At 38.8% G+C, this 71442-nt stretch overlaps 5 protein-coding genes across 6 annotated transcripts in view; 1 reads left to right on the forward strand and 4 right to left on the reverse strand.

The window, feature by feature from the left end:
* Window positions 1-647: 647 nt before the first annotated feature.
* ugt5g1 (UDP glucuronosyltransferase 5 family, polypeptide G1) lies at window positions 648-7924 on the reverse strand. The gene is made up of 2 exons (XM_041779761.1): window positions 7910-7924; window positions 648-2551 (listed from the first exon to the last, which is right to left on the reverse strand). The coding sequence occupies exon 2, from the start codon at window positions 2546-2548 to the stop codon at window positions 890-892; it is 1659 nt and encodes a 552-aa protein (XP_041635695.1). The 5' UTR covers window positions 2549-2551; window positions 7910-7924; the 3' UTR covers window positions 648-889.
* A 9159-nt stretch (window positions 7925-17083) lies between these two features.
* LOC121504916 (cornifelin homolog A-like) lies at window positions 17084-19730 on the reverse strand. Its single transcript, XM_041780025.1, has 3 exons — window positions 19625-19730; window positions 17371-17525; window positions 17084-17200 (listed from the first exon to the last, which is right to left on the reverse strand). The coding sequence occupies exons 1-3, from the start codon at window positions 19728-19730 to the stop codon at window positions 17084-17086; spliced, it is 378 nt and encodes a 125-aa protein (XP_041635959.1).
* A 5737-nt stretch (window positions 19731-25467) lies between these two features.
* LOC121504917 (placenta-specific gene 8 protein-like) lies at window positions 25468-32102 on the reverse strand. Its single transcript, XM_041780026.1, has 3 exons — window positions 32003-32102; window positions 31744-31898; window positions 25468-25789 (listed from the first exon to the last, which is right to left on the reverse strand). The coding sequence occupies exons 1-3, from the start codon at window positions 32100-32102 to the stop codon at window positions 25628-25630; spliced, it is 417 nt and encodes a 138-aa protein (XP_041635960.1). The 3' UTR covers window positions 25468-25627.
* A 14261-nt stretch (window positions 32103-46363) lies between these two features.
* Window positions 46364-55835, forward strand: si:dkey-112a7.4. 2 transcript variants are annotated; one of them, XM_041780202.1, is made up of 3 exons: window positions 46364-46633; window positions 46941-47285; window positions 54334-55835. In XM_041780202.1, the coding sequence occupies exons 2-3, from the start codon at window positions 47105-47107 to the stop codon at window positions 54411-54413; spliced, it is 261 nt and encodes an 86-aa protein (XP_041636136.1). In that variant the 5' UTR covers window positions 46364-46633; window positions 46941-47104; the 3' UTR covers window positions 54414-55835. The 2 variants fall into 2 exon arrangements, with proteins under 2 accessions (XP_041636136.1, XP_041636135.1); XM_041780201.1 differs by having other exon boundaries at window positions 46364-46628.
* Window positions 55836-60252: 4417 nt separating this feature from the next.
* Window positions 60253-71442, reverse strand: part of cldn7a (claudin 7a) — a 21380-nt gene continuing 10190 nt past the window's right edge. The window contains exons 2-4 of the mRNA XM_041779847.1: window positions 68413-68577; window positions 64212-64296; window positions 60253-61337 (exon numbers count right to left, since the gene is read on the reverse strand). Coding sequence (XP_041635781.1) covers window positions 61169-61337; window positions 64212-64296; window positions 68413-68577 — 419 coding nt within the window. The 3' untranslated portion in view covers window positions 60253-61168. The remainder of the gene's footprint in view (window positions 61338-64211; window positions 64297-68412; window positions 68578-71442) is intronic.

Below are 71442 nucleotides of genomic sequence, written 5' to 3' on the forward strand. Positions count from 1 at the left end.
TCTGCAAGAGAGACAGTGCTGCACATTCACTGTTACTCTAAGGCCATTATCTTCTTAATAATGCATGAAATCATATTGAACTATTCCTGCTCATCACCACTGTGGGGTAAATTCACACACATAAAAACACAACAATACTGTGCTAAGCTGAGAATGATTGTTTTTCATGGACAGATTCAGCTCCTACAGCCTTGCATGTCTGATATATTAGCTCATATAGCACCATGTGTCCTGCAGAGGTGCACAGCTTGCGGAGGGAACAGGAGTGTTTATGGGCTCGAGTTCCTGAGAGAAAAGTTTAAGGAAAGAGGGGTGTAATCATTTCCAACCTCCACAGCATGAGTTCTGAGGAAATATTCTGCTTTGAACATTTTTTTTCTTGTTATAGCCTTTCAAAATAAGATCTTCAGTGAACTTCTCACATTTATCTGCTTGCATTGTCTAAAACAGGGATGTTAAACTCAATCACAGAAGGGTCCTTATTCTCAATTTGGGTCCAACCTGAGGGCTGAACAGGGTCCACATTTAACCATAAACTATCAAGCTAATTTTCACCAGCAATGAACTATGGGGGAAATAACCTTAGCACTGATGATAAATGATTTTGAAATTGAAAAAAGTCAAAATAATAAGTTTAAAGGCTTCAAATCTGAGATAAAAATTCAAACTTAATAGTTCAAAAGGTCCACACATGGCATTTAAAGGAAAAAATGTTTTTAAAAGGCAAATATATGAGCTAAAATTTAAAATCATTGGTTTGAAATGTCAAAGCGTGAGAGTTTTAAGCACACTGTGTTTGTCACATTAAAACTTAAATAAAGGTTTGGTTCAGGTCCACTTTGATCACATACTATAAAAAGTTCAGAGAAGTCTCAAAAGCTCCCAATAGTCATTTTGAGTAATTCTGGTGCTTCAAACTGCTGAGATTTTTGAGTTTTTCCCCACACAATTCAGAAAACGTGCCAGCGTATTCTGCCCTCCGTTTCCCTCCGGACTTGCGGCAAAAGAGAATCCTGCAGAATGTGACTGATGTCCACACGAAGGCCCCGATGAGGACCATGAAAAGAAGAGCCACATCTAGACAGAAATAGGAGTACCAAGGCAGAGAAAAAGCTTGTGACTGCAGATGAACCGCTCCTTTGTGTCTAATGACATACTCGATCCAAAAGATGGTGGTGTCCATTGGCGATGTTGGGACGTCCCGGTGAAGCTCTGATAGTTGTTGAATGTTCTGACGGTACGAAGGAGTCTCCAGGACATCCTTCAAGGCTTCAAGGAAGCCTTCCTCTGTAAGAGTCCCTGCCTCAACCACCCTAGCAGCCCCACGCACCTCTAGTCGGAGAACATTGTCAAACTGGTCAAAGAAGAGGGGGATGCCTACAACAGGAACGCCGTGGTAGATGGCTTCATACATGCCGTTGGTGCCACCATGGGCTATGAAGGCACGAGTCTTGGGATGGCCGAGGAGGTCATTCTGAGGCAGCCACTTCACCAAGAGGGTATTGTTCCCCAAAGATGAAGGCTTCTCACCAAGAAACTTCCACACCACCTTCTGAGGGAGTTGAGCAAAAGCAGCAGCAATGGCTTCCGTAACGTCACGGGACAGAGCCGACACCAACGTCCCAAGGGACATGACCACCACCCCATGCTCCCCAGAGCTCTGCATGAAGGCCTCCAGGTCAGCAGGGAGGGGCTTTGCCTCTTTGCACTGGAAGCCCCCTATGTAGACCACATTGGGCATTGTTGGGCGAGGAAACTCAAAGACAAAATCGGACCTAACTAGCCAGAGATCAGCCGAACGCTCCAAGGACAACAGGTCCGATCCAGGAGGGTAGTGCCGCTGGAGCAGATCTGAATAAAGAGGGTCTATGTAAAAGCGTTTTAGAACAAAGCTTTGAAGATAATGCAGCATGTTCTTGGTCCTTTCCAAAAAATCCATTTGATCATGAAGTTCACTTCCAGACATAGGTACGTAGGACAGAGGAGAGGGAGCTATGGTGAAATGGGCCTCCCCAGTATTAGTCCAGCGCACATTATAAACCATTGGTAGCTTGAGGTAACTACCCAACAGAACACCAATAGTCAAGGCAGGATCTGTCAGCATGAGGTCAAACTTGGCATCTTGCAGCGACTTTATAAAAGCTCTGTCATCCAGCATTTCAGCAGCGGCGTCAGCCAGGACTGCATGGCCTCTCTCCAGCATGGTTCCAACTCTTCTGCTCTGACAGAAGGTGCGTAGAAACTGTGTCGACTTGCGGCAGTTCATGAAGTCAAAAAGTATTTTATTATAGAAGTTCCTGTCCACTTCATCCTCCATCATACGTCTGGTAATAGAAGTGTAGAACGATGAGTTAGTGGAGATGTACCAGCTTTTAGGAGAGTGCAGGACTGTGATGTCATGGCCCCTGGAGTGCAGCTCTCGGAGGATTACCTCCATGTTGATCCAGTGGCTGCCATCAACCGGGACTACCAGGATCCTACTGCCTTCACAAGTGGACCCAAACAACAAGGACAGTCCTATCAGGAATACTGGGATTGTGTTCGACATTTTCTGTGAGACACAGAAGAGAAAAGGTTAAACTTGTACATCCCAGTCATCTTTGGGTATAGCTTACATGACCTCCCTATAGTACAAGGATCAGCTTGACTTTGACTTAAACAACTACTATTATTACTTGTCGAGATTGTTTTCATTGCAAGGACCTTACTAGAATTTAAAATATTCTTTGGCCCATGCACCGAATCTGAGCAAGGATCTCTGTGGAACTTATTGGAAATCCTTTTTAGTTAAGATGGTTAAGGCTGAGAAATCCTGCTAGACTTCGCCTCAGAAAACCTGAGAATGACTTTTCTTGCACTTGCCTTTGGATAAAGCTACATAAAACCTAACATGTTGTAAATTTTACATTGCCATTCAATCTTTCCCAAATTATAGACATCAGACAAATCCAAGCCTGAGCACAGTGACATGCAAATACTTGACTTTACTCAGTCTGGTAGAAATTAAAAAAGGACATATTTTCTGGAAGCATCAAGGGGGATCTCATTGCAGAGAGTCCTCACTGGTGTCCTGTCAGTGGACAGGGCTTGGCAAATTGCTCTCGCTGGTACCTTCTGTGGACAAAATTTGACAGTGCCTTCTACATTGACCAGTTAGTTATAAAAATTTGGCAAAAGGCCATCACTGGTGCCATGTACAAGGACAAAACTTAAAAAATGCCTCTGGTGCCCTGAAAGTTGACAAAAGTTGATAAAATTCCATCTCAGGTGACTTCTAAGTTGACAGAACTTGACAGCGTGCCATCTTTTGTGCCCTGTAATGGACAAAAGTTGTCAACTTTGGTGTCCTCTAAGTTTACAGAATTGGACAAAGTGCCTTCTTTAGTAACAATAAAGTGGACAAAATTTGACAAAGGGCCATCTTTGGTACCTTGTATATGGACAAAAATTTACAGATTCTATTTTTTGTATCCTAAATTGTCAGTATTTGACAAATTGCCAACTTTGGTGTCTTCTAAGCAATGTTCCCTCTAATTTTCAAAACTCCTGAGCAGATATTCGACTCCCCTGAGAACCTACTTCATCAACTGCAGGCGACATCTGATGCATACGCTACATCCACATAGCAGCACCATTTCTTGTTATTTGTGGACTATGCAAATGCATGGGGCCCCACAAGCCACCAGGGGGCCCCAAAGCTGAATGTTCATTCTCATCTGAAGAGAATTAAAATGACCTCTCTTTATCCCTTAGCTATATGCTTAAAAGTATGTCAGGTGTTGTTGTGCAGATGTCTGCTATGCCGTTGTCCAGTGGAAGTTATTTCTCAGATATTTGCCACTTAACACAACTTTAAAATAACTTACGATTAATTTATGAAGTTGAGTGTGTATTTTATAGGCCTTAAATCATAAGCAATAGTTATTCATTAAGTGACTGATAAATATCAGGCCTATTGTTAATTATTTCTGACTACTGTGGGGAGGAATTATTGCTAACTCAGCTGAGTTAGTTGCAGCCTCCCTCGTTGCCACATTTATTAGAATATTTATTGTGACAATACAGCTCCCTAGTTTGAATAATCCTGCCTCTATTGCTACAGCTGAGTTAAGTTTTCTATGTAGTAAAGCTTATGACTGTAGCCTGTTCTGCTCATGAAGTGTTATAGATTGTGGCGTGTTTGTGGATCATCTAATAGATAAGATATCTTTCCATTCAGCCAGCAAACTAGGGGCCCCCAAACAGCATCTTGCATATGGCCCCGACAAAGCTACAAATGGCCCTGGTGCCATGGCATCACCTCTCCAACCCAGACAACATTACAAGTGACTAAAACTATAATGATTAATAATCACTGTTCAAGTCATGAATTTCACCATTCATTCATTCAATTCACAAGCCACTCTCAGTTTTAGCTAGCCACAATTCTGATGTCTGGAAATCCTTTTTAATATAATCAAGGTTCACAAGTAAACTGTGATTCTAACTTAGAAGCATTTGTCCACATTTGAAAGCAGACATTAACAAAGTTTGCAGTTTTATATCACTAAAAAAGCACTCAGAGATCTCAGACCTCTGCCATTAGCCTTATCTCCCAATAGTAAAGAATCATTTAAAAAATTCCTGGATCCAGACGGTGAGCTGGATCACTCCCAAAATCAAATCAGTTCTTCCTTATGCCATTTCTGAAATTTCCTGAAAATTTCATCAAAATCCATCCATAACTTTTTGAGTTATGTTGCTAACAAACGAACAAACGGACCCGATCACATAACCTCCTTGGCGGAGGTAAAAAGGCAGAAAGCTTAATGAGATGAAACACATACTCTGTTCTCATGCTTTATCAACCTAATCACAGTCAAGTCTCCTAAAGGACTTCTATGTGCTCAAATTAAACAGCACACGAGAAATCACACTGTTATAAACATCAGGGCTTTAATCCTGTTATCAGTCCATTATAGGAGATCAACTCTTTCCTGGTCTCATAGATCATTTTAGCCAGATTCATTCTTAGAAGCACCGTATTTAAATAAAAATGGACACCCACTTAATGTTAAAAAATATTGATAATTGTTTATTTAAATAATAGGTTATTTGAATGTGTTAAATTAAGTTCACACATGGGAACGATGTAATCAGCTGATTTAACTCTCATTATTGTAACAGAATGATAAAAATAGAGAAATTTACAGCTGTACTCGCTTCAGCTTAAGTCTTTAACTCCTGTAGAAGTTTTCTATTCCTGGCTCCTGTCTGCCTCTGTTTCTCACTGACCTGCAGATCAGTTATTCAGATGTAAGAGATTTTAGGATGTATTTGATTGGTCAATTATCAATATAAATTTATAATATTTCCTGCAACCTGGCACATATTAAATGTTTTAAAATGAGCTCATATACCATGGTTAAATCATTGGGATGTATCTTCATGATAAAATATGGAAGTGTAATGTTAACAAATGATAATTTAAGAGTCTGCAGCTGGCTGAGGAGAGAGAGGGAGGAAAGAGAGAGAGCAGTTATTCATATAGACAGCATTGACACACGTATACGCCATGATCAGAGAGGAGCTTCAAAGCAGGAGAAAAGTTCAGCTCTGTGTTGAATCCTTTTCTCCTCTACAGAAAGAAACCTCAGGTCTACACCACCAACACTACATTGCGTTTGTCTGTCTGTGAGTGGCGTTAGTGTTTGCGTCGCTGCATGAGCAGCGTGAAGCCAAAAGTGTCTGCGCAAAGACGCACAACGGACGCATCGATAGACTCTGCCACATGGCACATCCATCTGGGAAAGCTTCAATAGGAAACATTTGAGAAAAGGCAGAGGCTTTGAAAAAAACTCGGAGTGTGATTGGATGAACATCCTGTCTGTCACATCTCTACGGGCCAACAAAACATGCGACGTAGCCGCTATCAAGCTGTATGAGGAATAACGCGAAACATGGTGACTATAGACATGTAAGTACTCGACTTTTGTCGTTTTTGAAAAGAAAACAACTCACTGCTGTTCTTTGTTCTTCTTTTAATGCAGAAATGTCGTCAAGTTCTGATAAAACTGGCGCTTTAGCAGCATCCACGCTAATCTCTTCCTCCATAATTGCACCAGCTCTTGCTGCTGCTAGTTTACGTCACGACTCTGCTGCATCTGAAAGTACTGCCCCTCATTGCTGATTGGTCCTGTCACCTTCTAACCGAGCCCAAACGGTTCAGATGGGAGCTTAACAAGATGGATTCACCAGTGAAAAACAAGGAAACAGGCGTATCCATCTGCTTTGCAAGGTTACTCCATGGCTGGAATCCATCCACATTCGGCGGCTGTCAATATAAGGCCTTGCCATCGATGAGTTGGCTGTTGCATTGTGTAATAGCCAGAGCATGTGAGCGGAGTGGAGCGATGAGATTTCCCGCTCCTCGCTCACAGAGCTGTTCCTTGCGCCTGCTCGTCCGCTCAGAGGGGATCCACGCCGCTCTGCTCATTATCGCTCCATCTTCCACTCAAGTTTCTTCCCGCTCCACTCAAATCACTCACCGCTCACTCAACGAAAAACACGGAAGCGCATTACCATTACCATCTTCTCGGTTTCAGACACTGGGAAATACTGATGTTTTTAAAAAATAACGATGGTGTTAATATTAGTATATCAACACTGTGCAGGCATCTCAAGTCTCTCGGATTATTCCGGCGGAAAGCCCAGTCTGACGTGCTGGATGTCGCTGTCTCTCTGCAGGAGCAGTGAAACCAACACGGGATGCTTCACGGATACAAATTCTTGCAGATGCATTCTGAGTGAGACATGCTTCAGACGCATGGTGTGAGCGTAACCGGAGCGGGATGGAGCACAAGATAAGGTGCCGGTCCAGCTTTTTTTGAAAAAACCGCTCCGCGCTCTGGCCAAAATCCTTCCGCTCACACTCCCCGCTTGCTCCCGCTCACATGCTCTGGTGATAGCCACACTTTACATCTCTCACTTATGATGCCCCCATGGAGGTAGAAACCAGAGGCTACAGTACCAGCTAGCTGGCACATTAATGCGCTTTTGATGACAGCGCACGTTAGAAAAAAACAGTGAAAATTCGTTGGGGATATTTGAGCGCGCAACTTCTTTTTTCTTCTGTGCAGAGAGGGGGAGAGCTACGGAAGAGGATTAGGGACATTTTCAAAGGAGGAAATCATTTTGGGCAAGTCGAGATTAAAGTTGAAATGACGAGAAAAAGATGAAACTTGTTAATACTAACAGCGGATCTTAGACATCGTGGACATGGTGTTCTGCAGGTGACATTTTCTTTATGTATCATACACAATACTGTTAACTACAGTTTCTAATTGACATCATGTGTAACGTGTTCCTCTTTTGCCTTTTTTTTTACATTTTGTACTTTGCAGCAACTTGTCTATGATCAATAAATGAGCAATCAATCTCCCTTCGCTCTCCCATTACGTAACATCAACTGTGTGTAACGGGTGATGTGTCTGGCCTGCTGTGGTTCTGAACCTCACTAGAAACATGTCTGTCATGTAGTGTCATCTGTGTTGTGTTCTGTTGTGCTGACTGAAGGAGGACTCGGACCACAAGTTGCAACTTGTTGCTCATTTAATTGAACCGTGCTTGCAGCATCTGTACAAGTCAAAAAGAAAAAAACAAAGGCTCTGTGACATTCAGTTTCTCCCACACACACGGGTCTCCAGTCCCCTGTTAGCAGATAAACACATGGAGAAACCCTGAAGCACCTGGAAACACGTGTGGGCTAATACGTTTCTCAAAGTGCACTTAAGAAGTTTATACTTGTCTGACACAACTTTTCTGCATGTTAACATCCTTATGAGTGACTTATGATTACACACTGCAATATTTTTCATTGTTTACTAAAAGAAATAAATGCTAACAGTCAGCAGAGAGCTAGAATGCTTACCTTCTGTCAGTGAACATGGCGCCAACTGAGAAAAATGCTACACTGACATGTAAACAAAGACCTCTTAAAGTGACAGTACAGGTATTAACAACACTGATAGATTGAGCCATGAAACGTGTTTTAAACATTATAAAATTGGAATATTCTCCCTTTCTGTCAGGATTTGGTGAAGTTTCATTCATAAAAGACATTATTTTAACCTGGTTACATTTGCGTCTCTGCAGGTGATCAAACATTTAGGAAAGAGACACAAGCGCTGTTATGTCCCCTCTGTTGATTTATGAGTATTTAAGACAATAACAGTGAATCTTCCCTTATGCCTCATATCAATGAATATGTGAAACTATACCTCATTATTGGATTAAACAACAAAGGGATTCTCTCTCATTAGCATTTAAACAGTGTCTAAGATCCGTTTAAGTAATAGCATGTGTACTTTTTCTCACCATTTCGACTTTTTGTTGAAACTGTGTTTCAACTTTATACTTGAAATTCCAACTTTATTCTCCTCATTTTGACTTTAATCTCAACTTGCCCAAAATTATTTGCTCCCTCAAAAATGGCCTTAATCCTCTTCCGTAGGACAGCAGTGCGCAATTGCGCAGTAAAACCCCTTAGAGCAGTGTTACTCAACCAAAGAGCCCATTGTTGAAAAATACCTTTGCAAGAGCCATAATCTGAGTGGTGAAAAGTGGGTGAAAGTGGCAATAAAAATAAGTTAAAGCTGGCAAAATAGTTGAAAAGGCAGACAAAAAGTGGCCAAAAATGGGTGAACAGGGGTAAAATAGGCAGAAAATGGCAGAGACTGGGTGAAAAGTGACAGAAAATGTGGAGAAAAAGTGGTAGAAATGGGTGAGACGTAACAAAAAAAGGCTTACAGGTGGCAATAATGCTAAAAAAGTGGCAAAAATGTGGCAAAAAAAACAAGTGAAAAGTGACTATCAATTGGCAAAAGCAGCAAAAACGTGGGGGAAAATGAGAGAAAAATAACTAAAATGGGCAAAAACAGCAAAAAGGTGGGGGAAAATGAGTGAAAAATAACTAAAATAGGTAAAAAGCAGCAAAAAGTTGGGGGGAACATGGGAAAAGTGACACATAATGGCAAGAGGCACCTTAAATGGGCAAAAAGTGGCCAAAAAGGGAAAAGACGGGCAAAAAAATGCAAATAAGGGCAATGAAAATATACAGACAAAAATATAGATTGACAATGAAAGCCTGTTGTATAAGTGTGGGAAACAAACAAACTTTTTATGGTTTTCCAGGGGAATTATATTTCAAATTTAGACAAAACAGAGCCATGAATCCTCACAAAAGAGCCACATGTGGCTGTAGAGCCACGCGTTGAATATCACTGCCTTAGAGGGAACAGTGCTTCTAAGTTGTCAACTTTGACAAAGGGCCCTCTGAGGTGCCCTGTATTGGGACAGAACTTGACAAAATACCCTCTTTGATGACAAAGAACTTGATACAAGGCCATCTTTGGTTACCAGAAAGCAGAAAATGGAACAAACTTGACATGGAAAAATTGCAGCCGGTGCCCTCTAAGATGACAAAAATTGACAAAATGCCCTCTATGGTGCCCTGTATGTTGACAAAGGGCCTTCTTTCCAATACTGGAAACTCCTTGATACCTATCCTCCTTTGTGTATATTTGCAAAATAAAAGATAAATAGTTAATAACTCCAGCTGTTCTTTTACAGTGATGCTGTAGGTTTAATAACCTTATTTAAAAAACATTTAATCTAAGCTAGAATTTCCAACAATTTCACTTAGACTGTGAGACAGCTTCTCTGTGCTGGTGCCCCACCACATACAGCAGGTGCCCTCTTTATGATTTTCATCCCTGCCCCTCAAACATCCTGAGTATTCCACTGATCTTTTAGGAGTTATAAAGTTCTTGTTGAGGTACCGCTCTACCAGCTTGCAGGTCTTGGAATGGCTACCGTCTAACATTTAAAGCCCAACAGTTGAATTGAACTGGCCTCCACACAATGTTAACATATGAATTATAAATTATACATGTACTTACATTATAAAAAAAAGGATCACATCATTTTAAGAAAAAACAGGGCTTTCATTCCTGGCATCTGCAGCTGCTGTAGACCTGGGAACTTTACCTTTGAAAGGTGAATCTTATGTATTATAAGTCCCACGCCTTTTTGACTTTAATCGGAGGGAGAGTCAGGGTAAAAGCACACCTGATCATTCACTCTGCAGCAGGAGTTATTTTCTACTGATGTGTTTGTCTTCTGCCCTTGTTTGCAGTTTGTAAATCTCAACCAAAAATACAAGTAAATGGTAGTATTTTAAATGTTAATTTATAGCTCATAATAGTAATAATAATAATAATAATATAATAATAATAATAATAATAATAATAATACTTTTTTTAAATAAAAAGCGCTTTCAAGGGGCTGTACATTAAGTTAGAATAATGAAAATAAACACTTGATAATATGAATGTTTAAAATCTAAAAATTACTAAAACTAGAGAAATGCTGTGATTAATCATGATTTTTTGTTTGGCACAGATAAAGAAAAGATGGTTGTTAGATTAAAAAAAATCCACACTATGCAGGATCATAAATACTTGTCCAGTTATGCAATGAACAGGTAGCTATTTAGAAGCTGCCAAAGCCTGGACTGTGCTTGTCCTCTTGGATTTGTGCTGATATTTTAACTTAGAACTAAAAATGAACCTCAGAGCTTCCTACTCTCTCTCTGGAAAGCAGATTTTTATAGCAATAACAGAAACATAAAATCAAGCTTATCATGACATTTTTATCTGGAGTTGACACTGACCATGCTCCAAAGGCTCATAGATCACACAGGACAGGAAGGGAGAGGTGGATAAGACTAACTGCACAACTTGTCAACAGCACAAGCTCCTTCAATCATACTATCATTTTTAAATCAACAGGCTCCTGTAACACTAATATCATAAAGTAACCCAGACTCTCAGACTCTATGTACCTGCCTGATGTGTGAAGTCTTAACAGTAAATAATCTGAAGCTGTGATTTCTTATAAAAATGCACACACTTAATTTGATATTTGATCATCATTATTACTGTTATTCCTACACATTTTCCTGTGAAAATGACCAAAAATCGGTTGCATAGAATCTGTTCATTTAAAACTGCATGGCACAAGTTTTTATCCTTTAAACTCATGAATTAAAAGAAAATAAAATACCTTACCTTGTTATGTCCACAAGCTGGGCAAAGCCCCAGGTCTAGAGTGAGTGCAACATCTGCAAAGCTTTGTTAAAGAGCTCCTCTTCACACAGGCCAATGTCCATGCTCAGGTGTACAGGTGACTCAATAGGGAACAAAGGGCAAAGCTAACGGTGAGTCCAGTTCATAAAGGCCAAACATCACTGATTAGATTTACAACAAAGATCTATTTTACGCACATCTTTGATCATAAAAAAGTATTTCTAGTGTGTTTTATACCCTCTTTTGAAAATACTTAGAAGATTCTTTATGTAACTTCAAAAAGTTTTTTTTACTGGCAGTGTGATTAAACAGCACCTCTCTGTTATGGCAGGGGAAAGCCAGAACTCTTCAAAGCTAAAGCTTTTGTTGGAGCCTTCAAGGAAATCATATGCATTTTAGTAAAGTATTAGTAAAGTATTCACACACTCATCTAATCAATGCACAGCTTTTTTCAAAGCTTTATAACATAACTCCTTTGATTTTCTGTAGGTCTAACTTTGATTGCAATTTTAAAGTGTTTAAATTCAAAAGTTTTCCTGCATCATTTTGTCCTAATTGAATAGGTTTAATTTGACCTAAAAGAGACTTTAGGTACTCATACACTAAAGAATGCTGGGTAATTTTAAAAACCCACATGCTGGGTCAAGGCTGCTGGGTCACAGGTTGGGTAGTTTTAACATGATGTTGGATTAAAAATGATGAACCTGCAAAACAGGTTGCCTAACAGGCAGGGGAACAGGGAGGGACGCTGCCATTTCCAGTCTGGAGGGTGGAGTTTCCCATCATGCTTTTGGTGGGTTGTGTAGATGTGTTTCAGATGCATTTCTATGTGTTTAGATGTTGTGTGTTGTACAGTGATCATTGTTGGGATTCACTGTAGCTCATGGTTTTGGTGAATTATTGTTGTTTCTATGTTAAACCCTTCTGCACCATGAGTAAAGTCATCCACTGAGTCGGCCGCTTCCTGACTGTGGAAGGGGTCGGCCTGATTCAGAAAAGACAACGTAGACTTTATGTCTGGCTGGAAGGAGACTTTATGAAAGACTCCAAATGTACTGGAGGGATTATATATCCACTCTTGTCTCGGAACGCCTCAGGATCCCCAGAAGAAGTCTAAAGTGTTGCTGAGGAGAGTGGGGATGGGTAGCCTTCATATTTGAATGGTACCGATTCCCAGAGAGCTGTGAACCAGTACTGATACACAATGGTACCCATTTTTGGTACTTTTTTTGTGTGTGAATAATATGCAATACTAAATGTTATATAACCTCAGAACTTCTGGAATTCAGTCGGTACCTAGCCTTGCAAAGCCTATGGATTCGCCCGTTTCCTTGTGTCTCACTGGTGAATCCATCTTGCAAAGCTCCCATCTGAACTGTTTGGGCCCGGTTGGAAAGTGACAGGGCTAATCAGCAATGAGGGGCAGTACTTTCAGACCCGACAGAGTCATGACGTAAGCGAGCAACAACAATTATGGCGGAAGAGCTTATCGTGGATGCTGCTAAAGCGCCAGTTTAATCAAAACTTGACGCATTTCTTCGTTAAAAGAAGAACAAAGACCAGCAGAGAGTCGTTTTCAAAACATGACAAAACTCGTTTACTTAAATGTCTATAGTCACCATGGTTCGCGTTATTCCTCGGTAACTGCGCATGTGCACCTTGGTTGTGGTTAGTCACGTGTTTTGTTGCTCTGATTGGCCCGTAAATGTGACAGACAGAACGTTCATCCAATCACACTCACACAAGTGTTTTTTCAAAGCCTCTGCTCTTTACCAAACACTTGGTATTGAAGGTTTCATAGATGGATGTGTGAAACATGTCAGGTTAGTCGGTACCTATAAAAGTACCGAATTTGGTACCCATTCCTAGAAGAGAGGGATGTCTGGGTCTACTTGCTCAGTCTGCCACTGCGACCTGGCCAGGCTGATTATTCATTTTTTTCAAATTTTATTCATTTACATATAATTGATTTTGGTATTCTTACTTGTACTTTTAAATTTACATTTTACCCAACATCCTGATAATTTTTGCCTAATTTTTTGGGTCAAACCCATAACCCAACCCTGCTGAGTTGAAATAACTCTGAGTTGGGCCGGTCCCTTTTGGGCCAAGCACTGGGTTACCAAAATAACCCAGATTGGGTTATTTTTAACCCAGTAGTGTTAAGAGTGCAGAAGCTATAAAGTAAGTTAGTCAAACTGCATTCACGAGGCTCTTATAAAACAGTTACAAAGTGCTTAACAAACGACTAAGCACAAACTATCAGCAGAAATGCTACATAAGAAAGTCAAAACCTGAAACAACAAAACCAAGCACAGGACAGAAACCGTGAGTGTGCTACAGCTTTGCTACACCATCCCTGACAAGAAGGTCAGAAATGTATCCGGGCACTTCTTTATGTTCTATCACTGGAAGCCAATGGAGAGATGCAAGAATAGGTGACTTGCAGGACTGATAACTGGTTTGAGTTATTATAAACAGAAGAAAAGAGAAAATGAAAGTGTGCATCAGAAGTAAGCATTTGTTTGGTGAAACTTCATAAATGTAGAAAGCAGGTATGTACAAACTTAGTGGTGTGTTTTCAAAGGGTGTTCATCAATGCGGATTTTAGCTGTAGGGTTGGTTTTGGATAGTTAGGGGCTGCTAAATTTAGCTGATGAGGTGATCAGGTCTGACTGTATTACTGTATTTTCTTCAGGGTCATGGCGGAGGACATTTAGAGACAGCCAGTCTGTGATAGTGGCTTAGCAGTTAGGGAGTGATGAGAGCTGATTATGTGGTTTAGCAGATAAAACAAATCTGGGTATCATCAGCGTAACGGTGATATGAGACATCCTGAAATAGATTGATCTCATCAAAACCTGATTAAATTCCTGAAACATTTACAGACTTTTTTCAAACAAATGCACAATAGATTAACACAATTTAAGAGCTTCAAATTTAAAGTTTAAAGGGATGTTTTTACTTTTTTAATCAAGCCCAAAACTCCAATCTTCACAGTCTGTTTGAAAGGTGCCAAGATGGGAAAGAACATGATAAAGTTTTACATCGAATTTAAAAGTTAGAGAGTTTCAGAGCTGGCACACTCCTGGAGGATCCATACTATTATTTTGGTTGAATCAAGAGCTCAGATTTTGAATCAGAGATAAAAACAAACCAACTCAGAGCAGGAACAAAGAGCTATTTCCTGTAGTTTCCTACACAGCAGATATCAGTCCCTGTTAGGGGAGCTGAATGCGGTGTTCGATGCTTATGAACCCGATGCTCATAAGTCAAAATGAGATCACATTCATGCCATGGCAGGAAGATAGTTTAGCAATAAAAGTCTATGTTCCATTTCTAACCCTTCAAACTTCAGGAATTCCTAATACTTTACTTTTCACTGATGTAAAGTTATGTTTTAACACATTCATGAGACATCTGAGTTTTAAGCTCAGCTGATGTTGGTCCTCAAAATAAATGTCTTTAATGATGATAAGAAATGGAGACTCTTATCACAACAAACTTGATGGGAACAGAATGTGTCTATCGTCGGATACTTTCCTGAACTCCAGCATCATGACTCTAGCAGAGAGCAGGGATTTACAGCTGCTGCTTTGAGAGAGACAAAGCCACAGTGGGCTTCTTTTTATCATCCACGACTTAAGACAAGTGAGATTTCTATTAAAACATACCAGCCAACTCGCAACGGACAAGTGGCCTGCCTTTCAATATTACCGTCTCTGTGAAAAAGTCTGGCATAAACATTAACATTTTTTTTGTCACAAATCACTCTGTTATGTTACTTTTGATAACCTGTAGGCTACTGTGACTGGTAAGTTGGGCAAAGTCCCCTCACACTGAACAAAAAGCATTTAGCATTCAGCATCTGCCCTGCCCAAAATAAACCTACAGTCACAACAGTGGTGAAAACCTGAAAACTGATTTCTAACTTCAACACGTGACACATCTCCTGTTTAATCTTGTTTAACATGAGCAGGAGTGCTTCAAAGAGAGCCTAGTTAAATTAGGGATCATGGAGCAGGTGTATTATTACATCCCAACATGCCAGTGAGTGTACATGTTATAACTGTGAAGTGACATAATGGGGGACGGGAATGGGGGCAAAGTGAAGCGAAAGGCCGACAAATTTAGATTTTATTAAAAAACCTGTACATATTTACAGTTTTTTTATGGCACCAATTTCAAACCAGTACACCAAAGAAATCTTCTGAGAGGTTTTAAGGACATTTGGAACAACGGTGTGGCATGCATATCCACACAGACAGACACACCTCCAATAATAGTAGTCAGATTTAACCCTTAGAGCTCAGGCGGCATGGATCCATGCCAAAGGCACATTCCTTTATGAATCACTTTCGTTTGAACCGTAGATCGTTGACACTTCATAGTTTTTTTCTCTGAAAGCTCTCCGTTGGGCCTTTCTGATTGTGCTCTCCATGCATTCGTAGCTCTTACAGAACATTTTCTAGTGAGCTCTGAACTTGGCTGACTTTCCGGGGTCTCTGAGGACAGTATTGTCATAAATAACAAAAAGTGACACAGTTTAGAAAAACGTTAATAGCTTTTGAACCATAAGTCACATAAGTTTTTTTCCTCTGAAAGCTGACTTTCTTGTTATTCATTTGCTACCCTTGATGTCTCCGTAGCCCTAAAGGACGCCATTCTAGCAAGCCCGGAACTTTGGTGACTTTTCGTGGTATTTAGAGATTGAATCCACATTGTTAGATCCGATAATAAGCGTGATTTTTATCCATTTTTAATCCATTTTCAATCATTTACTTCGGCTTTTTGCCCAGGGCATCGTCATGTTGTTTACTGCAATGCATTGTGGGAGTTGCAGTCAACCAGTTGCGTCTCTACTGCCCTGAGGAATGGCACAAATTAATCTAACTGCACAATGGACTTTTCTTTGTATATATATGTAGATATTTTGAAAACTGTTAGTCATAAAATGTTTATATTTTTCACCGTTGTGTCCACAAGAGATGGGAGAACAAGTCTGTGCAAAGAAAAGGCTTAGTCACTAATGTTTTCTGTGTATTATAAATAAAAAATCTCTGAGTTCCAAATTCCTAATTATTTTTTTCTTCTGTCTTTAGAGTCCAATAACTTTTAAAAAATTCAAGTGACATTACAGTAGTAGATATACTCTTAAAGCCCAGGTTGTCCTGAAAAAAAAGATGTATAGAGCTTGACTGTGCACCACAGGGTTAATGTTTGTTAAGCTTTATAAGACAAAAAGTCCAGACGAGACATGATAGTGAAAAAAGCTGTGAGCTCTAAGGTTAACTAGGGCTATATTTGAACTCATGTGTTGTTAATGAAACCCAGTGCAGAGAAAAAGAGTATTAGATCTTTTTATTTTTTTATTAATTTGGTTATTCATTCTGTATTAAAATGCAAAAGTCATAGGCAATGGTAATGTAATAATATCATGAACCCAGTATAATTAAACATTTTTTATCCTGAGTTTAGCTTTTTAAAAAGTTATAAAACACATATGCATTTGTCTGCCTAGTCTCTTATGCAAAGATTTGCATGTTTTATTTTCTTCCTGTATACCGGACTTTATAGCAGAAACATGTTAATCACATGGCATGCAGTTGAGCAGCAAAAACCAGCATTAAAATATGCATTAAGATAATCAACACTCAATTTAAACATCTTTAGAGGACATTCAGGTGTGATGTAAGACAGCTGTTTATCTCATGTTTCCATCTGTACATGATGAAACATTTATCACGCTCATGCGCTGATCTCTAATCAGTTACTAAGTCACATTCCTTACATGGAAACACGATGCAGACAGGCTTAGAGCAGATCAGGGACAAAAGTCTAAGTAGCCGTGCTTTAACCAATGAGAAAAGCCTGAAAGCCCTGATGCTGGCGGTGAGTAGAACTCCAAGAACCGTGATGATTGTGATGGAACTTGTGCGAATAATGACGTCATTCCATCATGACTTGGTGGCCAAGGTAATAGGGCTCGTCCTTGTTTTGATTTCTCTCGATATTTGACACCAGGTGCAGGGCCCGCAGAAGAAGGCGTACACACAGTCGTTGCAGACCGTACCCTGTAAGGCAGACACAGTAAAGAGTTATGAAGAGGGAGGATTGACTTAAACCCCAGCCCTCACAGAGGACCACAGTGTACCAGAAATATCTTGAATGATCTTGCTACGTGAGCTGGATGTTCTCTGTGGACATACCAGTTTAATCCGATCAGATTTCTGTCTTTTCTTACCTCAATGCCGTATCGCTGGCGTACAGACACCCTGAGGGCTGTGGTCATGGGAGGGATGACTCCAAAACCATCCAGCAGAGGTAAACACAGACACTCCCCGGCCTCACGTGCTGTTATACAGGTGAAGCAAGGAAGACACCAAAAGGCGAAGCAACCTAAAATAAACCACATTTATGCTCAGCTGCAGGAGTGATCTGAACTTCAGTGAAATAGTGCAAGAGAACATGTCACAGAGGCTGTAGGTTCATTGTTGACTCTTATAGGTCAAAAATGAAGGAAGGGAGTCAGACTAGAAAGTATGTTGTAAAAGGAGAGGGCATGGACCTCTGAAGTTACATAAGCAGTTCTGGATGTGCCTTAAATTTCCTTTGCAGTCATTTCTAATGGTCTGTAAGAGAGGATGTAGGTTGCAGGATGTTATTCCCACAGGACAGCTGGTTCCAAATACAGGAAACTGTACGATATAGATGCAAATCTTCTAAACATGTACCTACATCTTCTCTCAAGGAGTTTATGATCTCTGATCTGTCACACCAGATAGACTGTTTCACATATCCATGGCTGGGATGTATGTCGCCTTTAACAACCTATAGGCAGTGTTTGAGAGGGCTGGAACCTTTAAAAATCCCTTAAAGGGGATTAGATGAATGCTATGTCTGTCATATTTATTGTATATTCCGGAAACCTCCCATCCAAAGTGTTTGGGAGGGGCGGACACTGGTGGTCAGGTCTATTCTTAGACCTGGCACAATAGTTTCACATTAAAGAACTTACGGTATGCACAGTCTCTCTGTCCTCAAAGTTAGTGCAATAGGGATCACCTGAGTGCAGTAAATGTGTCCCAAGTGACTTCAGTGTAAATACACCTGCATCTGGAAGGTCCAGTCCTGGCTACCATTACACCATGAAGACAAAAGAACACTCCTTGCAACTCAGAGAAAAGTATGAGTCAGTGGATGGATGTTAAATCATTTCCAAGGCACTTAACATCCTCCAGAGTTCAATTGAATCCATCAGCAAGAAATGTAAGGGATATGGTACATGAATAAATCTGCCTAGATCAGGCCACTCACAAACTGAGTGAGCATGCAATAAGGAGACTAGTGAGAGAGGCCACCAAGACACCTGTGACTACTCTGAAGGAGTTCCAAGAATCAGCAGCTGAGATGAGACTCTGCAGACAACAACTGTTGGCTTTATGGGAGAGTGGCATAGAGAATTAAATTACATCTCAACTAGAGTTCACCTAAAGGCATGTGGGCGAGTTCGTGGTCAAGAGGAAGAAAGTTCTTTGGTCTGATGAGACCAAAATGGAGCTTTCTGGCCATCAGACAAGACGCCAAACACTGCACATCACCACAAACACACTACTCTCATTGTGGAGCAAGGTGGTGGCAGCATCATGCTATGGGGATGCTTCTAAACAGATTGTAAAGGTAGAGGGTAAAATAATGTTGCCAAATATAGGAAAATCCTATTTTCTGGCAAAACACTGACCCGAAGCATACAGAGAAAGCTACACAAGAATGGTTTAAAGCAGTGGTTTTTAACTGGTCAAGCCTCAGGACCCACCATCAACTCCTCAATGAGAAATTGTGACCCAAACTTCTGATAACTGAATCTGATTCAAAAAGGTCAGTTTAAATTTGACTTGTGCTGTTCACACTGTCAGAAAAAAATCCAATATAAGTCACATGAGCAAAAAAACAGATTCGGATCACTTTTAACTACGGTGTGAACGCAGTCTTACATATGTGGTTCTAAATCAGAAACACTGATCTTTTGGAATTCAACTGCAGTGTGAACAGGTCAACAAAGGAATATAGAGAAAGATCAGAATTGGGTATTAAGGGCAGCCATGTAAACATAGCCTAAGACAGTTCAGTGACTTGTGTTGGGTTGGCCACTAGGGGGCAGTGCATGTTTCTCCGTGTTTCCACTTCCGTCATGAAGCCAAGGGTCGAGAGTGTTTCTGATTTTAGGTTTTGATTGGTGGACACCATTGGTTTGCACTGGCATAACAAGAATATATCAAACAAGACATTTTTAAATTCCTGGCTTGTTTACAGTTTGCCATCTGGTCCTGACCAAAGATCAGTCTGAATGATAAAGTTGTTTTCATCATCTTGCACGAGAGAGGGAATAAAGATGAAGAGCATAGCAATCGACTTGTGCTTTCTGTGTGGGCTGAAAGTCCCTGATCTTTAAGACATGACAGGCATGCCTTGTCAGGTTGCATTAGGAGAGGCCTTACACTGGGGCAGGTCCTGTAAGCAGTCACAGATACCAGACGTCCACTGGTTGGAGGAAGACGTTGGGATGAAGGGCCTCGGTTGGTTCACAGCCATTTTTTCAGACATGACCGGAGTCTCTGACAGAAAACACACAACAGTGACTGTCGTTATGACTTTGTGGTTAAACATGGCAGGTTCAGCATGGACAAAGACTTTCCTTGCTGTGGTTAATATAATGTAAAGAAATATTGAAAAGAGCCTTAATCTCAGAGTCTATTTGATTTATTGTAGCTTGTAAATCTTCTTTATCTTGAATACATATTTTCACTTATTTTACTTTCTGAATCCCCTAAAGCCGACATATTATTGATTAAAACTCTGAAGAATATTTCAAAAGCAAATATTAAAGGCAGGCAGATAAAGTGGAGTCATCCCTTCTTTATGCAATAAAGATGATAAAAATGATGTGAGTTAACTAAACGATCATCCAGCCATCAGTTATCTACACCAGTGGTTCTCAAATGGTGCTCCTTGAGGCAAGTCTATGTGTGCCTTGGGAATTTGTATAACCATACATTATTACTACAACTATACAGCAGCTAGAGCAGGGGTGTCAAACTCAAGGCCCGGGGGCCAAATCCGGCCTGTGGAACGATTATATCTGGCCCGCAAGATCATATGATATTTTTATTTTAACTGGCCCCCCAGTATGAGGTCTGCTGATTTCCTCCAGTTTAAAAATGTAAACTTCAACCTGATTATTTAAATATCCTTGTTAAGCCATTAAAAACTTGAAAAATTAAAGAGTAAGAAAGATTTCATAAAAAGTCGAGAATGTGGGGAAAGTGTTTTTTGACTCTTAGTGTTTTTATTTCATATTTTCAGTTTTGCATCTCAAGATTACGACTCAAATTTATGATTTTGACTTTTTCAACTCATAATTTGGACTTTATATGTCACATTTGTATCTTTCCAATATCAAATTTTAAGTGATATTTTGACCTTCTCAACTCCTTACTTGGCTTTTTACTCCCATATTTTGACTTTTAAACTTATAATTTCAAGTTTTTTTTCTCATAATTTAATATTTTGAGTTAATATTTTTTGTACTTTTTATATCATATTTTGAACTTTTAAACTCCCAATTTAAAATTAAAGTCTTATTTCTTTAAACTTTTTAGTATTTTGAATTCTAGCTCATATTTTGACATTTTAACTCCTAATTTTGACTTTTAATCTCATTATTTCAATCTATTCTCATATTTTGACATTTAATGTTAGTTACTTTTACTTTATATATTATATTTCTACCTTTACCCATTTTAAATTTAAGTCATATTTTTAATATTTTAAGTCGTCATAGTTTCAAATTTTTTTCTCATATTTTGACAATTGAGATGAATTATTTTTACTTTTTAGATCATATTTTTACCTTTTAGTCTCCCAATTTTAAATTGAAGTCATATTATTAACTTTTTAAGTCATCATTTTGAATTCTAGCTCATATTTTGGCATTTTCAACAATAATTTTGTCTTTTTAATCCCATATTTTGACTTTTCAACTCATAGTTTTAATTTTTTTCTAATATTTTGACATTTTAAATTACTTTAACTTTTTCTGTCATATTTTGACATTTTAAACTCCCAGTTTAAAATTTAAGTCAATTTTAACTTTTAAGTCATCATTTTGAATTCTAGCTCATATTTTGATATTTTCAACTATGATTTTTGGCTTTTTAATCCCATATTTTGAACTATCAGACTCACAATTTAAAATTTTAAGTCATATTTTGACCTTTGAACTCATGATTTTAAATTTGATCTCATATCTTGACCTTTCAAACTTATGATTTTAACTTTCTCCTCATATATTTGCTCTTTAAAAACATTATTTTTTATTTTTAAGATCGTGTTCTGATCATTTGAACTAATAAGTTGGAATTTTTATCTCAGATTGGGCCCTTTAAACTTATTTTTACTTTTTTGAATTTCCAAATGATTTATCATCAGTGCTGTTTTTTTCTTCATATCTTACTACTGCTGAAAATGAGACAGTTATAGTTTAATGTTGACCCTGTTAGGCCCTCAGGTTAGACCTAAATCCAGAATCCGGCCCCTGCTGTGATTAAGTTTGACACCCCTGAACTAGAGATTCTGTAACCCATGTCCTAACCGCATGCAAGCATCAGACATCACATTAGGTCATGCAGCATTGCATACTCTCTGTCCATCTGTTATCTGTTAAATATGCAATGGTCTTGAAAAAAATCTCACAATATCACTACCATTCTCCAAGTCATGATTACAAAAACTTATGTTTTTCTTTGTGCAGATATATCATTTAGCTTAAATCACAATCATCTACTCTGTCCTGCTTGTCCCACCACTTTTTAAATTCAATTGCACGCTTCGTTCACGTCCTACCTTATTCTCCTTTCAGGAAGACGGCTCAGCTCAGACATGGATCTGCAGGACACTGATGCTTCTTATAGACCGGCTGCAGAGACGTGATCGTGACAGGAGAGAAGAGGGTGAACATCACCGACTCGTCCGTCCAGTCTGATGTGTGTCAACACCTTCTACAGTCAGACATCAGACTATCTGACCTTCACACATCATTTAAACCGCCAAGATGCCACCAGGTGAACGTTAGACCTATTTAAAAGTGTGTCTCTGTTTGCAGACAGAGGTATGTGATAAGAATCAAAAAGAATGTCTAGCATGAACTCATGACGTGTCCTAAAAAGCTGTTTTTGCATATGGACTGTTGAAAGTTACTTCCAATATTCAGGGCAGCTTGATTCTGAAATCCTTCTGAGTTTTTGTCCATGCCCCTTTTAGCATGAAGGGGTGAGGGGGGATGTCTCTGGAGGCCAGACACTACATAAGAACTAATGCCAGGCAGTTATACCTCTGACCTTATCAGCCATTGTTGGAGCTTTGTTGTATGTCTCTTCAAGTCCATGTTAGTCTAGAACAATGAAAAATGAAATTACTTGTATTTGAGCAGATGCAGGAAAAAAGTACAGCTTCTACAGGCTGCAAGGTCACTGCAACCTGAAAATATGTTATCTGGCAGAGTGGCATTTGACCTCCATGAGCTGATTATTAAACCCTCAATATTGTGCCAAATTTAGCAAAAATCCCTGATGCACTCTTGTGCACAAGGTTTAATGTCAGAGTGACCTTGACCTTGCAGCCCCAAAATCCTATTAGTTTGTCCTCCAGTCAGAGTGGATAAAGTTTGAGAAAAAATACCCTTCAAAGCATTCTTCAGATTTATCATTCAAAGCAAGGGACAGAACTGAGGCTTTGAGCTTGACCTTGACATATGACCCCCAAAATCTACTTAGTTCATGCTTAAAGGTGACATGAAAAGTTTTACATTATGTTCTGTTTTTTTAAGATGCACCTGAATTTTCTCATGCGAATCCTGCAACACATTTGCATTTTCAGGTGCAACAGAGGTGACAGCTCTACTGAAAACAACTGCTTTCTTTTCAAATCAAGTCTTTAGAGTGTTATTCAACCCTGCTCAACCAAAAGTCAAACTGTTGAAAAATACCTTTGCAAGAGCCACAATGTAAGAGGTGAAAAGTGCCAAAAATGGGTTAAATTGTCACGAAGAAGACATTAAAGACCCTGTAAAGTGAAATCCAAAGTTTTTGTCTTAACACTCTAGAAATGTTGGAATATGGTTGCTGTAAACATGTGAAAACTCTGAGATCTACATGAGACTGAATTCTGGATTTAGGCCATTTCATCTCTTTCCTGGCTTGGTTTCATGTGGGCGGGGCCAGTATGTGGGCTCACGATGTCATGAGCCCACAGTAGAGAGTGACCCCGCCCCTCTAACACTACAATGTTGTGGAAGGAGGCAGTCACCTGGAGCAGGGGCTTCTGGTTCATTTTGTGCAAAGGAATTCAGTCTTGTACTCTTGTAGCGTTCTATAATGTTCATGTTTCATTGCAAAGTTATAGTTATGCATGTTTTGTTTATTGGTTCATGTTTTTAGGGGAAAACATTTTTCCAAGTATGACATCATGAGTGAGGGGGTTAATGCTGCAGACTGCCCGTGTCCTGAGTGGGCGTGGTTTCAGCTCATTCAACAGACACGCCCACACCATCCTAGAGCAGATTTTACTGACACATTTTTCAGGATTTGAAGCTGTATTTTATAATTTTGGAGATGCTTCATGTGATTGAAATTTAACCTGGTGGTTCATAACACAGTGATCTATCATACAACAAACCTAAATACATATTTATTTTTACTTTACAGGGTCTTTAAAGGTGGCAAAACTGGGAGAGAAGTGGCAAAAATGGGTAATTTATATGCATGAAATGGCAAAATCTGGAAGAAAAGTGGCAAAAACTGAGAGAAAAGTGGCAAAAAATGGATGAGAAGTAACAAAAAATGAGTAAAGGGTGGCAAAAATGGTCAAAAACATGGTAAAATATGAGTGTAAAGTGATTAAAATGGGCAAAAAGCAGCACAAAGGTTGGAATCAATTGGCTAAAAGCAGCAAAGAGTGGCAAAAAAGGGTAAAAAGCGGCATTTAATGGCAAAGGCATCTTAAATGGGCAAAAAATGGCAAGGAAGGGGGAAAAAAAGGGCAAAATAGCAATAAGCAGGATAAAAGAGGTCAAACCTGGTGAAAAAGGGCAAAAACTACATGAAAGTTGCAAAAAGAAGTGGAAAATGTGGGCTTAAAGCCGTAAAAATGGATTAAAAGTGGCACAACATTGAAAAAAGGCCAAGAATGCAAATAAGGGCAATGAAAATATAAAGACAAAACATAAGGGTGACAATTAAAGCCAGCTATATAAGTGTGGGAAACAAACTGATCAATATGTCTAGCAATGGATCATTCTGAGGTCAAAGTTTCCCTTTTTAAGGTTTTCTGGGTGAATTATATCTCAAATTTAGACATAAAAGAGCCACAAATCCTCACACACATTGAGTATCACTACTTTAGAGAGAAATAAATCTCTGTTTTTCATTATTATTATCAGAAGTTTATCCATATCATTTTTTGTAATGATTTTTTTTTAATACCACAACTTGCACATGTTGAGGAGAGACTCAGGAAACAGATTATTACAGTTCAGTCAGGAACACTCATCATACATTTTACCATTTTACTGCAAAATTGATCTACAGATTTACTTGGCAGAGGAGGCTCTGCTCTAAAGACGCTCCCTGGGTTTGACAAGCGGCATGCTTTGACTTTCTGGGGAGTGCATGGCTAGAGACCCCCATATGGATAGATACATGAATGACAATGTGTACTGAATACAATAAAATTAATTTAAAGTAATCAATCATGTCATATTTAAATGCATTGTTGTGTTGAGAGAAAGAGCTGTGATTGGCTGTGGGAGCTGGGAGGTGATAATTGGGATCAGCTGGCTGTCAGCTGATCACGGCTGGACGTATGACTACTATGTCCTGAATGAAGCTTCATAATTATACACACGAGGTGCCAAAATAAACACAAAATATCCCTAATAACAACATTAAGAGTGCACAAAATAAAAGTAATAAATGCACTGAATAATGGCGCCTAAGACTGAGACTGGGGTGCCATAAAATCATACAGGAGAGATTTGGAACAGATCATCTGCCCTGAATAGCTGTCTTTAATTATTTTTCTTCTTTTTCATGGTAGTCTTCATCAGAAAGAAGAAGTGATTATGTCTGGTAATTTAAAAAGTGTAGTAACAGGTAAAGCAGTGAAAGTATGGAGCCATTTAAAATGAGACAGTGCAACACTGAACCAGACCAGGAAAAGTTTTAGAAAGCCATTTCTATGATACTATGATAATTGTATTCATTTATAGACTCTTATCACACTCCTTTCTCTTTATCTTGGGTCACGCTGCTCCTCTGTGCTCCTGCTTTATTCTCCGAGGTAACGGGGGAGAGTCTGCAGGCTGGAGGAAGTGTGATTAAATCAAACCCAGTCCTCTGGAGGGAAAGCCACAGCTCAGTCCAGCTGAAAACAAGAGCTGAGTGTATCTAGACCAAGTGCGCCCCCTGCAGGGAGGTCAGAGCCGTGTATCTGGCTGTGGACGAGGAGGAGGCGTGGGATGCTGCCCTTCTCTTCAGCTCTCTGGAGATCTGGAGCCAAGATAAAGGATAGCAGCAGCATCCGTACAGGCAGTCGCTCCACACACTCCCCTGTAAGACAGAGAGAGAGAGAGAGGCATGAGCACAGGTGGGAGGCTCGAACAAAAGGTGAACATTTGCATTCAGGTTCAAAAAAGACACGTTTACTTATATATATGATGCAGCAGTTCTGTTCTTTTCTTCTCCTTAACGTGCCCTGGTATGGGCTTAGACTTAAATCCTTTATAATTACTATTACATGAGATATAATCATAAATTTGCTCAGGTTAGATTAGACTCATTTTTGTATGAGGCTATATTAACAACTGCTCCAAAAGTGCAAATTTTATATTAAAATATTGAAAGAGCAAAAACTAGCCTAATATAAGCTATCAAAGGTCAAAGGGTTAAATGGTAGCAAATCGATCAGTGTAACTAATAACTGCACTTCTTTCTGCGTATATGAGTTTGCCTTCACAGGTACAGCCAGAATAAAGCTTGTCAGTAAAGTTGAGATGGAAACACAGGTGGTTGAGATTTGATATATCAATAAAGTCTGAGAATCCCAGTTAAAGGTCATTTTCTAGTTCTTCCATTTGCAGCGTGAGCATCTGATTTCTGCTCTATGATGCTGAGTCAGCAATGCAACTAAAATACCTCAGAATCTGTCAGTTTTGAGCATTTACTTTTACTTCTAATGCACCACGCTGCTGCTGGTTGCAAAGCTTTACCTCCTCCACCCCAGCCTCCTCCTTTATAGCATAAAGCCTGTTGCACCCTCATTCAGACTCATGCTACTGTGGGTTAATTGCTTTAAACTATTTTTATGGTACTAATTGTGCATTGTCATTAATGCATCCATCCATATGGGGGTTTCTAGCCATGCACTCCCTAGAAAGTTAAAGCATGCTGTTTGACTGACCCAGAGAGCATCTTTGGAGCAGAGCCTTGGTGTCAAAGATGGGCAGGAATATTGTGAAAAGCTGTTAAAAAGTGGCAAAAATGGGTTTAAGAGGCAAAAGGGGGTGAAGAATAGCAATCAAAGGATGGGAATGTCATCAAAGGTAGGTAAAAAGTGGCAAAAATTGTTTAAAAAAGGCAAAAAGGGGTGAAGACTAGCAAAAAAATGGGTGGGAATATGGGGAAAGGTGGTTGAAAAGTGGGGAAAAGTAAGTTAAGAAAGGCAAAAAGGGACAAATACCGGCTGAAAATGAGTGGTTATGTAGTGAAAAGCAGTTTACCAGTTGCAAAAGTGGGTAAAAAAAAACAGGTGGGAATATGGGGAAAAGAGGTTAAAAGTGCTAAAAAAAAAAAAAAAAAGGTTAAAAGAGGCAAAAAAGGGTCAAGAATAGCAAAAAAAAAAAAATGGGCAAGAGTATGGTCAAAAGCAGTTAAAGAGCAGTAAAACGGGTCAAAAGAAGCAAAAAGGGGTCAAGAATGGCCAAAATGGGCAGGAATATTGTGAAAAGCTGTTAAAAAGTGGAAAATAGGTTAAAGAGGCTAAAAGGGGTCAAGAATAGCAAAAATAGGTTGGAATATGGTGATAAGCAGTTTAACAGTTGCAAAATGGTTTAAAAGAGGAAAAAAGGAGTCAGGAATGATAAACATGGGCTGGAATATGGTGAAAAAAAGGTTAAAAATGGCAAAATGGGTGAAGAAAAGCAAAAAAACAGGTGGGAGTTTGGTTAAAAGGGGTTTTAAAGTGGCAAAAATGGGTCAAAGGGGGGAAAAAAGGGGTCAAGACTGGCAAAAATTGGCAGATATACTGTGATTAGCTGTCAAAAAGTGGTAAAAATGGGTTTCAGAGTGGCAAAAATGGGTTAAGAATATTTCAAAAAATGGGCAAAAATACAGAGAAAAGTGGTTATAAAGTGGCAAAAGTGGGTTAAAAGGCAACAAGGGACCAAGAACGGCTTAAAATGGGCAGGAATTTTGTGAAAAGCAGTTTAACTGTTGCAAAAGTTGGTTAAAGAGGCAAACATTAATCAAAATATAACAAAAAACAGGCGGGAATGTGGTGAAAAGTGGTTAAAAGTAGCAAAAATTAGTTAAAAGAGGGAAAATGGGTCTAGAAAAGCAAGGAATGGGCAAAAATATGGACAAAAGTGGTTAAAGAGTGGCAAAAATGGGTTAAGAGAGGAAAAAAGGGGCCAAGAATGGCTGGAAATGGGCAGGAATATGGTGAAACTCGGACAAAGGGTAGCAACAATTGTTCAAAAAAGGCAAAAAGGGGTCAAGAAAGGAAAAAAAGTGCAGGAATATTGTGAAAAGCAGTTTAACAGTTGCAAAATAGGTTAAACAGGCAAAAATGGGTCAAGAATGGCAAAAAAAAAAACAGGCGTGAATATGATGAAAAGTGGTTAAAAAGTGGCAAAAAGGGTTAAAAGAGGCACAAATGGGTCAAGAATAGCAAAAAATGGGCAAAAACATGGAGAAAAGTGGTAAAAGAGTGGCAAAAGTGGGTTAAAAAGGCAACAAGTGGCCAAGAAACTCAGTTAATGAGTAGCAAATATTGTTCAAAAGAGGCAAAAAGGGGTCAAGAATAGCAAAAAGGGGCAAATAATGGGTGGGAAAATAGTGAAAGAATTTAATATATCTGCTAATACAATAATTAGCTGTTTAGGGTAATATCTGATATCATGTTGATATCATGAGGATCCTCACTTACTAACTAACACTTCACAAATGTTTAAACCCAAGAAACCTTGAGCTGTGATATTACGGCTAAAAATACTGGAGTCAATATTGACTCATTAAGTAAACATAAAATATTTCCTTTATAAAAGAGAAGTTCTCAGAAATACAATCTTTTCAAACAATCTGTACCGCCTCCTTCCACCCATAATTGCCTTGCTTTACAAACTGCCTACATGCTTGGACTTGTTTACTTCTGGCACCTTCCCTGCTCCTGCTCTGCAGTATTGACAGCAATCCGCTGCCCACTCCACCTCCAGAGAAGCCAACATTACCAACCACCTCCTTCTCTGATGGCAGCTCTCCAACCTGTCCTCCAACCACTCCCACCTGCAGCCTTATCTCTCCTTCTCCTCACTGTCCCAGAAACGACTGGCTTGGCTTATCATGCATCAGATTCACAGCCCTGGTCCTGGTATTTGCTGCTCGCTTGTTGAATGTTTGTGTTGGTTTCGGTCGTCTGCACTGGCTGGTGATGAAGATCTGATGTCTGTTGAGCTGCGGTCATGCAGGCAGATGTTTGAGTGTTTGGTGGGCAGGTTTCACTTTGACTTGTTAGTCTGTTAAAAGCACTCTGTTTGTTCTTGCTTCATCGCGGCAGCAGCACAGATGTATCAATTTAATAAACAGCCCTGATTCCACTGCATCATCAGCATATAAATAAGCTTCATCCATTGCTGAGGTAATAACCAGTGTCGTTAGGCGTCTTAATGTGGCATCTTTTTCTCCTGTGTGCAGTTTTTGTGCTTCATCACTCAGACGTCTTTATTATCTCAGCGGTAATCAGAATCATTCAAAGCTCCAGCAGCTCTGTGTTATTGAGCTGGGGACACAGTGTGGCACCTGTGGACGCAATCAGAGCCATATTTATCACAACTTCACAGCGACAGGGGCCAATTAACTCGGCTAAAAGAACAAAATTCAACGTCCTAGACACATCATTTCTTAGACAAATTCAATTAAAGCCATAAAATTAAAGCCATCATGCTTCAAAAGGGCTCAAGATATAAGGCCATCTATAAGGAGGGATAAACGCAAGAGCTTCCTGGAGCCCAGCCAAACGAGAGGCCCATGGAGGTCAGAAAAATCCTGGTCAATTGTAAATGTAATCTGTAATGGTTTATGTTGCATGATAACACTCTTATCCAAAAAAGAAACAAATGAACCTTTGCTGTACAAAAAGAACAATGTAGCCTGATTCAAAATTTTAAATCCCTTTTCTTAAACCAAAATTACCTGTTTTTGTTTGTTTGTTTGTTTGTTTGTTTTGTTTTTTGCAAATGTAAAGAATGGGGGAGGGAAAATTGAATGAAATATTGTCAGACTTCATAGCCATGATGTGCACAAATATCAGGATGCTTACGGATAAAGTAGAAACATCTAAAAACACTTGAAAAGAAAAATAAGCAAATAATTGGAAAAGGGGGAAAAAAGGTTATTGTTATAAAAGAGGCAAAAAAATGGGTCAAGAAAGGCAAAAAATGGTGAGTAATATGGTGAAAAACGGTTAAAAAGTGACAAAAATGTGTTAAAAGAGGCAAAAGTGGGCTTGAGAAAGGCAAAAATTGGGCCCGAACTGTGAAAAGCATGTAAAAAGTGGCAAAAAAGGGTTAAAAAAGGCAAAAAAGGGTTTAAGAAAGACAAAAAATGGGCAGGAACATGGTGAAAAGCAGTTAAAGAGTGGCAAAAAACAGGTAAAAAGAGGCAAAAATTGGTTTAATAAAGGCAAAAAATGGGCAGGAACAGTGAAAAAGAGTTAAAGAGTGGAAAAGAACAGTTTAAAAGAGGCAAAAATGGGTTTAAAAAAGGCAGAAGACGGGCCAGAACATGGTGAAAAGTGGTTAGAATGGCAAAATATGGGTTAAGAGAGGCAAAAATGGGTAACAAAGGCAAAAATTGGGCAGGAACACAGTGAAAAGCGATTAAGGAGTGGCTAAAAATTGATTAAAAGAGGCAAAAATGGGTTTAAAAAGGGCAAAAAATGGTCCAGAAGATGGTGAAAAGCAGTTTAAGAGGGGCAAAAGCGGGTTAAGAGAGGCAAAAATGGGTTCAAGAAAGGGAAAAATGGGCAGAAACAAGGTTAAAAGCGGTTAAAAAGTGGCTAAAGTGGGTCAAGAGGCAAAAATGGGTTCAAGAAAGACAAGGGGTGGGTGGGTAGGGGGGAATGGGTGCAAAATTGGGCAGGAATGTTGATAATCAACTTTACTCAGAGTACTAAAAAATGCACCTCATATGCATATTTCTGTTATTAGTCTCCTTTCTGTACTAATAGATAATTTTAATCTAATTACCACACAAATACTGCAAGCAATTTATATATTCACCGTAACTCAAATTTTGCAAGGAGGCTCTCTGTAGTAAATTTTTTCACTTTTTATGCATAGCTACACTAATCTGCTTACCACACTAATAACTAACTTACAGTGAATAGAGTAATTATACTTGCAGCATTGAGTAAGGGTAATCAAGTAAGTCAAATGCTGTAAAAGGGCTCTCTGTGGTAAAATGCCTACTTTACACTAATCCATCCATCCATCCATTTTCTATACTGCTTATCCCCTTGGGGGTCGTGGGGGGCCTGGAGCCTATCCCAGCTGTCATTGGGCGAGAGGTGGGGTACACCTGGACTGGTCGCCAGTCAGTTGCAGGGCTATTACACTAATAACACTAATAATCTCTAGTATTTACACTTGTAAATACTAGAGATAATACCTAACAACCTAATGCTTAATTCCTGCACATTGAGTCAAAGTCAAAGTCCTTGTTTCCTGAACAAATACGGCCAATAAAGCTGATTCTGATTAAAGGAGTTTAACTGGGGAGGGCCCGTTCTCTGGGTTTTCCAGGGGCCCTGCAAAATCTATGTGCTGGCCTGTCAGGACATCCATCCCTGCATGCACAGATGAGGACATTACATTTCAGCTTTCCTACAACAAAGTGATACTTTCTGCTATTGGAACTTTGAGAAAATTATCTGAAATGTCTGTTAAAGTTTAAGTATGTTTGTTTGAAATGTTTGGAGAACTCTCCCTGAAATTCTGTTTGTTTCTTTGGAGAGCTTCATTGCAAATTTTTAGTAAAAACTGATTCTTTTGATGGGAATTAGGTCAATTTGTTTGGATATTTGAAGGATTTAATTTTGAATTTTTACATGTTTATTGTCTTTTATTAACCCCCTTAAATCTTAACTTCCCTTTTTGAGTCCAAAAGATTAAAAGTGAAAAAATGAAATGCTGCTCAGTTGTGCCACTTTTAAAATGTTAAAGACACAAAACCCCTATCTGTTTGTGTTATATTTCCTTTTGTAAACTTGGAATCAGTACTGCACAGACCTTTATGCCGTAGCGCTCCCTTACAGACGCCCTCATGGCGAGCGAGGCCGGAGGTACACAGCCGATACAGTCTAACAGAGGTAGACAGGGACACGCGCCCACAGCACTGGTCACCTTACAGGTGAACACTGGGAGACAGCACAGGGCAAAGCAACCTGCAAACATGCATCCACTTTTAGCACGCATCAGCACGGCTGTGATCAAGTTTGAAACACAGTTAGTCTTAAAATTGACAATTAAATCATCTTTTGATACTCACAGTCTCCCACATCTTTATAGCATTCACACAGGCCTGTGCTCCACTGACCCTCAGACTGAACCCAGCTCTCCGGCTGGACCTGGATCACCTGGCGGGACATAGCTGAGAGAGAAGTCTGTTCTTATAGAAAAGGGAGGAAGTTTGATATTATGAGCGGGGGTCTCCAGATGCCTTAAGAAATTAAGAACATTTTTTGAATTACATGTTGCCACTTACACCAGTTTTGCCAAGTTTTAACCCATTTTCATCACTTTTTCCCACCAAGTTAATCAATTTTAACACAGTTTTGCAGCTTAAAACCCATTTTTTTGTCAGTTTTAAACCCTTTCCTTTCCTTACCTATTGTTGGCTCTGTTGATATATTATTGACAGTATTAACCTACATTTCACGATTTGATATGCCCATTTTTGCCAGTTTCTGACTTTTTCTGCCTGAGCTAACCTCTTTTGGCCTGTTAACATCAATTTTCATCTCATTTCACAAAATTTCGACCTATTTTTGCCACTTCAAGGTCATTTCAGCCACTTTTGGATCCCCTTTTATCATTTGATATGCCCATTTTTGCCACTTTAACCCATGTTTGCTATTTTTTGGGTTATTTTGCCCATTTCTGCTACGTTTAAAATCAATTTTCTCCACCTTTCCCACCATTTTTTTTTTTTGCCATTATTAACACATTTTAGCTATTTTTAATGTATTTTAATTGGATTTTTAAAAGAGGGCTACTTACAACACAAATGAATTAAAAATTGTTTCTTTGATAAGAGTGGTTATTATTCAGGTTTAGTTTAAAATACCACACTTTAACTTTACAATGGATCATGATTTTGCTGGCCCCCCGTTTGGCTGGGCCCCAGAAAGCTCTCCCTTTTCTCCCCTTATGGACGGCCTTATCTGCACATGACTATTCTTAAATGTGCGTGTCTGTGTTCAGCCAACTTCAGGTACAGTGGGGGTCCCTGGTCTCTGGCACCTTTATTTTAGGGGTTGCTGGCTGAAAAGGTTGAGAACCCCTGAGTTACAGAATCATCATATTGTATCATATTGTAGTGAATAGTATCATATCATACTAAACTGCATCATAGAATACTGTATTAAATATAAAATTGCATTGTGAGCAATTCTGGATCATATCCTATCATGTCATCCAAATGAATCGTCCCTTGCTGTATAATATCATTTTGTATTTTTTTATACAATATCTTTTTGATTTGTTTTGTCTGGTATCATATGTCATATTATATCTAAAGGAAACAGGAAGTAATGTAAGGCATAATATTGCATCATATCATATTGTATCATATGGTAATATATTGTATTACGTCATATTGATTAATGTATTATTGTAATATATAAACTTACATTATATTGTATTCTAACATGTCAGGTATTATTTTATTGTATCATCTGGTGTATTATGTCATGTCATAATGTAACACATTGTATTGTATCATATTAAATCATGTAGGGTTGTATAATGTCATTTATATTATATTTTCTTGAAATGTAATTTTTTTCATCATGCCATATTAAATTGTATCATATTGGTTCTTATTGTACAACATTAGATTGTATTATAGTAAAGCACCATATAATATTTTTTTACTTTATTATATTGTATCCAATCGTATCATGCAAGGTTATTATTGTTCACTAAAACCAATAAACAGCTAAAACTAAAATTCAGAAATGACACTAGTTAACTAAAACTAAATAAAAACTAAGTTAAAAAATATAAACTGTGTACTGGGCTAATAAAACAAACTAAAATGAAATAAAAATAGAGACAAAATATCCTTAGTTTTACTCTTTGACACAACCATACTGGGGAGTAAAATGGCCTGATTTGATTGGTTTAGACTTCACATGGTGGTAGTTTTATGTCTGGAGTTGTATTCAAGCATTGTCTTCAAAAAAATAAAATGATAGGTGAAGGGTAGCCTGTTTGAATATGTTTTTGAATATGTATGATGCTCACTCAGCCCTGGTATCTGAAAAAAAAAAAACTACAACTAATTAAAACTAAACCAAAACAAAGCAATTTTGCGAAATTAAAACTAAACTAAACTAGCCAACCAGAAGATAAAATGTACTAAAAACTAAAACTGAACATGGAAAGTAAAACGAAATAAAAATAAAAATTAATGAAAGATCCAAAACCATTATAACCTTGGTATCATGTTAATTTTTTTTGCATTATGTAGTATGTTATTTTAAATTTAAAAAGTGGGAAAAATTGGCTAAGAGTTGCAACTATTGTTGAAAAAATGTAATGGAAAGAGGTTAAAAAGTGGCAAAAATGGATAGGAGTGGCAAAGGGGATAAAACATGCAGGAAAAGTGGTTTAAAGGGGTCAGAAATATTAGATATTTAAAAAAGGGGTAAGGTTGGCAGGTGTTGCACAGTTGACCAGATAAAGTGGTGGAAAGGGGTTAGAAAGTAGCAAAAATGGGTGATACGTGGCAAAATGGGTTGTGGAGTGGCACAAGGGGACAAAAATTGGCAGAAAAAGTTGTGAAAAGAGGTTAAAATGTGGCAGAAATTAGTAAAATAAGGGGAAAAAAAGGGCAAAAAGTATCAAAAATGAGTTACAAATGACAAAAAATAATGCATACAGTGTGATTGTGATGTTCTGTCATTTGTGTTTGTTTTTGTCGGCTTTATCTACTTTAATGTTCATTTATAAGTGTCTGTATTGTTTTTCTGCATTGTACAGTGTCTTTGAGTTTTATGAAAAGCACTTTATGAATAAAATGTATTATCATTATTATCATTATTATTATCATTAAAAAGTAAAAAGGGATTAAATAGTGGCAAAAAATAGAAGAAAAGTGGCAAAAAAGGATCAAAGAGTGGCACAAAGGGGATAAAACATGCAGGAAAAGTGGTTTAAATGGGTTAAAGAATGGCAAAAATGTGGGTAAAGAGGCAAAAAGTATCAAAACTGGGTTAAAAGTGGCAAAAGTTGGTTTTAAAGTTGCAAAAAATGTTTTTAAAAAGTAATGAAAAGGGATTAAATAGTGGCAAAAATAGAGGAAAATGGGGCAAAAATGGATCAAAGAGTGGCACAAAGGGGATAAAACATGCAGGAAAATAGTTCAAAGGGTTAAAAGTGTCTAAAATGAGTTAATACTAGTACTAAATCACAGTTGTGGGGGGGCTGCCAGTTCTGTTGTCAAGTTTGTCTCCTTGTGTCCTGCTGCGTTATAGATAATAAGGATAGATTCACTGGTAATGTCTAAATATGTCCTGCGTTTTGAAAGAAAAAAACAAATACTACTACAATAATACTTCAATCAGACCAAAATATTTTATTCATTTTTGTGTATTTGAAAGTCTGGCCCCCAGAGTTTCTATTGAAACTAAATCTGGCCCTTGTGTATTTGGTACTTGATGAGCCCTGTTGTATAGCATCACACCAAACCATGCAGTATCATTTAACCTTGAACTATAGAGAAGACTATTTACCATCTATTAATGTATCCTTTTGTATCGTATCATATCATGGTATCATTGTTGTATCCTATTGTCTGTTCTTCTGTCATATAATTGTATAAAATTTCAAAAACTGCATTGAATCATTTTAAATAATATAATGAACTATATCTAACTGAGTTGTGTTTTATTATACTGTATGGTATTGTACCATACCTCTCACAATGAAGAGGCTTCAAAGCAGTAAATACTGTATCAGTGGCCTGTATTTCTAGTCTAAAAGCATGTAACCCACCTCCACAGCACACCATTATCTCTGAATAAAGAAAAGCTCAACAAACCAGTGAGCTGCTGGTTAGAACAAAGGTCCACACCCCCCACTCACTGCAGATTAAACAGGGCTGTCTCCGGACCTGAGTTATTCTTTAGCTCTCTCCTTCTGAGAGAAACTACCAGAGCTTTCTCTTCGTGCTTCAGGCATGGCTCAGAGCCAGAGCCTGTGGAAAGATTCACATCACCTTTCTAGGTAGAGTCAAAGTATGACTGAAAATATCTAACCCGGCCTTCTTTGATGAAAAATACACGACTTACCTGCTAAAGTTCAGCTTTTGAAATCCCAAGACTTCCAAGTGCTGGACACAGAGTTGTTATGTAGGGTGTTTGACTGTTTCCTCTCTTTCTGTTTGCACACTCTCTCTCATGGGTGCATGGGTGCAGTGTTTTGGTGTAAATATGAAGCTGTCAGATAAACACGACACTCTGCTGAGCTGCCGTATTTTGACGCTTTACTCTGAGATCTCTGTGGCTGATAAGATGTTGTCTACATATCGTTTCAGTCAGCCTTGTTAGGAGCTTCCAGTGTTAGACTGAAGTGCCACTTTATTAGGTACATGAATACAACAGCTTATTCATGCACATATCAACCAGCCACATGGCAGCAACCAACGCATTTAGACCTGTAGATGTGGTCACGATGATCCGGTAAAGGTTAGAACAAGGGATGGATTTTTTATTTTAATCTGGAGTTTTATTTTTCATTGACCATCAACTTCCTATCCATTTGAATCGGTCTAACCAGTCTCCTCTGCCATCAACAGGGCATCAGAGAACTGCATTCACCTGATAATTCCTCTTTTTTTAATTAATCTGTGCATGAGAAATCCAGAATAAAGAAGGAAAGCTGAACCCTGGACTTTCCAGGTTTACAGCATTCAGGTGAAAGAAATCACAGCATGTCTTCATAAACCCAGGGAAAGGTTTCCCCTAGTCTCACCACTGGAACTTGTGCCACATCTTAGTGCTATCGTGAAATCTTTTTTACCTGGGACAGTGAGCATGATAGCCCCTCTTCTCTGATATCTGTTGACTCATAGTCCTGATAAGGGCCAAACAACAAGACTTTCCAAGTGGAGGGCCCCTTTCACAAGGGTTCTGCCTCTCCTTCCATGAGGGCTGCTGCTGATGGAGAAGATGATAGCAATGATTGGCAAAGGTCTCATTCAGGATTGGTCTGAGCTACCATACCCTCTAGAATACATGCAACTAATCCAGTTCATTAAATTTTGACCGGGCATGCTCATACTGAAGATCTGAAACTAAAACATTTTGTCTTTATTTTTCAAATTAAAAGCTTGGCTAACTGCTGTTCCTGTGGCTAATAATAAACATGAGCTTGAAACTGCCATGTCCCAACATTTGTGGTAATTGCTGTCACAACCGTTTCGCAAAGAAATATTTTAGGAAATATTTCAACACTTGGGGAAACAGATTTTTGAAGTTGAAACTGGGGATGTTTTCAGTTCAGCAGAGTAAAACCACCAAATGTTGTCATGGTAACATACCGACTGCGGTCACTGAGTTTCATGCATTTAGACAAAAGTTTTGCAGGAAGCATCAAACACAGCCTTGCAGCTTTATCCTGAGACTGAATTAAGTTCATCAAATACTGGAACTAAAGAACTAATAATCAGTTAGAATTAGTGCTGTTAATTGATTAAAAAAATAATCAAGTTAATCACGTCACTGGGCTGCGATTAATCATGATTCATCACATCATTTCTTTAGTTTTAGTAATTTTTAGATCTTTAAACGTTCTTATTATCAAGTGTTTATTTTCATTATTATTTTCTATTATTTTTTATTATCATTATTTTAACTTTATGAACAGGACTTTGTAATAAATGTAGCTCGGGCCGGCTGCTCCACTTTAGTTGCCGTTTTAGCTGTCATTCAGTTCACGGATTCTTGTGACAGTAGTTCTCGTAGGTGTTCAGTGGTACGGGTCATCCGAGGCAACCCGGGTAACGTCTTGAAGCCCCTTGTCTTCAAGGACGTCAATGGTCTGCGGTCTCTGGCGACCCGTTAGTGATCGCATTAGTTAGCTTAGATGTCGTTTTGGGGAAAAATCCAAGTCTGCTGGATGTGCTGGTGTAGCTTGAGGTTATTGCTTGATCCCATGTTGTTGTCAGCATCTTTGCTAACAATAGCAACATTAGCTATCATGGCTTGATCCCGTGTTGTTGTTAGCGACTTTGCTAACATTAGCAACATTAGCTATCATGGCTTGATCCTGTGTTGTTGTTAGCGACTTTGCTAACAATAGCAATATTAGCTATCATGGCTTGATCCCATGTTGTTGTTAACATCTTTGCTAACATTAGCAACATTAGCTATCATGGCTTGATCCCATGTTGTTGTCAATATCTTTGCTAACAATAGCAACATTAGCTATCATGGCTTGATCCCGTGTTGTTGTTAGCGACTTTGCTAACATTAGCAACATTAGCTATCATGGCTTGATCCTGTGTTGTTGTTAGCGACTTTGCTAACAATAGCAATATTAGCTATCATGGCTTGATCCCATGTTGTTGTTAACATCTTTGCTAACATTAGCAACATTAGCTATCATGGCTTGATCCTGTGTTGTTGTCATCATCTTTGCTAAAAATAGCAACATTAGCTATCATGGCTTGATCCTGTGTTGTTGTTAGCATCTTTGCTAACATTAGCAACATTAGCTATCATGGCTTGAGCCCATGTTGTTGTTAGCATCATTGCTAACATTAGCAACATTAGCTATCATGGCTTGATCCTGTGTTGTTGTTAGCGTCTTTGCTAACATTAGCAACATTAGCTATCATGGCTTGATCCTGTGTTGTTGTTAGCGTCTTTGCTAACATTAGCAACATTAGCTATCATGGCTTGATCCTGTGTTGTTGTTAGCGTCTTTGCTAACATTAGCAACATTAGCTATCATGGCTTGATCCTGTGTTGTTGTTAGCATCTTTGCTAACATTAGCAACATTAGCTATCATGGCTTGATCCCATGTTGTTGTCAGCATCTTTGCTAACAATAGCAAAGATGCGTTTTGCCTGGAGGTGGTGCTTCAGACTCGTTGTGCTTTGGTGTAAAGACAGTTCATCATCAGTCTGTACACACAACTTTTGTTTCATCCAGACTTCCTTTGGGCAGCTTTTTAAATCTAAATGTGCCGTGAAGCAGACCTGGGTCTGTCTCCTTACTCATCACTGCTGGCTGCGTTTGACCCGCCTTTAACCTTTTCACCCCAGGGACGTAAACATCCGCGCAGGAGGACTAAGGGAGGAAGTTGTGGTCAAACTTAGTCATATGATTAAATTGTGTTATGATTTTTTTAACGAGTTAAGCTTCCTGGATTGATCATGAGCGTTAATGCGTTTATATTGACAGGCCTAGTAAAATATGTAATTCCCGCTCCTCCTCTTCTTGTGTCAGTTCACTAAACTTCTGTATTTTATTTACTCCAGGAATATGTGTTTATATTTGAGGAGTATACAGCAGATGTGACAGACTGAATCACTGCACTACTCAGCTAAAACCACTTGTAGTTTAAATATTTGCCCTTATTTTGCCTTTCCACCAAACTATAGAAAGTATCGATAGTGGTATTGATAAGGACTCAGATCAGCACTTTCAATGTGCTGTAAATAGAATAAAAAATGAAAGATAAAACACTTGAAAATAACAACCTTTAAAAATCTAAAAACATAAAAATATACTTAAGCAATTTTAAAACATGCTGTGATAAATCATGATTAATCACATCGTAGTGATCTGATTAACTTGATTGAAATGGGCCAAGTTCAGATGTGACTAGAACCAAGTGTTAGTTTAAGTTTTAGTTTAAGGTATGCCTGGGTAAGATGTGACCAAAATTACTATTTGCAGAGTTTCATTTTATTTTTTCATTCTATTTATTTTATTTTTATTCAAGTGAAAAACATCTCTACTACCTCAGGTTATGTTCAACTACAGCTTGGTTTTTGTGTTTTTTATACACTTTTTCATGTGCTTTTGTCATGTTGCTAAATTTAAAATGGAGACTATGAATAAAAAGTCATCAAATTGATCTGTATTGGTTTGAAATTTGATATTACCAGCTGCTTACTGGGCGCCGAACATGTCTGGCTCAGCTACATTTCTTGAATGTAAAATATGGCGCAGTTGAATTTGTAATTGGATAGCCCTGTTCTAAGACACAGATCTGAGGAAGGCTATAAAAAAGGTTCCCAAGAGCACAGGGGCCTCCATAATTCACAAATGGAAGATGTTTGGGACAACCAAGACTCCTTCAAGAGCTGGTTGGCTAAACTGAGTGATCAGTCGAGAGGGGCTTAGTAAGAGAGGTGACCAAGAACCTGGTGGTCACTCTGACTGAGTCCTTCATCCATACAGGCTTTATGGCAGAGAAGCCGCTCCTCAGGGTAAAACACATGAAAGCCTGAGTTTGCAAAAAAAAAATCTGAAGGAGATGAAACCAAGATTGAACTGTGAACAGCGAAGCAAGGTGGTGGCAGCATCATGCTGTGGGGGTGTTTTTCAGCAGCAGGGACTGGGAGAATAGTCAGGCTTAAGGGAAAGCAATCTATCATCTAGCTACCTAATTTCTTTTTTAAGGTTTATTTTGGGCTTTTATTGACAGAGGAGGACAGTGGATAGAGTCAGAAACAGGGACAAGAGAGACGTGCGGGAAAGAGCCAGAGGCAGGATTTGAACCTAGGCCACACGGGGAGCGCCTTAAACTGAGGCCATCCAAGGCCCCTCATTTAAGTTCAATTCAAATAGCTCTATTGGCATCAGTTGGTTTCATTGCCAAAGCAGTTTATGATCAAAAATAGTAGCAGAAAAAAGTAGCAACTCTAGATTATGGTTAAAAAAGAAAGAAAGAAAGAAAGAAAATAATTCAATTTAAAAAGAAACAAAAGTACAAATATGTACAAAGTCCACTCCATAGTGGTGGTGTGGATACCAAGAATCTTCTTTGCTATCTATCCATTAAGAAGGCTGACATAAAAGACAACAACTCTCTTTATTACAAAGAAAATATCTCTTTATTTATAAAAATTTTAGATGTCTTAATGTTGTTTTAGTGAGTTTAAATGCAATTTGACAGCCTATAGGTTTGACAGGTTGCCATAGTGATCTCACAGAGCAGCAAAGTCAGGATTCAACCACATATTCTGTGCAGGGCATCATGAAATCAGCTGTTTATTAGCTTTGTTTAAAGCGGGGTGCTTATAAATGAGGATTTGCAGGCTGCTTGAAACTCTGGAAACTCTGCAAAAGAACAAAAACGGCATCATATTACGCCTCTTTCACATAATACTGATAGAAAATATCACCCACACAGTCAGAGTATAGTGCCAGTTTACTCACTATGGTGGTTTGTTTTCCTGCAGAAGCATTCAACCAGATCTTGAATCTTTACATATTTCACACCAAACAGAGGGGAGCGACACCATATTTTCCCATCCGGAAGAACTATAAAGAGAGCAGAGTCCATTGAATTATAGATCTATTAGAAACTGTCATTATTACCAGTTTACAGACATTTAAGTTGGATTTACTGGCATACAGTGTTACTCAACCCTGCTCAATCAAAGAGCCAAACTCTTGAAAAATACCTTTGCAAGAGCCACAATCTAAGTGGTGAAATGTGGGCGAAAGTGGCAATAAAAATAAGTTAAAATTGGCAAAACAGGGGAAAAAGCTGCAAAAATGTGGCCAAAAATGGATGAACAGGGGTAAAATAGGCAGAAAATGACAAAAACTTGGTGAAAAGTGACAAAACATTGTGGAGAGAAAGTGGCAGAAATGAGTGAGATGTGACAAAAAATGGCAATAATGGAAAAGTAGTGGCAAAAACTTGGCAAAAAAAGGAGAGAAAGTGACTAAAATTGGCAAAAAGCAGCAAAAAGGTGGGGAAAATGAGAGAAAAAAACCTAAAGTTTGGCAAAAAGCAGCAAAAAGGTGGGAGAAAATGAGTGAAAAATTGCTAAAATTGGCAAAAAGGTGGGGGAAAATTAGTAAAAAATAACTAAAATTGGCAAAAATGAGCAAAAAGGTGGGGGAAATGAGTGAAAAGTGACAAAATTTGGCAAAAAGCAGCAAAACAGCAGGGGAAAATGAGTGAAAAAAAAACTAAAATGGGAAAAAAGCAGCAAAAAGGTGGGGGAAAATGTGTGAAAAATTACTAAAATTGCCAAAAAGTAGCAAAAAGGTGTGGGAAAACGTGTGAAAAATTACTAAAATTGGCAAAAAGTAGAAAAAAGGATGGGAAACTGGGAAAAGGTGACATGAAATGGCAAAAAAATGGGCACAAGTGGCGAAAAAGGGAAAATTGCATTGTGCAAAAAGCAGAATATGAGGCAAAAACTGGGGAAAAGAGCTAAAATGGGATTCAAGTGAAAAAAAGGGTAAAACAAAGGGAAAAAAATTAAAATCAGGGCTTTGGAAATGTACAGACAAAAAATAAAGGTTGACAATTAAAGCCTGCTGTATAAGTGTGAGAAACAAATTGCAATGGATAATTCTGAGTTCAAAGTTTCCTTTTTAATGGTTTTCCAGGGGAAAAATATTTCAAATTTAGACATAAAAGAGCCACAAATCCTCACAAAAGCCACGCGTTGAGTATCGCTGATCTAAACAATCATCCTGTGTGAATAGAAGACTGTTTCATAACACTTTTTCCACCATAAGGCTGATTTTCTCCAATTTTTAACCAAATTCAGGAAACAGCGGACACTGACCTCTGCACCCACACTTACGGATGTGAACTTTGGACACATTCAGTTCAGTGTGTGACGCTGTGTACAGTGGAAAAAGACAAAAGGGAAGAGGTCATTAATGCAGAACAGAAATACATCATCCATCACCCAGTAGTGCTGAATAACAGTCCGGATATCTTCACACATAAAATATAACTTATTAGGTCTTTACCTGTGCTTTCATAGAAGATTTCCACCAGAATGAGCAGCAGGAGAGTAGCAAACATGATCCTGGACATGGTGAAAAAGTCTGCTCACAACAAAGTGTTCAACAAGGGAGACAAACGCAGTTATATACCAACATCCATGTGGGTCTGCCAGTTTGATCGGCAGGGCAGATCAGTCATGGCAAGTCCTGAAGGGGATTTTTATCCCTCAACTGTGCATGGATTCTTCAGTAGAATGTGATGGACCTGTAGATAACACATTCAGTCTCACAAACAGGTACACAGAGAAAATGAGCCGAGTTAAAGGTTTTTTTCTCACTCTTATTCAGAGCAAATGAACCACATGTGATAAAAACCATTCCTTTCTGGAAAATCCTTAACTTGATACGGCCTGTTTACCTTTGTATGAGAAACACTGAAACTCAAAACCTGGTTATACAACACAGGTTCAGAACAATACAGAACCCAAAATGACTCAGCAGGACTTTGACAAGCCTTTCTTTAGGTTCTCATGATATATTTTTATTAGGGCCGTCAAAGTTAACGTGTTAATATTGAGTTAACTTAAATTACCTTTAACGGCACTAATTTTTTGTTGCACGATTAACACATGCGCGTTCTGTGTGACCCTTGACCCATCCCGTAGTTTGCCAGATCAGGAAGCAGCACCATTGTGATGTAGTGCAGAAATGGATGCAGGACAGAGACTTTTGACTTGCAGGTTGAGCTTTGAGGTCATGCCAGATAAGACTGAAGTTATGAACTGACTTACCAGGAGTTTATATTAACTTTTGACTGGTCTGACACCCCCCCTACACCCCCCACCCCCCCATCCACACTCAGCTGCTGCTTGAAAGTGAAAGCATTCAGAGAAAACAAAACGTACACACTGAAACGACTGTAAATAAACACCAAATTTAAAAAAATAATAGCTGCAAAAGTGTCAAAGACTCTGCAGTCCCTAGAGAAGACGGTCTGACACTGTTGAATCTACAGCTATCATGAGGAAGAGGGGGCAGAGCAGCAGAGGCTGGAGTGTGACAGGAGCAGAGGTGTTACAGGTGAGCCTGAGCGTGAAGAAGCTATGTAGAGTATCAGAACATTAGCTAAAAATCATTATCAGACTGTGGGTCCCCTTTATTTATGAAGAAAAAAATGGTTTGGGATTAAATCTGTAGCTCTTCTGTCTTCTGAAGAATGAAAAGATGGTTAAGTCCTCTTACTGCACCTTGAAAGTTCTCCACTGAGACTTCTTCTACTTCAGCTTCAACAGTGAAACACCATTAGATGTGTCTGTGCCTTACTGCTGAGCTCTCAGAGGAGACTCGACTTCTCCCAGTGATCTGTAGTGTGCATCCTTTAATCTCACAGTTTTGACTTTTTGTTGAAGCATAAAGACTTTTTTTTATCTCATATTTTTATCTTTCCAATAAAAAAAATTGACTTTTATCTTAAAATCATGGCTCATTGTCTTATGGTTTTATATATTTTTTATATTTTTATTTTTATAATTTCATTTTTTTCAAAAAATTATTAGATTTTTAATCCCAAAGTTTTGTCTAACTATCCTGTCATTTGACTTTTAATCAAATAAGAATGATTCATATTATTATAAATCATAATTATGATTTTTAATCTCACAATTTTGACTTTTTATTAAAGCATAATGACTTTTTTTTATCTACAGCTTTTTCATCTAACAATTTTGAGTTTTTTCCTATAATTATGGCTCATTGTCCAATGGTTTTAAATTATTATTTCATAATTTCAGTTTTTCTCATAATTTTGACTTTTCATCTCATAGTTTTGTCTATCTGATTATTTGATTTTTGTCAAAAAGAAGAACTTTCATATAATTATGGCTTACTGTCTCTGATTTGTCTTATCTTATAAATGACTTTTTTTTTTTTTTTACCATCATTATGATTTTGAATTTCACGATTTCGACATTTTATCAGTTTTTTAAATCACAAATTCACAACTTATTATCTCATTTTTATCTCATTTTTATGGCTAACTGCCTTGTGGTTTTGACATTTTTATCTCATGATTATTATTGTTTTTAATTACAATTATAACTTTTGTCTCATTATAATGGCTGTCACATGATTTTGACGTCTGATCTCATGATTATGACCAACTACCAACATTTCTGATTTTTAACGCTAAATTTTCCCTCCCTGTCTCATAATTTTGACTAAATTTATGTATCATATTTAAACTTTTTATTTCAAAATTTTGATTTTTTTCTTTCCTTGTAATTGTCTTGTGTTTTTTTTCAAATTCCAATCTTATAATTTTGACTTCTTAATCCCTTTATTTTGACTTTTTATGTCATTGTGATCTTATCATCTCATAATCTGACTTTATTTCTCACAATGATGATTGCTTTTATCTCACAATTATAACTTTCTATGTTCTTTTTGTCTAATTATTATGAGTCTACTGATTTTGATGTTCAAACTTGTGATTTTGACCCACTATCTACATTTTCTGATTTTTATCACGTAATTTTGACTATCTCATAATTTTGACTATTTACGTATCTCATATTTATAACTTTTTGTTTCATACTTTTGATATTTTATCTTATAATTATGGCTAACTGCCTTGTGGTTTTGATTTTTTATCCCATGATTTTGACCTTTTATCTCACAATTATCTTATCTCATAGTCTGACTTTTATCTCATGATTATGATTGTTTTTAATTACAATTATAACTTATGTCTCATTAAATAGCTGTCTCATGATTTTGACGTCTGATCTCATGATTATGACCAGCTATCAACATTTTCTGCTTTTTACCGCAAAATTTTCACTCCCTATCTCATAGTTTTGACTATATTTGTGTATCTCATATTCTTAACTTTTTTTCATAATTTGGATTTTTTTTTAATCTTATAATTACGGCTAACTATCTTATGGTTTTGACTTCCTATCTCATAATTTTGACTTTTTGATCTGTTAATTTTGACTTAATAATCTCCTCGTTATCTAATCATCTCATATTGGACTTTATTTCTATTTTATCTTACAGTAACAACTTGAGAACTTCTATTTGCCTCATTATTAAGTCTGTCTCATGATTTTGACATTTAAACTCGGGATTATGACCCACTATATCTACATTTTCTGATTTTTATAGCATAATTTTGACTTCCTATTTCATCATTTGGACTTTTTATCTCATTTGTATTTAGTAGAAGCTCATAATTATGACCCACTATCTCCATATTTTAAAACCTTGTAATTATGACTAACTAATCCATATTTATGACATATTTATGACTTTCTCGTAATTCTGATTTTTATAGCACAATTGTGACTTCCAATCTCAGAATTTTGACTTTTTTCTTTATCATGACGTCTATCTCTCATAATTTCGTTTATAAATGGCATATAAGGAGTTTTATTTTCTGACTGATGTAAAGTGACGAAGTAAGGGAATAAAAATAGATTCTTCTTGAGGTAAAAGGTTAATTGTTTTCTTAATATCAGGCCCTCTTTCTTCTCTGTATCACTCTTACTCGGACTACATAACTGACGTGACCTGCAGCCTCTGTCATACATGTGTTATGTGTGGGGATTATTCAGCCCTGGCTGCCATTGGCTGGCGCCTGAGTCACTCTCTCATTACTGGAGGTGCGTAACTACGCAGTGCAGCCTCGAAACTTTGGCACACCTCCGCTGTTTAATCCGGAGTGTCAGCACTGTCGCTGATATCAACCGCACGGTGACGTCCACCTGCCGCTATGAGTCAAGACACAAGAGGAGGAAATCCCCGAGGCTGTGAAACCGACGAGAGGCCCCTTTAAATCGACGCTTCCTTTGTGCTGTGCCAAGAGAGGGAGAGAGAGAGGGCTGATAAACAACAACACCGCTCTCAGAAGCCGCTTTTACCGGAATCAGCGACACTGCGGCCTCGTCAAGGAAGAGGTGAGGTAACACTTCTTATATTTAACTGTATTTGAAACGGTTACACAAACACTGCGGAGTTGTTGATCTTAGGAGCGGAAGGGCAGTTTGTTGTAGCGGCTGGGTCTGAAGTGAAACACGTTATAGGGCTGTTAAACTGCTGTAATGGCCAGGAAAGGCATTTAGTTCACCTGTTAGCTGGAAAAAACAGAGGAATCATCGTTTATGTTGGTAGAAACAGTAGAGAAGTGTTGGTACGTACTAGCGTTGACGTTGGCCGCTCTTTGGCGTGTTTAGAGTTATTTTTAACAAACGTATTTACTTCTCTCACAGGTAGCGAGGACTTTCTCCCTGCTCTCTCCAGCATTTTGTCGTCTGTTGTTCATACATTCATTGTTCAATGCCATTGCGGAAGTGAGAGGCTTTTCCACACGACGCAAAGCTTGTGCAGTGCTGACACCTAGCGGCCGGACAGGAGAACCGCACCATCAGTAGAGATGTACGGAGCTTCAGGGATCCCAGAGCTCATCCCTCCGAACGGGCCTCCGCGGCAGCCCGGCCCGGGCGGGCAGTTCAACCCGGGACACCCGCAGGTCAACGGACACGGTGGGGGGGCCAACCCGCAGAGACTCGGACAGAGAGCTCCAAAGCTGGGCCAGATTGGTCGCACCAAGAAAGGTGAGTGACTGGGGTTTGTCAATACTTTCCTTGCAGAGCTTTCTACACAGTTCAATGGACGCTGATAAAATAACATCTACACAGACAACCTCAAACTTTATATGTTAAGCCAGTGTTACTCCACCCTGCTCAACCAAAGAGCTTAATTGTTGAAAATTACCTTAGTAAGGGCCACAGTCTAAGTGGTGAAAAGTGGGTGAAAGTGGCTATAAAATAAGTTAAAGCTGGCAAAATAGGTGAAAAAAAGCTGCAAAGAAATTGGCAAAAAATGGGCGAACAGGGGTAAAATAGAGCGAAATGGCAAAAACTGAGTGAAAAGTGACAACAAAATGTGGAGAAAAGTGATTAAACTGGCAAAAAGCATTAAAAAGTTGGGGTAAAATGAGTGAAAAGTGACTGAAATTGGCAAAAACCAAAAAAGGTGGGGGGAAATTTGGCAAAAAGCAGCAAAAATGTGGTGGGGGGAAATGAGTAAAAGTGATATGTAATGGCAAGAGGCACCTTAAATGGGCAACAAAAAGGGCAATGAAAATATACAGACAAAAAATAAAGGTTGATTAAATTTAACAATTAAAGCCTGCTATAAGTGTGGGAAACAAGTTGCAATGGATTATTCTGAGGTCAGAGTTTCCCTTTTTAATGGTTTTCCGGGGGAATCATACTTCAAATTTAGACATAAAAGAGCCACAGATCCTCACTAAAGAGCCATGCTTTGAGTATGACTGGATTAAGCTGATAAAACAAGTTAACATATATACAAACATAATTTTAAAACATAAACAGCCATTGCTCATTTTCACAGGGTTCATAGAAATCCTTGTAAAGTCTTAAATTGTTTTAAACTGTACACTGACAATTTAAGGGCATAAAAAAGTCTTAAAAATCTGATTTTAACCAGTGAGAGGTTTTATAGTTTAGAAGGCACTTTGATGTTGACATGTCCTTATCCAGTTTTATTTTCAACCCTTGTATGACTTTAATCAACTTCCTCCACAAATTGCTGCATAAATATTCTCTCTAATTCAGGGAATTCAGAGCGGGATGTAAATTTCCTAGGGGAGGACCCCCTCTCTTATTTTATCTGACTCACTCTGATTTAAAAAACAAAATCTTTACACTTGTCCAGCTCTCTAACATCTGGGCCACCAGGTTGCCCTCTAATAAAATCGGTGCATCCCACCCTTATTTTGACAAGTTTTTTTCCTGACTAAAAGTAGTTTTAATAATTGAACTGATGGGAATCAGCTCAGCACACCTGCAAAAATAAAACCATACAACATGCTAATGAAATAGAGGAACTAAATGTACCAGAATTAGTCAAATTTTGGCATTAATGACTCCCCAAAAGTATTTAGCCCCATACCATTTGCCCATTTTTTTAATACAGTTTATTAAATCAGAAGACTCAGCCCTGGTCTGGTATACCAAGCAATTTCATGCCTTTCATTTTTAACCATTTACCGTGCAAAAAGTGGTATAAAAAGGTCTTGCAGAGTCTAGAATTTGATTTTTATAAGTGTGTAGGAGCCTTGTTTTCAGGTCTGTCCTTGCTATGAAGCTTAATAGTTCTGTGTGTCGACTCTCAGTTTAATTTCTGTTAATAAATAAATGGATCTTGCCGTTTTTTTTAACTATTTATAATTTAAACACATAATAAACATCGACAGTCTATAACAGAGTGCTCATACCTGCAGAGTCTATATTGAAAATGTCTTTAAAATAATCTTGAATGTAATGCAGATGGAGTCCTTATGTTAGATTAGCCCATTTAGACCTAAGGCTGCCTAAAAACACAACCTTTAAAACCAAAGTATATTTTCATTAACCACTTCCAAAAACCATGAGGTTTTTCAGCAAAACTGCACGGTTTCAGTGTTCACTAAAATCTTGATTTTTCTGCCTCATTAGCATAAAAATAATAAACATTCAAAAGCCTGAACCCTTGGCTTTAGTCATAAATAACAGTCTTTGACAGAACATTTGTTAGTGTTTTTGATAATCATCAACCTCCTCTTCCTCCTCTTCAAAACATGTCTCTCTTCCACTGAGCCTTAGTTATTCATGCCATAATCTGGGTTGTTATAAAGTGAATTATTATCTATGTCTAAAATACTGAAATACTGCTCAAGTTATCAACATCAGCTTTCCCATGTGGTGGCTGAAATTTCTAAAACCAACACTTTGTAGAATCCCACAGCCTTCTACATGTATAATTTAGTAGATCCCATATATGGTTGTAGGTACGTCTTAAAACAATAAGCTCATCCAAAACACGGTGACGTTGCATCCAGGCTTAAGGAGTTAAGATAATGGGCAGGGTTTATAATGTCACTGAGCCAGAGCGCTCCTCATTATTCTTATGCAGTAACCTGTTTCAGACTGGCAGCCAGTGTTAGGGCGGCACCTCACACACAGTAAAATGCTGCACGTCTCACACATGTAGAACTTGGAGAGATGGAGTCTCTTCTATTTTTTCCTTGCACCACAAGCAGTTATCAGTCAAACTAGATAGTAAAAAGATAAATACAGAGCCATATTTAACTTGTAGCAAATATGTACGTCCACATCTGCAGAATATGTTTTAAATCTGTTTCTTGATGAACCAGATGAAGGCCACGAGCTAAAATGCGTCGTTTAATAAAGTTGCTCCACAAATTTCTACTATTTACGGTTCAAAATGTTGCAGGTAAAGATAAACACAGGATGAAAACACTTCCGGTTTGCGAAAGTGAAAGCCTACTTCAGTATTTCTTTGTAGAAACTCCCTTGGTTTGTACATAAGGGGAATAGTTTAAAATAACCACAAATAGGCTATACATATATATATATATATATATATAGAAAATCATAATCCAGAGTGACACATTATGCCTTACCTCCCATCTTCTTGGTTTCCATTGTTTCATTTTATGTTAATTTAGCCTTTATCTAACCCATTTAGACCTAAGGCTGCCTATAAAATGAAATTAAAATCTTAGTATTGCTCATATCACTTAGATGACCCAGATATTGATAGTTTTGAGACTAGCTCAGTAGGTCAGCCTTGTGTATTAAAATTGATGGGATGTTCTTGTATTTGAACTTGTATTGACCATGAGACTCAAAAACACTTCAAGCTGATTAAAGACATAAAGGCCTGCAAAATTTATTAACAACTAAAAAAATAATGGTGTCATCTGCTTATAATAATATTAGGCATTTTACAAGTTATCACACTGATTGTGGACATAAATACAGAATAAAATAGGTCCTAAGACTGAATCTTGAGGCACGCCTTTAGGACCTCCAGAAAAGAAGAGGTGGATCCAGCTATCTGAACACATTTCCAATCAGATAGTTGGTACCATGATGCTTCTTGGTATGACATGCCAATGTGATGAAGCACATTTATTATTAAATTGTGGTCTACAGTGTCAAAAACCTTAGATCAATGTTACTCAGCCCTGCTCAACCAAACAGCCAAATTGTTGAAAAATACATTTGCAAGAGCCACAGTCTAAGTGGTGAAAGTGGCAATTAAGATGGCAAAAATGGTCGAAAAGGGGCAAACACTGGGAAGAACATGGCGAAAAAGGGCAGAAAGTGGCAAGAATGGGTGGGAAGTGACCAAAAAATAAGTTAAAGTTGGCAAAAAAAATGTCTAAAAGTGGCAAAAATGAGAATAACATTTCAAATTAAGACATAAAAGAGCCACAAATCATCACAAAGAGCCACACGTTGAGTATTACTGTCTTAGATAAATAAAAAAAGGCCACACATTAGGAATTGTAAATGAAAAAAAGAGTCATCACACAGCAGTAAAGTCATCTAGTTGACTAGTCTATGCAGCCCCTAAAACAAATATGCAGGTAATATCCTGTATGACTAAAATAAATGAATAGTTTTCCATGTAAACAACTGTTGATGATATAAAGCATTCCAGTTAAGTATCATAGTTCTGGACTTCCCTAGAGTCATTTACTTTGTATCGAAGGCCTAGTGTAGGTGTTTTTTTGGAAAACATGCGTGCATGTTCTGTCCACACATGCAAAATTTCAAAAACGGCTTTGTCCACTTGAAAATGCATAAACACACTGTTTCGTTGTGCTTCAAGTGTGTGGGCAAAACAGCTCAGTCATAGAGCAATGATGCCATTGACATGTGAAAATTTCCCATTTTCTCTGTAATGACATTTCATTTTCCAGCTTTTACCACAAACCTAAACGGGGTTTTGTCCAAAATCCCCAACATGAGCGGTTTGGTTTGTGTTCAGAGCGTTGTTAGAAGCAGCAGTGACCTCCGTATGCCATCAGCGCGTCTCTGTTCAACATACTGACAGTGTGTGTAAGCACACATTCAGTTAGCAACGTTTACACCGGCACCAGTTTGGCAGGCTTAGCCTTTGCATATGTAGATGTAAGTGGTAACCCAAAACAGAAGAGAAACTGACACACAGTATGACGCAAACCAAATCTCTTTTGAAAATTGCACTCTCATTGACCTAGAATGCCATTCGTGCATTTACCCAGGATTAGTATTACCCAGGGACCTCTGATAAAATGTAATAATCATGCAGGATGTCTGTGTTTTTATTCCAATGGGAATCCACCATGTCTGTAACTTGTGTAGTAAAAATTCCAGTGCAACGATGTACCATATTTCAGCGCACACATACAGTCAAAACCAGAAGTTTACGTAAGCTGTATTAAAAGACACATAACCGTTTTTCTCAATGTCTGACATCAAATCTAAATAAACTTTTCCTGTTTTAGGTCAGTTAGGATTATAAAAGTTATTTCTATTTGCGAAATGCCAGAACAATCGGTGTATTTTCCGGCAGATCTATTTCCTGACCCATTGGGGAAGGTGAGCTTTTCAAAATAAAAGCCTCCATGTCGAAACAAGAGCCATCCATTGAATTTTACAGAATTTTTTCCTTTTTTTGGTCAAAAACAAAAAAATGGAATAACGAGAGTTTATTCCATGTCTTGAGCCTGGTTTCAACCAGGAAATGGATCTGCCGGAAAATAAACTGACCCAGAACAATGAGAGAGATTTTTTTTATCACTTTCTTCATAGTCAGAAGTTTACATAGACTAAGATTATTGTGCCTGTTAATGGGAGGCACACCTGTGAATGTGGCTTTTAGGTGCACCTCATACACTGCTTCCTCGTGTGACATGGGAAAATCTAGCCAAGATATCCGGAAGAGAATTGTGGACCTCCACAAGTCTGGTTCATCCTTGGGTACCGTTTCCAGATGCCTAAAGGCCCCACGTTCATCAGTACGCAAGTATAAACACCATGGAAATGTCCAGCTATCGCAGCGCTCAGGAAGGAGACACGTTCTGTGTTTCAGAGATGAACGTCCTGTGGTGTGAAATGTGTGTATCAACCCCAGAACAAAGCTAAAGAGCTTGTGGCCAGAATGACCATCGTTACACTTTGAGGAAAAGCCTGAGAACACCATCCCAACTGTGAAGTACAAGGGTGGCAGCATCATGTCGGGGGGTGCTGTGCTGCTGAACGGACTGGTGTGCTTCACCAAATAGATGGCATCGTGAGGAAAGAACATTATGTATAAATATTACAGCAAAATCTCAAGATGTCAGCCAGAAAATTAAAGGTTTTGGTCTCCCAAAAGCCTATCGCCAAATTAGCTATGAAATGGCTTAAGGACAACAAAGTCAATGTTTTGGAGTGGCCGTCACAAAGCCCTGATCTCAATCCGAGAGAAATTTTTTTGGCAGAGCTGAAGAGGCGTGTGCGAGCAAGGCGACCTACAAACCCGACTCGGTTACACCAGTTACACCAGTTCTGTCAGTAGGATTGGGCCAAACTCCTGAGAGAAGCTTCTGGAAGGATACTCAAAATGTTTGACCCTGATAATTCAGTTTAACAGCAATGCTACCAAATACTAATGAAATGTATGCAAACTACTGACTCTGAAGAAAATAATAAAAAACTCTCTCTCTCATTAGTCTGGCATTTAGCAAATAGAAATAATTTTGGCAATCCTAACTGACCTAAAACAGGAAAATATGAGTCACGCCAGGTGATGTGTCTTTACAGGGTATGTAAGCTTCTGGTTTCAACTGTAGGTCCACAGGTAACACTAATCCTGCGCGAATCAGCATTTCTCTAATTTAGAGCCCATGTGTCTTTTTCTGCTCCTTTTTCTGATTTAAAAACTAATAAAAGTATGTATAGGAGATTGTAAATTTGATTTGACACATAAGGGCTAGTATAGTAAGTCAGAAATTATTGGAGCTCCACAGGTCATACTAATCCTGTGCAAATAGTATTTAAGTTGTGGGGAAGTTTGGCTTGGGGTCATAGTGTAGAAGCAGGATGGACTCCCACTAGATCCTGAGTAGAAAGTTCTGGAAGACAAGACTGACTGTACACCGTACCAAGGGTTCTCAACCTTTTCAGCCCGTGACCCCCAAAATAAAGGTGCCAGAGACCGGGGACCCCCACTGTACCTGAAGGTGGTTAAACATAGCCATGAACAATCAAGAACAGTCATGTGGAGACAACTCCGTCCATCTGAAAATATTCTTAGGTTTTTTTTTTAGGGAGTCTGGAGACCCCCTCTTAGTGTTTCGTTGCCCTGAAGGGGGTCAAGGTTGAGAACCACTGCACTACTCCTATACTGCACTAAAGAAGAAAAAGAACGACTGGAAATGTTTCTGTTGGCTTAACCCAGAGATAAAGGCAAATATTTGGTTGATAAAGAGTGTCAACGTTTGTGTTTTGCTAACTTGTCTGAGCAGGAAAAACGTCAGCCAAATTCCATCTGAGAAGAATAAGTAACAAGGAAGAAATACACTGTGTTATACAAGAAGAACGATGTCTCCTCTTAGTAACATGTTAAAGTGCGATCCTTGAAATAAGTAACCTCGCTCTGTGAATCAGCAACTTTCCTTTTATGTGAACTTGTTCCATTAAGAATCCAGATCATCCCAAAACTACACCAGAAAGTTTTAAAGCCCAAGTGCTCTATAAATGTCTGTTCAGTTTTTAAATAAAGGCCTACATTACTGACGTTGTGCTCTTTCATCCACAGTGGATTTGGAGGACGAAGACTTGGATGACATCATGAACAACAACGGCCAGTGTCCTGTATCCCTGTCACCCATCTCCTAAACTTCACCAAGAAGTGCCAAAAAAAGAAAATCCCCTGGGACGCCAAAACTCCCTGTCACAGTCTGGGCCTTGAGCGTGTGACGTGTCCTAAACCAGCCTCTGCTGGCTCATCATGGCACGTGAAAGCAGCTCATTTAGCGCCGGTTGAAGCCCTTATTGTACATAGTGTTTATTTAACCACACTTTGGTCGGACTGTGAATGAAATGTATTGCACCTGCCTTGACTCTATACCTCGGTAGACAGCGGGACATCAGGAATGAGGACGATTTGGAGAAGGTGGCTTTCTGATTTTCAAAGCTTAAGATAAGGGCTACATTAAAAGTTGCACTAGGAGTGGTGGGGTTAGGATGGGTGTTTTTGTGAAGAACACGAGCCTGTTAATGTGTACTACACGGGTGAAACGTTAAGCTTTGGTTGTGCAATGACTATCACTCTCCTCTCACACTGATGATGCAAGTGGTGTCCTATTATCCAGTGGATGAAGCTCGCTATTTACAGAAAAACTACTGCTAAATTATTTATTGTTTAAATCAACTGAGAAGACTTTGTTGTGTTGTTATGGCTTCTACGTGTTTTCAACTTCGGGAATCTTAAACTGAGATTTATTTTCTTTACAAATGGTGCACTTTTTTGTGGGAATGCCTGTTATGTGCAGTGATATGTTGCAGAATTCTATGCATGGAGTCTGTTGAAGCATCAAAACACGTAACTGGTATCCTGTTATTAAGGGCTATGTAGTCGTATTTCACGCCACGCCACCGTTAAGCTCTTGAGATTATGCAGTGGATGTTTTTCTGAGCACATTGTTGGCTTTTGCTGCAGAGTCTGCAAGAAAATATTATAAACTATCACATATATGAGGGTTGTTTGTTTCCAGAAAGAAGATAAGCTCAGATGGTTTGATTACTATGATAATAGACACGCACATGAAATTACCAGTACTATATCAAATTAAAACGGTTACATGTTGACCAAAAGACACAGCACAAAAAAAAATCAATATTAAGCTTTTACATCAATAATCTGCCTGAACAACCCAACCCCTGTGAAGTCATATTTTTGTGGCAAGGTCAGGATTCACTTTAAAATTACAGTATGACACAATGGAAACGACAGCTGATGAAACTTGCTGAGTCAGTCTTTACAACGCTGTTTTGGTTTTTTTAAGATTGCAGTGGTTCTTTTGAAATGACATGTTGTCTGTGCAGGCTCATGCTGATGTCATGTTACTGAATTGGCTGTAAACTTGTTTTGGGGTCATTTTTTTAAATTTCTGTTGTGTCTTTGAAGCTTCTCATTTTCACCTCTGACTCAAGGATTGTTGTTCAGGTTGTGACGAAACATTTGCATGGAAATGGTCGACTTTTCTCGATGCATCTCTGGAAATAAAAGACGAATCTTTGTCTTTTTTGTTCACTGAATTGAGTCTGGCTTCACTGACTTTTATTCCTCTTTGCTGCGAAACAGAATTTCACGCATGTATGATTTTTAAAAAGTCTATTATGTCAAAATTCTCATTCCTGAAAAGAAAAAAAAAACATTTCATCCTGCCAACCATAGAAACGGTGAATCCAAAGATTTTTATCCATAACTATGTTGAGGGAAAGATGAGGAAAAAGATCCCTAATTAGTCAACTCCAAAGACCTGCACCACATAATCAGTACACACAACCACAACCATGGGGAAGACTGCTGACTTTACAGTTGTCCCAAAGGCAATAATTGACACTCCCCAAGAGGGGTAAGCCGCAGAAGGCCATTGCTGAAAGGGCAGGCTGTTCTCAGAGGCTAAATAAAAGCAGATTGGAAGGGAAATGTGGGGTTAAGATATGGTGCAAATGCAGCATGGATGAGTGAAGCCTTCAGAGGACTGCCAAACAATGCAGCTTCACAAGGAGTGAACTGAGGCAAGAGCCACCACACAGATGTGTCCAGGAAATGGGGTACACATTCGTAGTGTCAAGCCACTCTTGAACCGTAGTCTTCATAAGCTTCTCACCTGAAAGAAAGTAAATTTTGCATTTTATTTTGAAATAAAGGTCCCAGAGTCAGATTAAAGTACGCAGAATCCAAGGAGCTTGAAGTCTAATGTCTGGTTTCCAGTCATTGATGGTTTGGGGTCCATGTCATCTGCTGATGTTGGTCCACTGGTCTTTATCAAGTCCAGAGTCAGTGCTGTCAGCTGTTTCCTGAGAGATTTTAGAGTCTTCATGCTTCCATCTGCTGAGAATCTTCATGGAAACACTGGTTTCCTTGTCCAGCAGGACAAGCAATCGTGTTTCTGTGCTTGATTGACCAACTGGCCTGACCTGAACCCAACAGAGGATCTCTGGGGTACTGTCTAAGGCAGGGGTCATCAACTAAATTTGTGTGAGGGCCAGCTTTCATCTTGAAAGACACTGTCAGGGCCAGACTTTCAAACAAGCTAAAATATTATTGTTTTGGTCTAATTAACAATTTACTGTCATTTAAATGTCTTCTTATCATTGAGATGTATGCAGTTTACTGTCTGAGATCAGTCCCTATGGTTTATACTGCAGCAAGCCACAAGGGGGCGATTGAGAAATTTTCAGTAGTCCCTATCTGCAGGCTCGCAGGACGCAGTTTCAGGACCGTAGAACTAGCACCCGGTTTATCACAACCCAACCCAGCGAAATCAATGAGCATTGAAAATAAGCTCCTTGAGTTAACAAGACTTTGATAGGCAGGAATTTAAAGTTAACTTGAAGTACTTTTTCATGGTAAGTGGGTTTTTTCCATTTTATAGAATTGTTTTATACATGATAAGCCATTGTTTCCCCCCAAATCCTTGATCCCCAATTAAATTCACATTTTTTCCAAACTTTTCTTTATCTTACACTAAATATAGCACGAAAACAAGAGAACGAACAGAACATATAGAACACAACCAGGGGATAAGTGGGGTACAGGGCTTGGCAAAGGCTTCAGGAACACCTGATGGAGAAACGCAAGGAAATATAGTTAAAATATTGAGGGTAATGTTAGCTAGTTTCTAATGACCTGTGTAGTTCCCTTACTACTCTTATAAATAATGTTACACATAGGAAATATATATCCTATTTTCAAACAGATCAAACTTAGCTCATCAAATACTTGCGTTTAGTCTGCTGCACATTGATGTTGTTAATGGTAGCAGTAGCTAGTGATCTATATTCAAACAGATGCTCATCAACAACACGCATGCGCTCAAGCAGGGTCCTATTTCTTCTGTCCTGATTCTGCGGTCCTGAATCTGCGGTCCTGAAACTGCTGCTTTAGCTGCACATCTCCAGGGCTGTCAAATGGTCCACCACTGAGTTATTGCTGTGTCATGATTGGTGAAAAAACACTTGCAGGAAAAAGATCTTTTGTTTTGATTCTCAGGACAAGAAAACCACACCCTCAAAGTTGGAAGTTAATGCCGAAAACTGTGAATTTAACCAAGAATGGAGTAAAAAGTTTGCATTTACTATGCATCATACTCATTAATGATGGCTCACAGGAGGATTTCTACACAATGGATCAATGGTGAGTCATTCCTGATAAAACTGTACCAGTCTCAGGTGTTTTTGGAGTTGCTCTAACAGCTGTAGGGAAAAAGAAAGAAGAACTCCCACGACATAATTTTTCTTCCTCGTATTTTATGAGTTTAATCATTCTATGGGGTCCAGATGGGACGCTTTGTGGGGACTGAAATGGCCCTCAGCCTGCCAGTTAGAGATAAGTGATCTAGATCAGGGGTGTCAAACTCAATCACTGCAGGGACCAAAATCTGAATTTAGGTCTAACCTGAGGGCCTAACAGAGCCAAGATTTAACTGAAAACTGTAAATCATGTTTTCACCTGTAATTAATTTTTAGGGAAATGAAACAGTGATGATAAATGATTTTACGATTTCTAAATGATAAGTCAAAATGATTAAATATCACAGCATCAGTGTTACTGCGAGTCCATGTCAAATACGTGCTGAATAAATAAATAAACAGATTAGTTTAAAATATAAAAATCTGAGATTAAAAAGTCAACTTTCTAAGTCCTAAAGGTCAAAATACAAAATTAAAAGACAAAATAAAGCTTTTAAAAGGCAAATATATGAGAAAGAGAATTAAAATCATGAGTTTAAAGGTCAAGATATGAGAAAAAGTACAAAGTTAAGAGTTTAAAAAGTCAAATTAGAAGGTAAAATTGAAAATAGCAACTCTAAAAGGTCAAAATATGGAATAAAATTCTCGATCAGAAGTTTAAAAAATGAAAACATGGGATTAAAAATCAAAGTTAGGAGTTTAAAAGGTCAAGATTAGATTTAAAAGGAAAAATTGTGAATCTGAAAGGTCACATTATGAGAAAAAAGGTCAAAATTATGAATTTAAAAGGTCAAAATATGAAATAAGTCAAAATCCCAAGTTTCATTCATACTCTTGGGATACAAAATGAAAATATGAAATGAAAACACAAATTAATTCCTGACTTTTTCTCTAATTATTCCTACTCCCTACTTTGTCAGATTTTTATAACTTAAGGATTTTTTTATTTTTATTTATAAGGTAAAATTTACATTTTTATTCTGGAGGGAATCTGCAGACCTCATAGCAGCAGGCCAATTCTAATTCAGATATGATCTGGTGGGCTGGGTAAAACTGCACCGCGGGCCGCATTTGGCCCCTGGGCTTTGAGTTTGAGACCTATGATCTAGAGGAAGATGAGAGACACCAAATACAACAGTACAGATGAGCTTGAGGCTGCTATCAGAGCAACCTGGGCCTCATAACACCCCAGCAGTGCCACAGACTGATCGCCTCCATACCACATAGATGCAATTAACGCAAAGGTAGCACTGACCAAGTACTGAGAGCATAAATGAGCAGAATATTTGAGATGATTGACATTTCTGTCTTTTAATCCTTTTTTATTGGTGTTTTGCAATAGAATGAGTTAATGTATTTTGATTTTCATGAGCTGTAAGATGTAGTCATCAAGATTGTGTGTGATGACTCTAGAGTAATCCACTATTTAAATCACAGGAAAAAGAGGGAGTCAGTTAAATTTAAAAGTGCAGCTTTAAGCCATAGAAAAAACCCATTATGACACAAAAACAGTTTGAATGCAAAATAGTGGATTTTTATATTAACTACAGAAGTTCAGAGGTCAATGGTGATTAAAAATTCAACTCCTTGACAGCCCTGGTTCAGTCTCTTTGTCAAGAAACACAGATGATATGCCGTTGTAAATATTTTTCTCTATTTGCAGCTATTCATTTGCTCGTTGACATTGTCTCTATTATGGGGTATGGCTGTTCTGGGTTCCCCCTTGCCCTTCCACGAGCCTATGTGGAAAGCATTAAGCAGGAACAGCACAAGTTCCTGCCTTTCCAGTGCCTACAAGGAAAGCCTGAGGCAAGGAGAGAAGCAGCAGAAAACCCCAGAGCAGAGCAGGCATCAATGACAACAGAATGACAGTGATTAAGTAAGGATCAGAATAAAGGAGGGAGTGGGATGGAGGAGGGTTGCAAAAAGCTTGCAGAGAGGGCAACAATGTGTGGCCAGGCTAGATCAACTTAAATATGACAGCATGAGAGCCAACAGTGTGCTTAGCCTTGCATGATATCAGCTAATCTCAATAATACGGGAACGCTTGCCTGTCTTAGCAAACATTATATGCTTGATTTCTGCATGGCAACTACAGGAGCTGATGCACACTTTTATGCTTTTTAATGAAAACAGTATAAAAATACTCAGGCTGTGACTTGTGTCTCCCTTTTGCTTTCAAAAAGTCATTTTTTATAACCACAAGACAATTCACAATGTTGCATTATCTTTATTATTGAAGTATTGTTGGACATGTTAAAAAACCCTTTAACTCATCTTTCATGACACCATTATCAGCTACAGTGTATAAAACTACAACATTAAAAAAGAAAGAAAACAGCCCGCACTGTTCAGAGAGGATTCATAAAAATATGACTGTATATCTCTGAAAGCTAGAACTGGGCCACATCGCACTAGCAGTGATATAAACCTACACAGGAGCACAAACCTCATCCTACGTGTGGAAAAATAAATAGAGGCAGAATAATCTCACGGTGGCTGATAAGGAGGCTATTAGAGCGACGATGACTACATTATAAAATATTTCATATGCGAGCAGGGTTTGTAACAGGTTGGTGTGAAAAGTGGGCGGGGGGCTGTAGTGAGCGTTGTAGTAAAAGGCCTGTGTGATCAGCTCACCCTACACACTGAGCCCTGTGTGTGAAGTCACACCCTGCTCATCGCGGCGTCTATTTTAGAACCATAAACAGCTCGGGTAAAACACTGCATTGTCAGTCTCTGTTGTATGGAGTCTCTAAGCCACAGCTTCAATACAAAACCCAAATTAATAACTTTTAATTACATGACAAATGCTACTAGATGCTAGTTCTAACACTTAGGTGAAGGTGTTGGCTAAAATCCACCATTTAGCAAACAATTCAACAAGTAGGGCTTGTATAAAGTCATGGGATCCAATTATAATGCATTTGTGAAGATCACTTGTAAACAATTGTAGAATGTGTGGATGGGATGAGAGACATCATTCATGAAACAATCGCATGATAATAGCAGGGTTATCAAAGGTCTGCAGGGTCGAAAATAAAAGTAGGTCCCATCTGGTGCCTCTACGTGCCACAACTTTCCTTACAGACGTCAGTTTTATTCCTCTCTGCTGCTGCAAAAATGGAGGGAAACTTCTTGGTCGCACCGCCAAGCTCTAGGGGGCGCTCTCAGACGTATTCTTTAGTGCTGCTCGGAGGACCGGAGCGGGAACTGGCCATGGACGGATACTTGGATACGTGTTTCTTTCGTGGACAGGAGGCGGCCAACATGGCGCCGCCCAGGACATCTAGGAGGGCGCCGCCCCAGGCGATGAAGATGGCTGCGCCGAACTCAAACCTGGAGAAGACGAGAGTTTGTAGATCAGTTAGTCGTACTGAAAATCACAGATTTCTCACATTTTCTGTCCTTAGCAAAAACAAAACATCTTTCTTATTAGAATATTGATTTTGAAATCTTGCAGACTTAAAACCTTCAAATGTGCATAACGCAAGACCATTGGCTAATGCGATTCTCTATGAAAAGAATCACTGCTAATCTTAAGGGAACTGTGATTCTCTCCAGAATAAACAGTACAATTTGGATTGTAAAGGCTGTTAAATAGTGAGCCTTAGTAAATCCATTATGAAACAAAAACAGTTTGAATGTGACAAGTAGATTTTTGAAATACCATTAAAAGCATTTGATTCATCGTGACTAACTTCAGAAATAATGAGAGCAATTGCGCTTAGAAATGGTAGTCTTTGACAGCCCCATGGCCCCAAAATGCCATTTTTGGCCACAAACGCCCTCAGTGTAACAATTTTTTTGACACCAGCTGAAGGTAAAGGGATTCAACCTCTGCCAATTTCAATTAAGAAAAACACTAAGATGCAGTCTGAGAGGACAGTTTTTGTTTTTTTTTTTAATCTCAGAATTCTCTGAAGCACAAACTAGACCACTGATCATCAACTGGCGGCCCGGGGGCCATATCAGGTCCCCCAAAGCTTCCTGTCCGGCCCCTGAAAGATCATTAAATGCAGAAAATGGGGAAAAGAAGATGTTGTGGTTGTAAGAGTGTCCTTTGGCTTTAAATGTCTGCAGCTGTTAAATCCATCCCACAGACAATTAACATTAAAATAGTTTTAGAATGACTTTACATATGATCTCTTTTTACAGAAATTTACCATTATAATTAGTGAATATTTAAAAAAAGGGTTAAGGTTGACAAAAGTGCTGTAAAAAACGACCAGATAAAGTGGTGAAAAGGGGTTAGAGAGTAGCAAAAATGGGTGATAAGTGGCAAAATGGGTTTTGGAGTGGCACAAAGGTGCGAAATTGGTAGAAAAGCTGGTGCAAATAGGTTAAAGTGTGGAAAAATTGGTAAAAGAGGAGGAGAAGAGTATCAAAAATTGGTTACAAATGACAGAAAATAGTGCAAAAAAGTAATGAAAAGGAGTTAAAAGTGGCAAAAATAGAAGAAAAGTGGCAAAAATGGCACAAATAGGTTATTACATGCAGGAAAAGTGGTTTAAATGGGTTAAAGAATGGCAAAAATTGGGTTAAACAGAAAAAAGTATCAAAAACTGGTTAAAAGTGGCAAAAATGTTTTTTTTAAGTTGCAAAATTTGATGACAAAACTTAATGAAAAGGGGTTAAAAGGGGCAAAAATAGAAGAAAAGTGGCAAAATGGATAAGAGTGACACAAAGAGGATAAAACATGCAGGAAAAGTGGTTCAAAGGGGTTAAAATCTTGCATAAATTGTGTTAAAGGGACAAAATTATAAAAGGGGTTAAAAGTGTCAGAAATGAGAAAATACTAGTTCTTAATCATAATTATGGAGGGCCCATTCTCTGGGATTTTCAGGGGTCCAGCCAATCCTGTTGTCAGGCCTGTCTCATTGGCCATTATAGATAATAGATGTCACTGGTAATGACTAAAAATGTTCTGTGTTTTAAAAGAAAATACAAATACTATTACAATAAGATTTCAACCAGACCAAAATATTTATTTAATTTTTTTTTAAATTTGAATATCCAGCCCCCAGAGTGTCTGTCGAGACTAAATCTGGCCCTTGTGCAGATGTTTTTGATGACCCCTGTACTAGATCATTGGTTCCCAATCCCAACCCGGGGTCTGAACCCCCCCCCCCCAGGAGGGGCGCGAGGCTTTGTCTGCTCTGAGGCTGCCAAAATTAGATTTGCAAATGTTGACTAAAACCACAATAAAGCAGTTATTAGCCTTTTCTTAGGGGGTTTATCAGTGAAACAATGAAAATTTATGTTGATTTTGGCGGCAGTGTGTCCTGGGTCCTTGGGGGTTCCACTTTTCTTAGGTGCATGTAGGGGGGGCTCCAAGGAGAAGTGGTTGGAAAACACTGTACTAGACGACTCAGCCTAGCAGTGAGACCACAAACCTGCCATCTGTAGTAACAAAAGATTTCACTGACACTCGTGACCAAATGTGACTTCAGAAGAAAAACAAACTTGGAGGACAATCAACGTCCTCAGCTGGCTGTCCTAGCATTTAAAATAAGAATTTTGACGCCACACTTGAGGACTGTGGACAAATAATTGTTTGTGACAAGCCTCGACCCCCTACGGTCAGACCACTGCTGCCCTCCACTGATCTGGGCTTCATGGAGGAAGGCAAAAGTCAATTCTCAGTGCAAAACATGTGAAAGCTCATTTGGAAACTGCAACTGGAAACCAAGCCAAGCAGACTTTCATGTGTTTTGCACTGAGGAGAGGCTTCCGTCCAGCCACTCTGCCATTAAGCCCAAACCAGTGAAGGGCTGCTGGTATGGTCGTCCCATCTCCACACAGGATCTCTGGAGCTCAGTCAGAGTGACCATCAGATTCTTGGTCACCTCTCTTACTAAGGCCACTCTCCCTCGATTGCTCAGTTTTGCTGGGTGAACAGCTCTTAGAAGAGTCTGGGTTATGCCAAACGTATGGAGGCCGCTGTGCAGTTCTTTAATTTTTATAAACTTACAACAATTCTAAAATTCTGTTTTCACTTTGTCACAGTGGGGCTCTGAGTGTAGATTAATGAGTTAAAAACCTATGTAGCCTCAGGCTGCAACATAATAACATTTTTAAAAGTGAAGGGGTCTGAGTACTAATATGGGGTTGGAATGAGTCATTCAGAGACAAATACAGAGAAAAATATCCAGACATGCCGAACATTCTTCATGTACGTTTCTTATAAAGAAAGTTTTTAGAGCTACTTACTTAGTGTTGACTGGAGTGTAAGGGTTATAGAAAGCCCGGATCACATTATGAGCAAACCAGGAGCAAGCTACGATGGCACAGAGACCTGAAAAAACAACAAAGATCAATAAGTCAAACATTAGAGACTTGTAATGCTTTTATGTTCTCTTGGTGCATCAAGCAGCTCTCTATTGACTGCAGCACAATTAGCTTTGAGTGTTTCTGTTTTCATCAGAGCCGGTTAGTCCTCCTCTGGTGCCAGGAGAGTTGAACTGAAGACCCCGGGAGCATTGGAGTGGGAGGAAGGCTTTCTGGACCAGGGATCAAACCTCTGCCCACCCACTGAATCATGTACATAAGATCTCAGCAAATGTTTGATGGTGAGGTGAGCATGGCTGGCTTTGACAAAAACATTATGTAACTAAGCCTTTATTTATTATCATAGGTCCCAGAGGACCCCCGCCTCCCCGTCCGAACCCCCAGCATGAACAGTGACACTGCAAATTTCACCTACGGGCTTTTAAGGCAACTTTTCTGCAGTATACATGGAGACCCCTCGAGTTAAGCATGGGTACTAAATTTATGAATAATAGTAGCAACAAAAACACTGTAAAAACAAATAAATATTGTCAACTGTTGTCAATAATATGTATTTACATGTTTGTTTTTGTTTAGCAGGGGTCATCAACTACATCTGTTTAAGGCCCAGCGTTGTCCTTGATGGACATTTATGAGCTGGACTTTCAAATAAACTCAAATAAATAGACATTTTGTTCTTATTAGCATATTTTTAAAATATTTTATCTTTCAAATGGATTAATTTTTTAGCCTCTAAAAGTGAGATCAGTCCCGATACCATTGCCAGCCACAAGGGGGCGATTGAGATATTTTAGCTGAATATATTTGGGGTTGTTGTGTTCTCTGTCACTGAGTCTGATGCTATCATGCTGTGTCCTGATTGATGAAAACTGGTGCAAGAAACAGGGTTTAGTTTTGGCTGAAAAGCAGCTACATTTGAAAGAAAACAACAGTTTTAATCAGCGAGTTTGTGTTTACCATGCAGCATATTTCCTAATAAGAGCTAACTGTCAAAAATTGACTGTATTTGAATATTGACACTGACCAACACATTCAGTGCAAACAAGCAAATTTTTACACACAAAGATTATCTCTATCAATACCATGTTAGAAATGTCACGCAACTTATAGTGGGTTTGGGTTGGACTTGGTGCATTAGTCTCCAGAGAGATGGTGCAGTTTGTCATGGGTGGACTGGGGTCTACATCTACGGTTCTTAGCTTGACGCTAACACTATGAACACAGCATATACAGTCATGGACGAAAGTACTGGCAACCCTGGAATTTTTGCAGAATATACACCATTTCTCCCAGAAACTGTTGCAATTACAAATGTTTTTGGTATACACATGTTTATTTTATTTATGTGCATTGGAACAACACAAGAAAACTGAAGAAAAACAAAACTGACATATTTTTACCCAAAACTCAAAAATGGGCCGGACAAAATCATTGGCACCCTTTTAAAACTGTGGGTAAATCATTTTATTTCTAGCATGTGATGCTCATTTAAACTCACCTGTGGCAGTAACAGGTGCCGGAAATCTAGAAATCACACCTGAAGCCAGTTAGAATATCTAAAAGTTGACTCAACCTTTGTGTTGTGTGCCTGTGTGTGTCACACCAAGCATGGAGAAGAGAAAGAAGAGCCCAGAATCGTCTGAAGACTTAAGAAGCAAAATTGTGGAAAAATATGAACAATCTCAAGGTTACAAGACAGAGATCTTGAGATTCCTTTGTTCACTGTGTGTAATATAATCAAGAAGTTTATAACCCATGGAGCTGTGGCTAATCTCCCTGGACATGGATGGAAGAGAAAAATTGACAAAAGAATACAACGCAGGATAGTTGGAATGGTGGATAAACATCCTCAGTCAACTTCCACACAAATTCAGGCTGTCCTGCAGACTCAGGGTGCAAAAGTGTCAGCTCAGACCATACGTCGTAATCTGAATGAGATGAAGCGCTATGGCAGGAGACCGAGGAGAACCCCACTGCTGACAAAGAGACATAAAAAAGCCAGACTGGAGTTTGCAAAAATGTACCTGAGTAAGCCTCAATCCTTCTGGGAGAACGTTTTGTGGACAGATGAGACTAAGGTAGAGCTTTTTTGAAAAGCACGTCATTCTACTGTTTACAGAAAACAGAATGAGGCCTACAAAGAAAAGAACACAGTACCTACAGTCAAACATGGTGGAGGTTCAGAGATGTTTTGGGGTTGTTTTGCTGCCTCTGGCACTGGGTGCCTTGACTGTGTTCAAGGAATCATGAAATCTGGAGACTATCAAAAGATGTAGGGCTGCAATGTAGGGCCTAGTGTCAGAAAGCTGGGTCTGCATCAGAGGTCATGGGTGTTCCAGCAGGACAATGACCCCAAACATACCTCAAAAAGCACCAAGAAATGGTTGGAGACAAAGCTGGAGAGTTCTGAAGTGGCCAGCAATGAGTCCAGATCTAAATCCCATTGAACATCTATGAAAAGATCTCAAAACTGCTGTTGCAAGAGGTACCCTTCAAATCTGAGAGACCTGGAATAGTTTGCAAAAGAAGAGTGGTCCATAATTCCAGTTGAGAGGTGTAAGAAGCTTGTTGATGGATATAGGAAGTGATTGGTTTTAGTTATTTTTTCCCAACGGTGTGCAACCAAATATTAAGTTGAGGGTGCCAACAATTTTGTCCAGCCCATTTTTTGAGTTTTGTCTAAAATCATGTCAATTTTGGCTTTTTCTTCTGCTTTTTTGTTTTGTTCCAATGCAGGGAATAAAGGAAATAAACATGTGTATACCAAAAACATTTGTAATTGTAACAATTTCTGGGAGAAATGCTGTGTTTTCTGGAAAACTTCCAGCGGTGCCAATACTTTTGTCCCTAACTGTACCTGTAACTGCAGTTACTTTTGCAGTTTTAATTCAGATTAACTTTTAAGAAAAGAAATGCCAGATTAGTTTACTGTATTTCTTAAATTGGAGGATGGAATGAATGGAAGAGGGGGATACAGTGCTGATGCTGTAAAATAAAAATAGCCCATGTAGAGATATAATGTGTTGTTGTGTTTATTCAAAGAATAATTATTTTATCTTTTCTAAAAAAAAAAAAAAAAAAATGAAATAAAGGCTTAACCTTTGCCCATTTACATCTGCAATCCCTGCATGTAAGCATGCAAACATTAGCACTAAATTCAGAAGTCAAACTAGCATTTTTTTTTTTTTGCAATTAAATAAATGACTGTCTAGCTTATTTGCAAACAAAGTTCTAGTGAAAATTATCTCCAAGAAATCCTAGGCACTCTGACTTAGGATAAAAATCTTTTAGCAAACAGGGACTGTAGTTGAGTTAAGACAAATCCATGTCCGACAAAAATTTTTTACACTACATCAGATCACCTTGGGTTATCCGTTTAGACAGATAAATTCACTGTGGGCTTTGTATGTAAATCAGCTGAGCAGTCATTTGTTTATTTACAGTTTGACCTCCTCTATTCCATGAAGAGTACCAGTTTTCTTTCTTTTGACCCCATGCAGCACTCATCTAATCTCATCCATATACTGTATAAACAGCTTTTTGTTTAACACTTACCAGTGGTTTCTATTTTTAGAGTGTTGCAGGAACTATTTAACATCCTTCTAATATCTCTAAATTTTTACGAAAGTGCAAATGTCTGCCTAGCCATTGTTTGTGCTGATGTCTGTATAAACTGGTTGTTTGTCTTTCTTGTAGTAGTGTAGTAGTTCAGCCTGTAGGGACTTGGACGGGAAACGGGTCACACACAAAGCAAGAGATAACATCACAAAGCTGCCAAACTTTAAAGTAGTGCTGGTGCATGAAAAGCATGCTTCAGTATGGACCTTGAGATGGAGCAGATGGCAGCGCAAATGAGTGCAATTCATGCCAACTTGATCCATTTGGTTAAAGTGTTTCCTGAACTTTTTCAGCTTGGCAAACACACAGTAAGTTTAAATATATGTATGGACAGAACTTTAGCAGGGTATAGGTGCATAAAGGTGATTTTTGGTGTCAAAATAGTGAAATCCCTGCTTAAGGGATTAACTTAACATTAATTTATTTTGGACACAAGCAAGCTGCTTATTGTTGAGTAAAGCAAGCGCTTCAATGGAGAATGAGCCGAATACATCTGCATCCTCACCTCCTACTAGCAGGATGATGCCTCCTGTCATGGCGATGCGGGCCTTTCGTAGTTTATCACTGCCTGCACAGGTGGTGCACTTCATTCCCATACAGGCCACGCCCAGTCCTGCGATGGACACAATGATGCCAACGATCATCAGGGCACGAGTCGCCTGAAGAGAACCTGCGGCAGATGGAAGGAGAAAAATAAGTTTGAGAAGAGTGCAGGGAAAATGTGTTGTCTTTGTTAGGGGGGCTCTTCATAGATGGTCTTTTGTTCTCAGGAATGTGGGAGAGGAGAGCGTATAAAGTGGAGTAATCAATCCAACATTGAAAAGGAAATGATAAGGGAAGACTAATAAAGCGATCTGACCTATCAGAGAGGCTTTATGTGTGTGTCCAGAGGTTGTGAATTACATTCACATCGGCCCGTCAGGACATTTTAATGTGAGCTTTTCCTGGAAGAGAAACCATGGGATACACATGGACTCACACGAGCGCACACAAACAAAGAAAAAAACACTCTTTATTTCTCTCCCTCCCAACTGTTGCTGTGTGAGGGGCCTGCTCTGCTGAAACACTACTGTAAGGATCCTCATCTATCAGGGACCCCCCTCCCCTCACACTATAAACCTATCACAGGGTGAGCACCCCCCCTCTTTGTCTCTACCCCTCCGTCCACCTAGAACCAGTCTGTGCCAGTCTAGGCCATCCCTGCCCTGCCCAAACAAACAAAACCCTCCAGCAGAGAGGGAGAGATGGAGGGATGAGCAGAGAGAGGAAGAAGTTGCAGAGGAGAGGGAGGGAAAAAAGGGAGGAGGGGTCTGATGCCTCGAAGTGGGAAGGCATGGGAAACAGTAGAGTGGATTATATGGTGAATAGAGAGACAGGATGGCCGGTATCCTGTTGCTCACACTAGTGTCATTATTCCTGCAGAAACATCTGTGGAAGCTTTAAGACTTATTCAGAAATATGGTGTTGAGTCTTATGGGTGAAGGGTGTTGCAGTGGTAGGCGCTGTCGCCATGCAGCAAGAAGGTTCCTGGTTCAAGTGTTTGCATGTTCTACTTGCACATTCATAGGTTCTCTCTGGGTACTCTGGCTCCCTCTAACAGTCCATAGTAGGGGTGTAATAGTATTTAGATTCATCTTGAACCATTACAAAGGCAATCACATACGTTACATAAGTTTTACCAATCAATCATGGTCATTAAAATTCGGTTTCTTTGATAAAAATAATACAAAAAACTCTTTAAAGTGAAAAGTATTATAGTACAAAGTCACTAGATTTGGATGGTCCAGTCACTGGTTAATCAGTATTCCCGGTTACCATTACACCATTAGAACAAAAGAACACTCCAAGCACCTCAGAGAAAAGGTTATTGAAAAGTTCAAGTCCAGGGATGGATAACAAAAACCTTCCCAAGGCACTGAACATCCTCAGAGTCCAGCTAAATCCGTCATCAAGAAATGCAGGAATATGTCACATGTGTAAATCTGCCTAGATCAGGAGGTCCTCACAAACTGAGTGAGCGTGCAAGAAGGAGACTAGAGAGAGAGGCCACCAAGACACCTATGACTACTCTGAAGGAGTCCCAAGCTTCAGCAGCTGAGATGGGAGAGACTCTGCATTCAGCTGTTGGCAGGGTTCTTTGCCAGTCAATGCTAGCCAAAAGCTAGTCAAAGCCAAACTAGAGTTCATGAAAGGCATGTAGGAGACTCTGTGATCAAAAGGAAGCAAGTTCTTTTGTCTGATAGGACCAAAATGGTGCTTTTTGGCCATCAGACAGGATGCTATGTTTGGCAGATGCTGTGGAGCATGGTGCTGGCAGCATCATGCTGTTGGGATGCTTCTCTACTGCCAGCCCAGGAAGGCTTGTAAGGCAGCAAAATACAGGAAAATTCTGGAGCGTAATCTTATTTATTTTGAGAGAACTACGCTGAAGGAGAAGATTTATTTTCCAGTAGACAATGAGCCGAAGCATACAGCAAAAGCTACACAGAAACGGTTTAAAGACAACAAGATTAATGTTCTGGAGTGGCCGAGTCAAAGCCCAGACCTTAATCCAACAGAGGATTTGTGGCTGCACTTGAAAAGGGCTGTTCACATCCGATTCTGTGGAACCCGATAGAGTTTGAGCAGTTTTACAAAGAAGAATGGAGTAAAATTGCAGTATCCACACAGACCCAGAGCTGTGACTGCAGCCAAAGGTGACTCTACTAAATACAGACTTGAAGGAGGTGAGTATTTATGCAGTTACTTATTTTACATATTTTTGATGAAATTACATTTCTTTGTAGAAATCTATTTTCACTTAGACAAAGTGGGGTTTTTTTTTGTTAAAAAGCCACATCATATTGACCATGATTGAGCTATAAAATCAATAAAAGGGTACAACATCCAAGGGGCTGAATGCTTCCACTGTGTATATCCAGGATGTTATGTTCCCTCTTTTCCAATAAACCAAACCTGTTTACACCAGGACCCCAAAACTAAGTTGCAAACCAGACTGATCCCTGTGAACTGCTACGCCCCTAGCCAATAAGAACACTCATCAGGGTAATGGCCAGGTGAAACTGCTTGTAGGTCTGAGTTTGAGCATGATTGGTTGTTATGTATCGCCTTAAGGCAGCTGGGATCAGCTCCAGCCCCCTGTAACTCATAAAAGGAAAGCCAGTATAGATAACTGATGATTCGATATTCATGAGCTACCTCCATCTCTGCTGACACTTGCACAGAATCTTTGTATCTCATTAGCACTGAGATCATTGAAATAACAGCTGATGTCAACAGGGGCAGGAGTCACTGGATAACAACGAATCTCATCCAATCCAATCCAACACAACTCAGTCTAATTTAATAAGCAATATGTAATACTGCCACATGACTGCAATTACATCACAGTGCAGCAATTCTGCAATAGTTTATAAGACAAACATATAATAATCATGATAAGAGATGCATAATATTCTAAACATGATATTGCTTTTGGCCAGTGATCCTCAACGCGTGGCTCTGGGGCCGCATGTGGCCCTCTTGTGATGATTTG

Source organism: Cheilinus undulatus, linkage group 22, assembly GCF_018320785.1.
Source record: "Cheilinus undulatus linkage group 22, ASM1832078v1, whole genome shotgun sequence".
Classification (NCBI taxonomy): Eukaryota; Metazoa; Chordata; class Actinopteri; order Labriformes; family Labridae; genus Cheilinus; species Cheilinus undulatus.

Excerpts from the sequence above, each read along its gene's own strand:
- si:dkey-112a7.4 (XM_041780202.1), top strand. The coding sequence starts at position 47,105 with ATGTACGGAGCTTCAGGGATCCCAGAGCTCATCCCTCCGAACGGGCCT. Across the intron at positions 47,286-54,333 it reads GATTGGTCGCACCAAGAAAG|TGGATTTGGAGGACGAAGAC; the intron begins GTGAGTGACTGG and ends TTTCATCCACAG.
- LOC121504917 (XM_041780026.1), bottom strand. The coding sequence starts at position 32,102 with ATGTCCCGCCAGGTGATCCAGGTCCAGCCGGAGAGCTGGGTTCAGTCT. Across the intron at positions 31,899-32,002 it reads CTATAAAGATGTGGGAGACT|GTTGCTTTGCCCTGTGCTGT; the intron begins GTGAGTATCAAA and ends GCATGTTTGCAG. Across the intron at positions 25,790-31,743 it reads GGGAGCGCTACGGCATAAAG|GGGAGTGTGTGGAGCGACTG; the intron begins GTCTGTGCAGTA and ends TCTGTCTTACAG.
- LOC121504916 (XM_041780025.1), bottom strand. The coding sequence starts at position 19,730 with ATGTCTGAAAAAATGGCTGTGAACCAACCGAGGCCCTTCATCCCAACG. Across the intron at positions 17,526-19,624 it reads CTTACAGGACCTGCCCCAGT|GTTGCTTCGCCTTTTGGTGT; the intron begins GTAAGGCCTCTC and ends GGTTTATTTTAG. Across the intron at positions 17,201-17,370 it reads GCCAGCGATACGGCATTGAG|GGTACGGTCTGCAACGACTG; the intron begins GTAAGAAAAGAC and ends TCTGCCTTACAG.
- ugt5g1 (XM_041779761.1), bottom strand. The coding sequence starts at position 2,548 with ATGTCGAACACAATCCCAGTATTCCTGATAGGACTGTCCTTGTTGTTT.